This window comes from Nicotiana tomentosiformis, chromosome 7, assembly GCF_000390325.3.
Source record: "Nicotiana tomentosiformis chromosome 7, ASM39032v3, whole genome shotgun sequence".
Lineage (NCBI taxonomy): Eukaryota > Viridiplantae > Streptophyta > Magnoliopsida > Solanales > Solanaceae > Nicotiana > Nicotiana tomentosiformis.
In genome coordinates, this window is record NC_090818.1 from 5,854,425 (window position 1) to 5,926,513 (window position 72,089).

The window sequence follows — 72,089 nt, forward strand, 5'->3', positions numbered from 1 at the left end:
CAGTAGATTCAATAGAACCCATTAGAGACTGTCTGAAATTCAGATTTCTAGCATCTCTAAGAGCGGCTAAAAACGTCTCTGGTAACCCTTTAAGGGTTAATGGCTTAAAAGCAATTTGTACCATACCAATATGCAAATAATTATACTGGTGTTTATAAACATCTATATCATGCTTGTTTAACAAACGAATAGTCTGTTCAGACGAATTCAAAGCTAAAGATTGCTCAGTTGTTTTAACAAGTTGTTTAGAAGAGAGTTTATCAAACCATCCATAATCATAGATTGTTCTAATAGGGACTTTATGAATAGTCCATTTGTTGAACAAATCAAGGTTTTGAGGTATATTTACCTCTTCCAACCTAGTATTTTTCATACTAGTTTCTCATAAATCCATATTTCAGAAACATATCTATGTCGAATATTTCATATCCATCTTATATATACCATGAAAGTACCTAGGCTCTATGATTATGGATGGTTTGATAAACTCTCTTCTAAACAACTTGTTAAAACAACTGAGCAATCTTTAGCTTTGAATTCGTCTGAACAGACTATTCGTTTGTTAAACAAGCATGATGTAGATGTTTATAAACACTAGTATAATTATTTGCATATTGGTATGGTACAAATTGCTTTTAAACCATTAACCCTTAAAGGGTTACCAGAGACGTTTTTAGCCGCTCTTAGAGATGCTAGAAATCTTAATTTCAGACAGTCTCTAATGGGTTCTATTGAATCTACTGTTGCCTACGGCCCAGTATATTTTAATACTCAACCCAATCTGCAATTATCTTTATCTGATGTTAATATACTTGATGCATTGACATTAGATGTGAAAACGCATGGTTATAATTATGCGCCTGGTTCTGAACTTATATGTTTATCGTATAGGATTTATTTCAAATTGCTATCTACGTTAAACCCTAGATGTAAATTATATGATACATCTGATCAGACTATTTTAGTGGAAACAAATTTTGCAAAGTCTAAGGTCACCACGAGGAGACCTATTAAGTGGGAAGAAATTAATTTTTCAACTACATGGACTTTGGATTCGGTTATATCCCCCAGTCAGATAACTGATGCTGTCAGCAATCACGTGACAAATCTTTATAAAAAGGCAAAATATAATTTAAACTTCCCAAAAATCTTTGTAACTGAGTTCTATCAGTAATAACATCGGGAAATTTTGAAGCAAAATCTATCGATCTTTGAATAGGAGTAATTTTTCCTTGACAAATATAATGTCCTAAGAATCGAATGTTAGTTTGGAATAAACTCATTTTTTGTTTTGAGATAACCAAACCATTTTGTATAACAATTCTTTTGAAAATGTCTAAATGCTTAATATGCATTTCAAGTATTTTGGAAAATACCAAAATGTCATCGATATAAACAATGATGAAATCTAGATAGGGGTTGAAAATATCATTCATAATTTTTTGAAATTCTGAAGGGGCATTCTTCAGACCAAAAGGCATAACATTCCATTCATATTGCCCAAATGGAACATTAAAAGCAGTTCTATAAGTATGCTCTTTAAATATTTGAATCTGCCAATATCCAAATTTTAAAAATTTATTGATGAAGATGTTGCTGCAGTCAGTATTATTAATTTCTCAAAATAATTATTTGAGCTTATATGTTAAAGTTTTGGGAGAACAGATTAGTTTTCTTGATAAAAAACTTGATAATTTAACAGTTTTGATAAAAGAAATGAGTACTAGCAAGAAGATAACTGATATTGCCTCTACTTCAGGAAGCAAATCAGAACCTCAAATTGTTGTTACTCATATTCAAAGACCCCCTGATATTCAGGATTTTAAATTTAAATCTTCTGATGACTTAGAAGAACTTCTTGATAAAAAGTTATCCGGTTTGAATATCAAACCTATTGATTTATCAAAAGATTTTGCTGATAAAATGGAGGCTACTTTTGATTATAAAAATGATGTTTTATTAGAGTTTAATAAACTCAGAAGTTATCCCAAAAAGAATAGTAAGTTTGCAGATAGCAGATATGCTGATAAACCCAGAATGCAAACTTATTATTATAATCGTCCTACTCCTCAAGATGTTCTAATAGAGGAACGCGATTGGAATCAGACTAATACGTCTTACAGTGGTTCCGAAATCTACGAATGGAATCTTGATGGTTTGACTGATAGGCAGTTAACTATTCTTGTACATAGAATGCTTATGTATGCAACTATCTGTAAAAGTATAAAAAAAACAGATAGAAATATTTGCAGAATGATTGTTGCAGGTTTTACTGGCCAACTTCATGGTTGGTGGGACAATTATTTGACTATAGAAGAAAGAGCAATGGTTATTAATGCTCAAGCCACTGATGAAGGAGTTGATAACTTAGGCATGGCCCTAGTGGCAAATAGAGAAGATATCGTTTATACCCTTATTCTTACTATTTTAGAACACTTTAATGGTAGATTTACCAATCAGAACGAGACTGTCCGTACTCTCCTTAACAGCCTTAGATGTAAGACCTTAAGTGAGTTTAGATGGTATAAAGACACTTTTATGAGTAGAGTGATGGAACTACCAAAAAATAAGCTGGAACATTGGAAAGCTAAGTTTATAGATGGCCTTCCCTCTTTATTTGCTGAAAGAGTTAGAAAGATTTTAAGAGGTAGTTATGGTGAAATTCCATACAGAGACTATACCTATGGTAAGTTGATAGGAATTTGCACACAGGAAGGGTTAAACCTGTGCAATGAATTAAGATTGTCCAGACAACTTAAAATGGATAAGCTTAAGGAAAGAAACCAATTAGGGGACTTTTGCACCCAATTCGGTTTACCCGAGACTTCTACTCATAAGAAGAAGAAACATAAGTATCATAGATACCCCAACCAAGACAGTCCTTATAGGAGAAAAAGATCTAGATATAGATCCAAAGAAGAACGAGAAGCTAAGAAAGCCCATCGTAAGGCTACTAGATTTACCAAAAATAGGTCTAAGAGAGACCTAGCTGACATTAAGTGTTATAAGTGTGGTAAATTTGGCCATATAGCTCCGAATTGTAAGCTTCAAAAGCTGAAAACCTTAGGACTAGATGATGAGTTGCGTGATAAGGTTTATGGTTTGTTATACACTTCTGGATCAGAATCGGATTATTATTCTGAGTCAGAATCTGAAGCTGAAATAGATTTACTTGATTTATCTGATAGTAATAAAAATGTTGATGATACTTGTACAACTTGCAAGGGTGGTACATGTGCTTGTGATGATAAATTTTATAAATTGCAATCACAATTTGAAAATTTAAATATGAAAACTATTACATCTGATAATGTAATAAAACTTTTAAAAGAAGTTACTGATGAAAAAACTTCGTGAAAAAATTATTAATTTGGCTGCTAGTTCAAGTTCTAGTTTTGCAAAACCCTTTGAAAAAGAATTTGAATATTCCCCGCCTTATAAAGTTTAAATTATATATATATATATATATATATATATACATCTTAAGATATATATATATATATATACACACACACACACACTATACTATATATACATAGTATATTCGATATACTCGATATACATATATATATATATAAGCTTATATATATACTATACTATACTATATATACATCATAAGATATATATATATATATCTTATGATTAATCAATTTAGTCAGGCAGGTGCGGTTACACCAATCAAAACATGCTCTAATACTCATAATTAATCAATTTATAACAATTTCTAACTCCACTCGAAAAATAGATAAAGCAACCCTCGGGCCCACGTGCCCGGATTCCGAATATTTTCGAAGATAAACTTTACACATAACCTCACGAACTCAAATATATAGTTTATTCTCAATTCCATGCCCAATTTCATGGTCAAAATCTAAAAATACCAAATTCTAGGTCTTCTACCAAAACCCCCACAATTTATACTAATTTCTATGTTTATATCCTTATACAAACCATGTATTTAACTTATAATAAGTGGGAATCACTTACTTTGGCATTGATGACGAAGAATGAGCTCCAAACTCGCTCCAAGACCAGCTCTCATGGAGAAAATGGGGTGAAAATGAGCCAAGCCCTCATTTTTAAAGAACACACTGCCCAGCCCCGACGTTCACACCTGCGGTGCCTTGGCCGCATTTGCGGAAATCCCATCGCAGGTGCGGCTCCAGCTCCACCCAACATTCTCGCACCTGCGCTACTCTCTTCGCACCTGCGAAGTCTTTCAGCTCCTGCGGTTCTCAGCAGCCTGCCCCTTCCGCTTCTGCGAGCCATTTTCCCGCACCTGCGGGCTCGCACATGCGGCCCTCTTCAGGCAGGTGCGGTTACACCAATCAAAACATGCTCTAATACTCATAATTAATCAATTTATAACAATTTCTAACTCCACTCGAAAAATAGATAAAGCAACCCTCGGGCCCACGTGCCCGGATTCCGAATATTTTCGAAGATAAACTTTACACATAACCTCACGAACTCAAATATATAGTTTATTCTCAATTCCATGCCCAATTTCATGGTCAAAATCTAAAAATACCAAATTCTAGGTCTTCTACCAAAACCCCCACAATTTATACTAATTTCTATGTTTATATCCTTATACAAATCATGTATTTAACTTATAATAAGTGGGAATCACTTACTTTGGCATTGATGACGAAGAATGAGCTCCAAACTCGCTCCAAGACCGGCTCTCATGGAGAAAATGGGGTGAAAATGAGCCAAGCCCTCATTTTTAAAGAACACACTGCCCAGCCCCGACGTTCACACCTGCGGTGCCTTGGCCGCATTTGCGGAAATCCCATCGCAGGTGCGGCTCCAGCTCCACCCAACATTCTCGCACATGCGCTACTCTCTTCGCACCTGCGAAGTCTTTCAGCTCCTGCGGTTCTCAGCAGCCTGCCCCTTCCGCTTCTGCGAGCCATTTTCCCGCACCTGCGGGCTCGCACATGCGGCCCTCTTCAGGCAGGTGCGGTTACACCAATCAAAACATGCTCTAATACTCATAATTAATCAATTTATAACAATTTCTAACTCCACTCGAAAAATAGATAAAGCAACCCTCGGGCCCACGTGCCCGGATTCCGAATATTTTTGAAGATAAACTTTACACATAACCTCACGAACTCAAATATATAGTTTATTCTCAATTCCATGCCCAATTTCATGGTCAAAATCTAAAAATACCAAATTCTAGGTCTTCTACCAAAACCCCCACAATTTATACTAATTTCTATGTTTATATCCTTATACAAACCATGTATTTAACTTATAATAAGTGGGAATCACTTACCTTGGCATTGATGACGAAGAATGAGCTCCAAACTCGCTCCAAGACCGGCTCTCATGGAGAAAATGGGGTGAAAATGAGCCAAGCCCTCTTTTTTAAAGAACACATTGCCCAGCCCCGACGTTCACACCTGCGGTGCCTTGGCCGCATTTGCGGAAATCCCATCGCAGGTGCGGCTCCAGCTCCACCCAACATTCTCGCACCTGCGCTACTCTCTTCGCACCTGCGAAGTCTTTCAGCTCCTGCGGTTCTCAGCAGCCTGCCCCTTCCGCTTCTGTGAGCCATTTTCCCGCACCTGCGGGCTCGCACATGCGGCCCTCTTCAGGCAGGTGCGGTTACACCAAATGCTCAGCTGCTTCAGCCCTTCTTCAAATTTCAAATTCGATCTGTTAACTACCCGGAATCCACCCGGGGCCCTCGGGACCTTAACCAATTATACCAACACGTCCCAAAATACATTACAAACTTAGTCGAGCCTTCAAATCACATCAAACAACATCGAATTCATGAATCACACCTCATTCCAAGCTTGATGAACTTTAGTATTTCAAACTCCTTCATTTAATGCCGAAACCTATCAAATCACGCCCGATTGCCCTCAAATTTTGCACAGAAGTCACGTTTGACATTACGAACCTACTCCAACTTCCAAAATCGGATTCCGACCCCGATATCAAAAAGTCCACTTCCGGTTAAACTTCTCAAAAATCTTCAAATTTCTAACTTTAGCCAAATGACTCCAAAATGACCTACGGACCTCTGAATCCACTTCCGGACGCGCTCCCAACACCAGAACCACCATACGGATCCATTCTCAGACTCGGAATCCCAAACGGACATCAATAACATAAAATTCACCTCCACCCCAAATTAATGAAATTCTTCCAAAGTGTTAACTTCCCCAATAGGTGCCGAAACGCTCCCGGGTCATCCAAAATTCGACCCAGACATATGTCCAAGTCCAAAATCAACATACGAACCTGCTGGAACCTTCAAATCCCGATTTCGATGCCGTTTACTCTAAAATCCAATATTAGTCAAGTCTTCCAACTTAAAGCTTTCGAAATGAGAATTTGCTTTCCAATTCAACTCCGAACATCCTGAAATTCAATCCCGACCATGCGTACAAGTCATAATACCTGAAGTGAAGCTGCTCATGGCCTCAACCCACCGAACGATGTGCTAGAGCTCAAAACGACCGGTCGGGTCGTTACATTCTCTCCCACTTAAACATACGTTCGTCCTTGAACGTGCTAAGAAGTGCTCTGGAGTTGTCTAAAATCACTGCTTAATACCTCGTGCACCTACCCGTGCTACCACAACTCAGTTGAGCACACTGGCTCGAGTAAATCTGAAGATTCCCCTTTTTGCTTAGTCAAATTAGCCTTAGAGCGAAATTCCAACATCTGGAACCTTCTGGCAGGCCTGTTTCCAACGTACGATCACCGTATCAATCACCACACAATGTTCCAAAACATGACTACATACCTTTGCTGAATTCACACCAATCACCGCATAGTTCACATGACCATAATGACATCCTCTGATAACAATAGCCGAAATTCCGCGAACCTGATGCTCACCATGCACCTCATGACATAAATAAGTCTGGTTCCAACTGTTGTAATCCTGCCGCAACGGAAAAGATGCATAGAAATTTACAACCAAATGCCGAGTCAACCATTCATTGAGTTTCTCTCCTTGATAAGAACCATTACCTCATTCTGGACTGAATACCGATACTTACTCTTTAACTATGCCTCATACCGATCTGATCACACTGACCCCAGGTCCAATAATCCCGTCTCTCCCAGTATAAGTTGTTCAGACAATAAGCCACCTCAGACGCTGCCAAAAGTCTCATGTGATGCCACAATGTGCCAATAAGATACAAACTTGAATGTGATATATAAGGAAAACGAACTCTGGAAAGAACTACTCAACCCACGTAACTAACTAGACAACCGAAAAAGTGTTACGAACCTTCCTCAGAAAATGGAAAACAAACACACAAAAATAGATATAGGGGACTGTACTCAACATCACACTATTGCGGCGCGCAACCCGATCCGAACATAAAATCTATATAAGGAGATACTTACCGAGCTAGAATGCTCATTATTACAAAATACCCGAATATCGGCCACGAGCACGCTAAATGCATAATACCATCCTTGGGGAGACAGATAGTGCCATACGCTACAAAAGTCAAGCACAACTAAAGTGCGATATATGATCTGAATCTCGATAGCCATCCTGCTCACATAACATCATCGCTATGCGGAACCTCAACACATATGAAATTAACAAGCTGTTTCACAACTCACACAGCACAATATAATATTACATGAAGTAGCCGACGGCGAAATAACATCCAACGTCCGAATACTCCTCCACAAGGAGCGCTAAGCTGAAATGAACACATCCGGCCCGATATAGAGCCCACATTCATATCTAGATCCATCCACGGACCTCAAGCCGATTCTGACCGTACCGCACTGGGCTAATAACATTTCAAGGATCTAGGGTAAACCTTTTTCCCATGACACACAAGAACAACCATCATAACTGGAACAAACTTTCACAGTCCACAACCAAATGAACCGAGCGCCCTCCAGGCATAAATTCTCGAATTAGCGATATCGCCACAATCTTCATACTTGGGTTCAATATTCACTCAATCAAGTGACTACACATCACACTTATACCTTCTTCCCGTGGGATACGCTACAACGACCTTCCGCACCAGGTAACAAGTCTGCACATCCATACCACCGACCGCACTAAAGCTGTAAAGCAAATCAAGAATTCACAAATCAATACACAAGGCCTCTTACACATGACATCGACCTTAGGTGACGCCGAAAACAATACCATCTTACTTTAAACATCTAAGTACTTTTTCCTGCTCATCCGAGCTCATGACATCCTTGTCAACATCGAAACGCAATCTCGAATTCTCAACTTTCGAATCCCATGCTACTTGATGCACTAAATCACGCCAATGCGCAAGAGTACAAGAATTTCATCATAACTCCTGAATCACTAATAGGGTAAACACTTCATCATATAGAAACCTTCTACTTAACTCATTTCAAGAGAACCATTGCAACACGTGACTAAATTCTCATATCCGCAGAAAATACCAACCTCAAGTAGTGGTCTAAACCACCATAACTCTTCCGGGATCCATCTACACATAACATGCCATAATACTTAAATTCCTCTAAATAAAATCAATTACGCCGGCCATCAAGCCCCGCACGTACCGCCACAAATCACATGCATAACTCAATACGCTGAAGCAACGGATTATTGCCACCATCATGCTAATTCAACCATTGTTAGCCGACCCGTCCTTTCCCAGTTTATTCTTAACTTGCCTTAGAAATAATAATAGCTCCAATCATTACATCACGAACCTAATTCCACACTCATCCCGAGTGACCATATTTCACGAGACCACGCTGTCTCAAATCCCACGAGCCATATCATACCCTCCTTGTGCGCATGTTTGCATCTTCAACCGGTACACGTATTCTCGAAAAATCCCTCTATGAATCCGAAGTTATTTTCTTCCATTCTTCTAATGCTACACCGCAACTCGAAGATAACGTAGAACACTCCAAGACCCTTTCATAATCCGCTGCAAAAACTCGATATTCAACCATAATATGGACTCCAAATCCTTAGGCACCACACCTTAACTTTTGAATCCACTAGGACCGTTATTGAGAGTCACCCACTCTGACTTGGTCCCGAATATAATCAACTCCAAGGCTCTGCTAGCACATGAGCACCCTCTCAAAGAAGCACCTGGCCGAATCATCCTCCTTGTAACTTGCCTCTACACGAAGCATAAATCCTGAGTCTTTCCAAAACCTGAGCATGAACCGATAAGGCCAACTATAACACACATTCCTCAAATCGCTTGCTCCAATTACCACTGATGTTCCCTTTCCTTAGTCGTAATAACCCATCAATATGCCGATAACCAGAAATCTTACAAATTGACAACCATGCAATCCAACTGTAGGTGGTGGGACTCTCCCACTTAGCTTGAAGCTACTATTGCATAAACCTGGAACTCACCAAGATTCTTCCTTCATCGACATGATCTAGCACAATCACCCCGCCAAATTCCTCGAAATCCTTCCATTAATCTTTAATGAACACTCCGGACCACTAGCCACATTTACATATTCAATCTCTTACCGGGTAGCCAGTAGAATTCTTCGTAGAAGCTTCGTCAACACCACGCGACCGCTAACTTGCTCATAGGAGATAACCCACCTGTGAAAATTTCATGCCGACATATTCCAACGTCGTTGTACTAGATGTAATTACTACGAAATCAGTAGACCATCCCGAGTCCGAGCTCATTCACCAGTTGCGCCAGTCCGTTAACTCCTCATGGACGTCAACTAAAGGTGCGACAATACATTCCAATCCAAAGTCATGTTGTATCCTTATTCATATCATGCAACTCCTTTCTGTTGTATCCAATCTCCCGCTGTATAATAGCCAATATTTCAAAATAAGTCGGTAGACCCAATCACCGTCCACCATAATTCCCAAATCACACTAAACTTTCCTCAAGGCGTGTAGTTATCGTATCACAGAGCCCACATGCTACTCTGCCACTCTCCCACTTTGGTCAAACCCTATCTTCTTTAAGCAACTAATTGACTTCTGTTTCTCACACTTGGCCTTCTAGAATTTTAACCACTGTAAGACACCTCCCACATGTCCTTCCTCATCCTTCGCTGCCCAGTTATTGCCTTAAATCAAAAATCTATCTCTGTAGCACTTGAACCAACAGATCGTTACTAACTTTAAACCTCTTAGAAGATCCTCTTTCCCGAGCCATCAATACTAGAAGTACCAATTCGATTCCGAAACCGCTACACTCCATTATCTCTGACAACTGCATCTCAAGCACCATTTCACAGTACCCTGCCCCAAAGGTAAATTGAAGAAGGCCATAACATTGGCGAACCTTAACACGTTCAACAAGGACGATGACACCATATCATAGTTTGAGAACTCTACTACGCTAAAAAATACCAAGCCTCGTTACTCCATCAACCCAAATCTGGACATTCATAGGCCAATTGCTTTTCCTCCGCTGGAAATAAGATACTGAATCTCGGAACCATGCACTGAGTAAACCTCCTTCCAAGTCATTCACTGCCCCGACACATAGGCAAGCATCCTACCCTCACATCAATACTGTGCGATTACAACTCATGAGCATCATAGCAACCTGTGTATAGCCTTAAAGCTCTCAGAAGTACAACTACTGAGCTGAAATGATGGAATATCCTTCCGCATGGTGACGACAATAGCCCAAACAACTACACAGGGAGAAACAGCCCGCACCACATCTGTAGTACCATTACAATTCCTCAATTCCCGATTTATAACCAGCGGTTCACGTTGCATAAGATTGAATGGGAAAGAAATGAAGGCATAAACCTCAAAGGAATCAAATCGCACGATAAGGAATCAAGAAGGGAAGTGCTCCTAACAGTCTCGTAGCCTCTCGAAGATAAGCACAGACGTTTTCGTACCGATCCGCAAGACTCTACTAGGCTCGCTCATGACTCGTGAGACCTAAGTGAACCTAGTGCTCTGATACCATGTTGTCACGACCCAAAATCCGTTAAAGATCGCGATGGTTCCGGACACCACTGCCAGGCAAGCCAACACTAAATAGTCAATTAAATTCGTATTTTAATATTTTTGAAATCGTAAATTTACTTCAATTTAACTAGTAAACGATGAATTTACGGAATAGATAACAATTTTTTCCAATTTCAATACTGAACATCCCATAATCATCCCAGAACCCGGTGTCACAAGTTCTAGGAATTTAAAATAAAATACAATAACTGTCCGGAATACAAATTTGGACAGGAAAGAAAATACAATATTCTGAAGGAGACTCTGCTGGCTGCGGATCGTACATAAGGTGCAGCTCACCTAAGTCCCCGTGTCAACCATGCCGCTGCGTCCACAAGACCACTAAATGCATATATGCATGTACAACAAAATGTACAACACGTGTAGTATGAGTACGAAAACAACGCAAACCCAGTAAGTATCCCTAACCCCGAACCAGTAGTGACGAGGGGTCGACTCAGAGACTTACTATGGGCTATAAATAAAATACCAATGGTATTATTAAGTATGGATTTCGATGAACGACTGTAAGCTCATTATTTTGAAGTAAGTAAGCAATTCTTTTACAATGGCGCGAACCATAGATGCATCTATTTAATCTACTAAGGCGTTCGGCCCGTTCCACAAAAGATAACACATTCAAATAGTCAATCAAGGATTCATCAAGGGGCAATTATCCAAGGAAAAGGAAATTTCTCTTTTAAAAGTCAAGAAAACGATGTCTAGCCTTTTAGAAATTTATTAACAAAGTTCGATATGATTTAAGCATTTTAGACCTGGTAACTCCGAGGAAGTGGATCTTACCAACCAAGCTGATGTTTGACTTTGTCTACTGGGAAGGTCTATCCAGCTGTCTATCAGGACTTGCATGCATAAAATGCAGTGTCCCCAGCAAAAGAGATGTCAGTACGAAATAGTGTACCGAGTATGTAAGGCAACAGAATAACTGAAAGCTTAAACTGAACTGATAATATAATAACTGAAAGTACCTGAGAGTCAAATATAATTTGAAGATATGCATACTTGCTGATACTGACTCATTTGTCTCTCAATATAGTAAGTAAAATAGATGTCCGGTCCTATAAGGCTCGGTATGTGTAACTGCTCTGCCGTAGTAGGCTCGCTCATAGGCGTTCGACCATACTAGGCTCTGTATCTCGGCCATTTTGGGCTCGCTCATAGGCATTTGGCCATAGTAGGCTCGGTATATAACTTACCGTATGTTCAAAGGTTGCCCAATAGGGGCATGCCTACCGATTATAGCTCGATGGTGATGAAAATACTGTGATACAATATATATATATATATATATATATATATATATATATATATATATATATATATATATATATATATATATATATATAAACTCTCTGCTCTCTTAACTGGAAGGAAACAATACTTAAGTGAATATAAAGTCCCGATAAGGGAGAATACTGTAACTTATAAGACTAGGATAATGTACATAAGTCAGGAATACGAACTTCTCTTTCTGTCTAGTTATCAAACACATGTAGTTATGGGATCATGCCAAAATAAAGAAAAGGTTAATCCTTAACATACCTAAAATCATCAATGCAACTCAACAACAAGCTTGCAATAACTAGTGCGCCAACCCTATAACAAATAAATACATGTACAACTTAGATGGCGCTAGTATATCACGTATCTCAAACGATAACTCGATTCTAAAATAAAACTGGCAGAATATTCCCTAATTTTACTGCTCCCTCAAGCCTACTCTAGGCGAGACAACAACACAATACAACCAGAAACTCAAAAACAACCTGAGTATAATTTGGGACCTTTAATACAACAAAAACCCAAGCATACCATAACACACCCAATCAACAAGTTATTAATTAGCCTGAAATTGCAATGACGAGCGACCAGACCACTACCCTACCACATGTGGCATTTTGCCACGCCCTTTATCCTTCCAAACTCCATATATTAGTAGCACAATAGGCCAACACAAGTGGACTACAAAACAGCCCACTAAAAGTGAAATAAATCGAACTCACGGCTTCCGATCACCGTCCCGTAAGTACTAACTATTAGGAAACAAATTTATCAAACTTCCTTGATATTTAAAAGCTTAAATACAGAAAGTAGGCTTTTTATCAACTATGAAGTACCTTCCAAAACTCAAGCTACAAAGAAAAAGAGAGGCAATATATTGCTACTTACGTCGTAGGGATCGTTCTAATGTTATCGCTTCTTGATTTCGTACCCGTGATGCTAATCTTCTTTGGAACCCTTATAGATAGATTAAGGGTACGTTTACGGGGATTTTATGGTCGTGTTCTATGAAAAATGAAGAGAAAGACGATTTAAAACCCTATATATATCAATTTTTGAAAAGTCAAAGAGGTGCTAGCTTGGAACCCTAGCATTGGCCCTTCTTCCGACGCTTATATCTTTTTATCCGGATGTCGTATGAATGAACGGTTAATAGTGTTAGAAACTACATTCCAAGACATTAAATTTTGTGTATAATGTGTCCCAAAAAACCGCATATAACACACGAAATGTATTTCTCAAAAAACTTCAGTGACACACCTACTTGTCTCCTATGCATTCTGCGCAGTCTCGCAAAACTGCAAATATCTCTCTACTCCAATGTCGTATCGACAAACGATTTAATGCATTAGAAACTAGACTCGTATATAGTCAATTTGATATGTGGATCATCCCGTAATTACAAGTATATTGTTAGAAAATCTCAGCTACATTTAACCTAATTTTCAGCATATTTATGAATGTAACTTGTGATGACCTTTGCAAACTTTTGTTCCACAACTCGCTTGACTTCAAAACATAACACACTACTATGATATGACTAAAATAACTCATAGCATAACCTCCTTATCAAGTTAATCACCCTAGTCTCACCCCAAAAGTACATGTTATAACATTCCCAACTGGTCGACTTTTAACGAGACTTATTTTCTTCAATTCGTTTAGCTTCTAAGCCTTCCAACCCTCTTGGTACTTGTTATTCATGATCTTAAATATTTGTAACCTCCATGGTAACATGATTAACTTACTTTATTTACTTTCAAAGATGATCTCATTTCTGAGCTTACATCAATTGACTTACAACGTACACTCACGTACAAAAAGATGGGGTGTAACACAAAGACCACAAACCAACTTTGTGAAAGTCAACACTGATGGTAGTGCACTTACCAACCCTGGTAAGATTGGAGTAGGAGTCATAGTGAGAAATCACCAAGGCCAATTCATTCATGCCATATCTAGTCCACTTGGTGAGGGCACCAACAACCTAGCAGAAACAGAAGCAACTATCATTGGTGTCAAATGGTGTATGCCCAACGGATTCACTAAGATTCAGATTGAAACATACTCCAATCTTCTCAAGCAATGACTAGATAGTGAGAGCATCCATCCCCCCCCCCCCGGAATCTTGATGTTCATATGCACGAACTCAGGGGTCTCTGTCAGCAATGTGAAGCTTCAATTTCACATGTATACCAAGAGGCCAATTACCCTGCAGACTCACTGTCCAAACTCAGTCATACCCTTGCATCACAAACACATTTCTACAATCTGTGTGAGCTCCCCACCCACATTAGGGGTCAAATCCTTTTGGATCAAAATGAAACCCCCTCTTTTAGACACAAAAGGACCAGTAGGGTTCAGTTCCCTACTCAATTCATAGCCAATCAGTCCAATGGATATGGATAAAATTGATCTCTAAAGGGGAGCAGGCCCGATAGTCCAAATTACAGTCACCATAAAGTGTCTGTTTGTGATGCTTACATCCCCTGACTGGATTCATAACATCAATCAAAGGAAGCACAGGAACATGCTCAAATCACATTGGAGAACATCAGGAATGATCATTTTTGCAGGTGTTCCTCTTGATGACTTGCACGGTTCCCTACTAATCCTTCAGTGTGTGGTATTAGCATTTTTATTGCTCAACCTACTGGAGGTTTATCAGTGGACTGAAGCAAATTCCCATGTTTCTAACATAAAGAAAACTCATCTTGCCCTCTTTTGTTTTAGTGTTGCTCTCTCATTTTCCTACTTGTTGAATGCTAGGAAAAACACAACCTTCAACACTACAAACGACCTCATCACCGTCACCCTCATCCCAGCTCATTTACCAACAGCCTTGAACTCACCTCAAATAACTGCTACAAAACAGTCACCACTAACCACCCAATCACTTCCAGGTTTCTCATAAACCTAAACATCTTCATCAAACCAGTATACAAACAGCACCCAGTGAACCCAAGAACCTGGGTGTTGATCTTTCTGTTATGACAGGAAAAACCAAGGTTGAGGACAGACATGTCCGTTTTTTCTCTAACCATGTTTCCTTTTTTGCAGGTATCTCAGCCTTTCTAAAACAATTGACATACCCTCAATATGTGGTATTAGCATTTACAATGCTCATTCTATTGAGAGTATATCAGTTGCACAAAGCAAGTAGCATCTTCAAATCCAAACAGGAGCAGTTTCAATACCAACCTCAGGGATCCAAACCGCCTAGCAATACTCACTACCATCAATGCCATATACAGGATACCCTCCCTAACAGCTGCTGTCTTCACTACAAATCTGCCACCAGAACCCACAAGAACCTGGGTGCAAACTTCTTCATCCACCTTCAGTGGACACTTAACAGCTTTGTTCAAGGAAAGAAGCTCTCACATGCTGACGCCAATGACAGCACTCTCCAAGATGAACATCGACCACCAACCCATGGATGGTCCTTTCCTACTAACTTGTTTATTGTTGTTTGCATGTACCAGGGGTAGGTTCAGACTATTGCTGCATTTGCGAAGTGTGGTATTAGCATCTCAGATGCTCAATCTCTTTCAAGTGTATCAATTTTCTTAGGCCTGTCATGAGGATTCTGTTATTTGACACACTAAACAGTCAAACATAACTGACAGGATCCTTCAGAATCCTTCTTGGATTTCATACCTACATGTCCATTATGCTACACCAACATGTAGTTATCAGATTATCAATACTGCACATCACTTTTGCAGATTCATCACCATACATACCTTTAAGGATTACTACTGGATTGCTCAAAAATCTCAAGCCATATACACACAGAAGCATCCATTTTACAGATTCACATCACCACTGCACATCTGTTTCTTCAAGGACAGGCCACACTATTGGGGATTACTAATTGGTACCTTAGAGAGCACATCACACATAGGACACACTGTCTCAGCGACAACTCCAGTGCTTCATCTCTTCTATCATCATCAGTACATGCAGACAACCTTTTTATTGACGATAAGCTCCTTAGGTTATAGAACTAAGCCCCATCCTTGGTTATATATTTGTTTTTTGTTATTCTACTTGGGGATAGTTTGTTCAAAGTCTATTTATAGTCCTTTATGTATATGGAAGGCGTCATTCCTCTCTTTTTGCATAGTTGACCTTGGTTACTCTCTTTTTTGGTGCCCTATTGTCTTCTCAGGTATATGGTGCCATCTTATAGGTCTAACTTCACTAATTGTACAGGATCCAAATAATTGTTAATTTTGGACAATCAATTGGTTATCCACCATAGGATTGGAGGTAAGGTTCATGTCCCTCTCCATTGTTGTACTATTTGATTTTGTATTTATAAAATCTAGCCCTAGGCACAATGCCTATTGAATTAATTTTAAAAAAAAATTGATACTAAGTGTCCCAATTCAATCCAAAACTATCCTGAATCTAAATCAACCACCCCCACAAATCACATAACAACAAATATACATATGCAAAGCATCAAATAGAGGAAACGGGGCTAAAATACTCAAAACGATCGGTTGGATCGTTATATTTGGATAAAGAATTTGGACTTTTTGATTTGATTGGATGGGCTCCCGAGGGGCTTGGGTGTGATCCTAGATGGGTTCAGACCATTTTGGTTGAGTTTGGGACGGGTGCATTGCAGTGCTTTGCAATCGCGGAAAAGGATATGGAAGGCAGGAATTTGTTCTTCACGTTCGCGAGAATGGTGTCGTCGCGGAGTGTGTTTTTCGAAGCTAGGCACTTGATGCTTCGCATTCGATTTTGAGTCTTCACGTTTGCAAAGCGTTGCAGGAGGTCGGGCAGCAGTCTTCCGCGTTCACATTTGGTCCCTCGCATTTGCGGAGTGTAGAGGCTAGTTGGCCTTCGTGTTCGCGTGGTCTACATCGCGTTCACGTAAAAGGATTCAAGAAGCAATGCTTGTTTGTTCATCGTGCGTGTGAGTGAGGACGCAATCACGGAGGGAATTATTTGGAAGTGATCTAAGTTGTCTAATTTTGGGATATTGCCCATTATTTCATATTGTGAGCCCTAGAATTCGAGAGGGGGAGATTTTGAAGAGCAATTTCACTACTACATTGGAGATAAGTAACTTTCACTTGGATTTGGCTATGTATCTTGATTTTCGATGGATTTCTACATCTAAGACTTGGAATTTTAAAGTGAAATTTTGCAATTTTGTCTACAACTTAAGAGGGTGTAATTTGAAATTTTGGGAGCGATTTGGACCCGGTTTTGAAATCTAATCACATATTTGGACTCGTAGAATTATAGGTAGTCGAGATCTACTCCTTCACTCGGGTTTTGACCATGTGGACCCGGGTTAAATTTTGTTGACTTTTGGGGATTTGATTAAAGATTGAAGCTTTATTATTTGAAATTTATTCATATGGCTTTATTTGATGTTATTGAGTTGTATTAGAGTCAAGTCGTTTGGAGTTGGATTTGAAAGGAAGCATGGTTTGTTGTTGATTAAAGCTTGCCAGATAGAGGTAAGTCTCTTGTTTATCCTTGTAAGAGAAAATTCTCCCCATAGGTATATTTATTTACTACTTGTTTCTTGATTTAGGAGACACATATATGTGGGGTGATGAGTGTATGTACGTAGCTAGGTTATGACCATATCCAATAAATGTTTGGCTTATGATTTTTCCTTATTTGCACTATGTGTGCTCCTTATTCATGTTGTGTTGATTCTATTACTATGTGATGGCTTAAAATTGTGGCTTAGAAGCATGCTTAAAGTTATGACTTGTTAAATTGGGCATAAATAAATTATGGCCATATTGAGCTTCTTTGTCTAGCCGTAGTCATATACGTATTTTATTGATTCATGATTTGGTGGTTAAATGGCTTATCTCATTCAAGATGAATATTAAGATATGACTTTTGAACGATGAAATTGCTTATTGAAATAAATTAAATTACATGATTAGCTATAGCCATCTTTTAGCCTTACGTGCCTTTTATCCGCATTTCTATTATTATGACTTGGTGCCTTTTTATTATGTTGCCTCATACATATATCTATGAGTTTGAGAGTTGAATATTGTGAAAAGATGAGAATTTTGGTACCACATATATTATGAGTGGATATTGATTACTGGTGATGTTGTGTGGATCGGGTGGTATGCCGCCGCGGGTTTATGTGTGGATCGGGTGGCACGCCGTCATGGATTTATGTGTAGATTGGGTGGCATGCCACCACGGGTATGTGTGTAGATCAGGTGGCATGCCACCACGAGTACATGTGTGGATCGGGTGACACGCCGCCATGAAAATATTTGTGGATCGAGTTGTACGCTACAACATTACTATATGTGGACCGAGTGGCACGCTACCACATCACATGGATTGGTACCGTCCCTTCGGAGTCAGGTGATAACCCATATTACTTTGAGCCCTGTGAGTGCAGGCACACGATATGTGTTTATTGAGGGGCTTATGTCAGGCACTCGTACAGTGCTAAGTTTTTTTGTGTGTGTGTGTGTGTGTGTGTGTGTGTGTGTGTGTGTGTGTGTGTGTGATGATTTAGGGGCATTTTTGCCAGGCACCGTGAGAGTGCTGAGAGTATGATTCAGGAATATTGTGCCAATTACCGCAAGAGTGCTAACATTATGATTGAGGGGTAATTGTGTCTGGCACTATGAATGTGATGAGATTGTGTATACTTGTTGATCTGAATGTAAACTGTTGATTTGGCATGTATATTTGACATGCAGGCATAGAGTTTTATTTTCCTCATGCTAATTGGTAATAGGTTCTCTACTTGATGTTTAGAGCTTGAAATTATAGTTTACCTTTATAAATCTCTGCCTAAGTTATTTCTGTGAAAAAGTTGATGCCTTGACTAATATTCCTGAAAAGTATGTCTAAATTCCAGTCTACTATGATTTGTTGACAGACCTGATAAATGATATCCTTCTTTATTTCATACTACATTCATACTTCATGTCACGCCCCGAACCTGGGCCTGGACGTAACACGGCACCCGGTGCCTGACTATATGTGACCGAGCAAACCAACTGGTTGGCTGATTCAACATGTGATATCATAACATACGGAAGATAAACTAACACAAGCTGATATACTAAAAGTCTGAATAATATAAATCAAAGTGTGAAAACACTAATATGTGTCTGAAACATATTTGTAGCCAATATTGCTTAACATGAAAAGTCTGTGACTCCGTCTAACTGCTACTCTAGTCTATGAAGCCTCTAATGAAGTACTGAAAACACTAACTATCTGTAAATACCGAAAGACTGTAAAGTAATGATAATGCCCCGATAGAATTGGGGCTCACCAAATAGCTGGTACGAGAATCCTAGCACTGTGAATCGTTAACCTGTACTTCACCACCTGCATAAACTGCGACCTCAAGCCCAAAGATGCATAAAGCATAAACTACGGTCTCAGGCCCAAAGATGCATAAAGCATAAATTGCGGCCTCAGGCCCAAATTTAGGTGTTCAACATTCAAGGATTTAAAATCAGGGATTAAGAATCATACTGCAATACATGATACTAAAATATTGAATCATATTGAGTTACATGACACTGAAATGCTGAATATAACCAGACTGAGACATGTATTCATGAACTGATTATGAAAATTGAAACTTCGACAGTTTATGACATGCTGAGTAATCTAGACTGAGACTCATGGGCATCAAACCCATGTCTATATTGATTACGTACTGAGCTCATAATGTTTGGAATGAAAGTCATGAACGAATTACGAAGCTAAAGAATAGAAGCTCTGCAACTATTCAAGGAACTAAGCTTAACTATATTTCTAAGGCAATTAGTAACGTGGTAAAAGAAACGTAGTGTAGGGAGAATCATTAACATTCCCAAACATAGAGAGTTAGCCTCACATACCTTGACTCTCGCCATTTTAAGAGTATCACAATGTTCGTCGCCTCTTTCAACGATAATCTATGGCAATATATATCAAGAGGAACCAATGTTAGCACTAATGCTTATGTTTTGGTAGCATAGGAATTCTATCAAACACTCTTTGGGTGTAAATGGTGTTTTCATAGCCCTCGTTAATGGTATTTTCTTTACCCAATTCTCATTCTACTACTTCTAGTTGATTCTACAATCCAAAATATATGTAACTAGTACCATTTCTCATCACGCAAATGATTATAACAATCTTAAGTCAACAACACAAAACTCTAGCATAGTTCATTTGATTCCCTTTATCAAACTCATCTACTATTCTCCCAAAAACTCATCAATTCATAGTTATAAATGATTAGGGAGTAGAAGCATTACCTTTTTGAATTTCAATCCTCTTGAATTCGAGTTCTAGAGTTTCTTTTCTCAACAATGGTGTCTCGATCGAATATCTAATGATTTGAAGGACTTACCCATGTTAATAAGATTATGGAGAATTGAAATTAACTTAGAATCATCGTTAGAACTTACCTTGGATGATGGAGGGACCTTGGGGGAGTTAGATTCTTGATAGCTTCCCTTTCTAGAGTATTTTTCGTGGTTTGGGGTGTGGGGGGACGAAGTAGGGCTTTTAAATAAGTGTACACATCCCAAAAATTGAGGAGGAAATAAAAGTAGCTCGGATAAACATCTTCGGTGTAGGGCATCATCAGAGGCGCAATCAGAGGCACCAAAACTACACAGTCTTGCACTGTCAGGGGCGCTAAGGTTAATGCCCTGGTCAGTGTCGTGCACTATTATGGGCGCTAAGGTTAATGCCCTGGACAGTGCCTTGCACTGTCTAAGGCTGTAAGACGGGCCTCCCATAAACTTAGTCGATTCTATCAAATTTTATGCTCGTCACTCTCCGTCTTGATTCTAAAATAACTATTTCCACTCATACTCATCCCGATAGTACTTCACATATAAAATAACTATTTTCACCCACACTCCGTAATCCGAATTTACGGAGTGTTACACTTCATATGCTTATTGAGTTGTTAGTAGGTGTCGAAATGGAACATTCGCCACTACTTCTTCGAGGCTAGACTTGATACTTGATATTACCGTGGTTTGTACTCATACTATACTTCTACATATTTTGTGTAGGTTATGAGACTGGTATTCGTGGTATCCTTGAGCCGAGTAGGAGTGTTATTGGAGGCTTCGTGATGAACTGCTTGGCATGACCAATTCGCAGCACATGGAGTCCCCTTTCCCTACTTATCTATTTATGTCTATATATTTCTTTTCAGGACATATGTGTTTATTCAGTTGATTCTAGTTGCTCTTATTAGATTCTCGTGATATAGTGACACCGTGTTTTGAGCGTTGTAGACGGTTGTGGTCGTGTTTGGACCTTATCATTGATTATGTAATTATAATGTTGAATTGAGATTTATTCCACATTGTTATTTATATCATGAAACAGTTAGATAGTTTAATAATTGGATTCTTTTATTGATATTGAGTGTTGGCTTGCCTAGCGAGCGGGTTAGGCGCCATCACAGCCTTTGATGGGGTTTTGGGATGTGATATTGAGATCGTTTTAAATTGGACATAATGCTTGATTTTATCATGTTATCATAATATGTATATACAAAATATATTGGGGTATATGAAAGAAGTCCTTTTGTTTACGGCCTTATCTATTCTGATAAGAAAGCGTTCTTAGTTTAGTTCGGTAGAACATGGGTCTCCAAAATCCGATGTTACAGGTTTAAATCCTACACAACATGATTTTTTCTTCTTAGATCGAATTAGAATAAAACAGATTCATTCAATAACTTTCAGACCTCTGGTGCCTGTGAATTAAAGAAAAGAGGAGATCAATCAAAAAGAGATCTTAATTAATCAAAGGACCATCTAATCACCAAGCCTATATTGTAAATATGCAGTTATAAATAATCTAGCCAAAGTAATGGGAATTCGACCTAACACGATTCCAAATAGAAAAAATTCAGTCATGTTTATCGGTACCTAAATATTAATCCAAATTGATAAGAATCTCAATCAGAATGAACATGAATTGATAATTGATAAAGTAATATAAAATACATGTAATCCCACATAAGGATTTTTTTTAGGTATTGTTCATTTTAAATATTCAGTTTAAATAAGTCGTATCATACTCAGACCAATAAATAGAGGTAAGGTTATAGTCAAAGCCACTAATAGAAAATCAAAATAACTAGTTATAGTAAGCATGAAGGGACTGAATTAAATGAAATATATTTTTTTATACATAAGTTTAAACAGCACTTACCTAAGTTCCAAATTTTGCAAAATAAAATAGGAGGATTGGCAAAATCTCAATTTGAATTAAAAGAGAAAGTTGAATGAAAAGTTTTTGATTCATCTATTATTATTGGCAGATCACACTAACAAAGAGAAAGTGACAGGCATATAAAAGAAATGATCCATCATCTGTAACATTCACCCCTCCCGCAATTCCAATCAACTGATTCATTGAGTAACTCTTGAGTAAACTATTAAACTAATAAAAGTTATATCATGTAACTTCATCCAAAAATGAAACTTGAATTTTTCTAGTATCAAAATATAAATGATTATTTATAGCATACTTATACTTGATTATTAAACTAAAATAAAGGTTGAATGGGGCATTATTTGATAGCTTCAGTCTTTTTTTCTGTGTATACATGATGTCGTTCTCGTATATATATTTCTTGTCCTCTGGGTAGTCAGTTTCCTCCTCCTTTTTTGATAAGGTTAGGTTTCCTTCTTTTTTCTTCCTTTGTATTTGTAATTTATGCGAACAAAGGGGTTCTTTTAGCTACGCTTGCCTTGGTTTTGGTTTTCACAGATGAATTTACCCCTCCTTGTTCATTTTTTAATTATTATTTAAATAATCTCAGTATCTTAAGTTGCTCCTCTCTTTCATCTAGCCAGAGTTCTTTGTGGGCTCGATGAAGGATTATATATGAACTGAGCCACCCATGTAAAGCATCGTCTTCCTTTTGCTCTTTCTTAAGAATGTATTTTGGTTTTATTGACGTGTGTTCTTATGGTCTTGGGGTCACGTTTTCATCATCATAGCGTTCCCATATGTTAATTTCTTTATTGTGTAGTGTTGGTGATGTTAATTCCGTTATTGTTAGTGTTGGTTTTTAGTATGCTAATCTCTCTCAGAAAAGGCATAATCAAGAGTCGAAAGGAAAATTAAAAAGTACCAAGGCCATGGAACAAGGGAAATTTGCAAACGCAGCTGCCATAATTTGAATAGTGGAAGCGTTGAGGGATGCAGCAAAGCAACTTTGAAAGAACAATAAGATGTTAGTTCAACTCCGAGCACTTACACCTTTCATATATACATTAAAGATTTTGAAAGTTTAGCGTACAGAATTTCTAACTTGTTTAGCTTGTGACTTGCACAGAGATGTTTTCTTTCACATAAGAGTCAATCATCACGTCAAGTTTTCATTTTGAAGGATAGACGGTGGTAAAACCAACTTGGACTTAGGATGCCCTCTTGGATTTATACATTTTGGCACAGAAAACATAGATTACTAAGTTGCAGAAGCTAAGTGCAGCCAAGAGCCAGAAGAAATAATCGAGATGCCCACTGTTCAAGTTGTTTGGAATCCATCCAGGTTTGCCACCTTGAGTTGTTATGGATGTTACTAGAGTCAGTATGAAAGAGCTCAGGTAATTCCCCAAAGAAGTAGTCATCAGCGACAACGCACTACACAAGCTACGCATGGCATCGGGTGATTGATCATAAAAGAACTCAAGCTGCCCAATGAATGTAAATATCTCAGCTGCTCCCAATATAAAATATTGAGGAATCTGCCAAAAGATACTGAGAGGTACTGCAACGGCTTCATCCACTAAATCAAGGTCTCTTGCAAGTTGTAGACGCTTGATCTCAACAATAGCAGCAACTGACATGCACAACACTGAAAGGAAAAGGCCAATTCCCATTCGCTGTAATTCGGAGAATCCCCTCTCCTTTCCAGTAAACCTCCTTGCAATTGGAACAATGACTCTATCATAGACTGGTACCCACACAATAACACTGATGGTATCGAAAGTTGAAAGAGAGGCTGCAGGAATTTTGAAGGAACCAATGGTAGTGTCCATCACCGACCCTTGCTCCACAAACATAGTAGACATTTGTGCATAAACAGCAGAAAAGACTATTCCAGTTGCCCATATTGGGAACATGCGGATCAAAATTTTCAGTTCCTCAACTTGCGTGACAGTACAAAGCCTCCAAGTATTTGAATAGTCCCCAGTTTTCAATTCGGCGTCTGAAACTACAGCAGCTTTGTCAAGGCATCTGAAGAAGATAATGTTAGAAGATCAAAAAGCACACTAACGCTAACCCTTGCAGGAAAATGAAGGTGGATAATTTCCAAAGCTAAAACAAACCAGTACTTTGCTTAACAAAATACTAGTAGCACTTTCTCGAGATAGCAAAAGAAGTATAATTGCAAGAAGATGCAGCAAGTTCAATTTTATGTTGCATGAGATGCATTGAGGATTGTGGCGAAATTACTAGGTGCTTCACTAGATAACTGGTTCTGTCTTGTGATAAGTGCACTTAAAGCATTTTTCAGAGAACTAGTTTTTGGTTACTGCATTGCACTTATTATCCTGTGTGAATCATTAAAAAAGAATTGTATGTCAAGATAATGACCTTTTAAAAATACATCACTAACAAAAATACAACCAAATAAAAATAAGATATAATTCCTTCAAGAATCATCTTATCAAAAACAAATTCCTTTGAGAATCATACTCCCTCCGTTCCAATTTATGTGAACCTGTTTGACGGAGCACGTAGTTTAAGAAAAAATGAATGACTTTTTGAATTTGTGATCCTAAACAAGTCAAAAAGGGGTCCAGGGTATTTGTGTGGTTATAAAAGCTTCTCATTAAGGGTAGAATTGGAAGTTTAAGTTAAATTGTTTCCAAATTTAGAAAAAGGTCATTCTTTTTGGAACGAACCAAAAAGGAAATAGGTTCACATAAACTAGAACCGAGGGAGTATTAATGACTGATAAATTGTTCAAATTATAAAATATTTTCTAAAGAATCAGAATCAACAATTAGGCAGCTACACTACTTGTATAGACATAAAGGATATGTTAAATAGTTATATGTAAACAAACCTAGTCCCATATGTACTAGGAGTAGAACATGTATAATATATATAAGGCTCATTGTCGTTGCTAATAAATCAATAGAATGTTTTTCCGTGTATTATTTCTCACATGGTATCAGAGCGTGAGTGAGACACATCCGAGAAAGCCATACAGTCGACGTGCATCAATTTCCGGCGACTTTCTAGGGCAGATTTACGTCAAACTAATTTCCATCTGTGTTGTGCAAAAACTAACACCACCATAAGGTCCCCCAACCCCCGGCGACCAAACCCCAACAAATATCTCCGGCAGCAGAGCTCTCACGCGCCTATCGGAGCAGAATTTTTCCGGCGAGATCTGGTCCACGCGCCGGCGCGTGGGACCTCTTTCGGCCATTTTTTGGCTGACCTCTTTGAGACAGCTTGTTCGCAAGGCTTTTCCAACTCTACCCATTCATGTTTCATCACATTCCGACAACTTTTTTATTTTCCGGCGACTGTTCCAGTTTTCGGCGGTTACCGTGTATTTTTTCTGTTGCTTCTTAACTGTTTTTGTGACCTAACATAATTTGGGACCACTTTTGCCCCAAATTTTGTGACTTCGTACTTATTTGATTCAACCATGACTCTCGGACATGATGATTTTGGTTCCAAAAACAGTGGAGTTGGAAATTCAGCCTTTATGATTACTTCTGAACCCCTACTTGGAAGTTCAAATTATTTATCTCGGCCTTCGTCTGTGGAGTTGTGGTGTAAAGGTTAAGGTGTTCAAGATCACTTAACCAAAAGGCTAATGAGGGAGATGAAAAGGCCAAAGTACAGTAGGAAAAGATCGATGCTCAGTTATGTAGTATCTTGTGGTGATCTATTGATTCCAAGTTGATGCCTTTCTTTCGTCCATTCCAGGCATGTCATTTAGTTTGGGAAAATGCTGTACTTTATACACTAATAACATATCTCGTTTCTGTGATGTGGTATCGCGGATGACAAATTTGAAGAAACAAGAATTGAATATGGCAACTTACTTGGGACAAGTACAGGCAATCATGGGGCAATTTGAGAAGTTGATGCCAATTTTTGCTAGTGTCGAAAAGCAACAAAAGCAACGACAAAAAATGTTTCTGGTTCTAACACTCATTGGACTTCCTAATGACCTTGATTCAGTGTGTCACTAGATTTTGGCTAGCCCGACTGTCCCTACAGTTGATGAGCTATTCTCTCGATTACTTCGCCTTGTTGCAGCACCCAGTTACATAGTGATCTCATCACAGATAGCTGAGTCCTCCGTTCTCGCAAGTTGCATCCCAAAACAGTGGAAAATCGGGTATCTCAGACCATGGAGAATAGAGGTCATTTTGGAAGGTCTCGACCTAAGTGTTCTTATTGTAATGGTTGGACACACCCGTGAGGTGTGTTACTCTTTGCATGGTCGACTACCTAAAAATGTTCATGTTGCTCAAACTGAGACTGCAGGGAACCAGAGGTTTTCTTTATCTACAGGGGAATATAATGAGTTCTCTCAGTGTCGAGCAAGTAAGCAGACACTTCCACAACTAGCCTCAGTTGCTCATACTGATACTTCTATTGCTGATAATTCCTTTGCTTGTGTTTCCCAGTCTACTACTCTTGGACCGTGGGTCATGGACTCAGGCGCCTCTGATCATATTTCTAATAATAAGTCACTTTTGTCAAATATTATTTATCCATAGTCTCTTCCTAGTGTTACTTTAGCCAATGGAGTCCAAACAAAAGAAAAAAGGAGTTGGACAAGCTAATCCCTTATCCTTTGTCTTTAGATTATGTTCTTTATGTCCCTGGTTGTCCTTGTAATCTTGCATCGGTTAGTCGGTTGACTCGTGCCCTCCATTGTGGTATATACTTTATTGATGACTTTTTTGTTTTGCAGGACCGCAGTACGGGACAGATGATTGGCACAGGGCGTGAATCACAAGGCCCTTACTACCTTCACTCACTCAATCCTTCCACAACAAGTCCAGTTATAGATTCTCCAGACCTAATTCGCAGACGTTTAGGACATCCAAGTTTATCCAAGCTTCAAAATATGGTGCTTAGTTTATCCAGTTTATCTACAATAGATTGCGAGTCGTGTCAACTTGGGAAACATACCCGAGCCACGTTTTCACGTACTGTTGAGAGTCGTGCAGAGTCTGTTTTGTCTTTAGTTCATTCTGATATATGGGGTCCTAGTAGAGTCAGTTCAACCTTAAATTACGTTATTTTGTTAATTTCATTGATGATTACTCAAGATGTATTTAAATTTTCCTAATGAAAGATCGTTCTTGAGTTGTTTTCTATATTCCAGAATTTTGTGCTGAAATAAAAAACAAATTTGGCGTTTCTATTCGTATCTTTCGTAGTGATAATGCCTTAGAATACTTATCCTCTCAATTTCAGCAGTCTATGACTTCTCAAGGAATTATTTATTAGACATCTCGTCCCTATACCCCTCAACAGAATGGGGTAGCAGAGAGAAAGAATAGACACCTCATTGAAAATGCTCGCACACTTCTAATTGAGTCTCACGTTCCGCTGTGTTTTTGGGGCGATGCAGTTCTCGTGGCTTGTTATATGATTAATCAGATGCCTTCATCTTCCATCTATAGTCAGATTCCGTATTCGGTATTGTTTCCTCAGTCACCCCTATACTCTCTTCCTCCTCGTGTGTTTGGGAGCACATGTTTCGTTCATAACTTAGCTCCCGAAAAAGATAAGTTAGCTCCCCGTGCTCTCAAATGTATCTTTCTTAGTAAGTTCAACACAGTTATCCAGGAATTTGGCATGACTTGTAGTGATGTTGATCACTCTATGTTTTATCGGCATTGTACTTCAAATCTCTATATTTATCTGGTGGTTTATGTTGACGATATTGTTATTACCGGCAATGATCAGGATGGTATTACTAAGTTGAAGCAACATCTCTTCCAACACTTTCAAACTAAGGATCTGGGCAGATTTTAAAGTATTTTCTAGGTATTGAGGTCGCTCAGTCTAGCTCAAGTAATGTGATCTCACAACGAAAGTATGCCTTAGACATTCTTGAGGAGACAGGAATGACAGGCTGTAGATTAAATTAAATTAAATTACCTCACAGTGACTAGACCAGACATTTCCTTTCCTGTGAGTGTTGAGTGGGATGCATTTGTCCGCATTCTTCGGTATGTAAAGTCAGCTCCAGACAAAGGGTTATTATTTGAGGATCGAGGCCATGAGCAGATTGTTGGGTACTCAGATGCTTATTGGGCAGGATCACTTTCTGATGGACGTTCTACGTCTGGATATTGTATTTTGGTAGGAGGCAATTTGGTGTCTTGGAAGAGCAAGAAACGAAATGTGGTTGCTCGATCTAGTGCAGAAGCAAAATATCGAGTAATGGCTATGGCAACATGTGAACTAGTTTGGATCAAACAGTTGCTCAAGGAATTGAAATTTAGTTAAATCAATCAGATGGAACTTGTGTGTGATAATCAAATTGCCCTCCATATTGTGTCAAATCCGGTATTCCATGAGAGAACTAAACACATTGAGATTGACTGTCACTTCGTCAGAGAAAATACTCTCAGGAGATATTTGCTACAACAGTACAAAGTTTATGAAGTCGAATGATCAGCTTGCAGATATTTTCACCAAGTCCCTCACTGGTCCTCGTATTAGTTACATATGTAACAAGCTCGGTACATATGATTTGTATGCACCGGCTTGAGGGGGAATGTTAAATAGTTATATGTAAATAAACCTAGTCACATATGTAGTATGAGTAGAACATGTATTATATATATAGGGCTCATTGTATCATTGTTAATAAATCAATAGAATGTTTTCCCGTGTATTATTTCTCACAAGATAATCTTGGGACAAAATGATATGCCCGAAAAAATAAGTACTAATTGTTCAAGGTGCATAAATATAACAACACAACAACAACAACGACCCAGTAAAATATAACAACGCCAAGTACCTAAATGCCAAGGAGCCAATTATTAAGAGAATAAAGGAGGAAAACCAGTCTCAAAGTGAAAATTAACCAAGCACGCAACAACAGGAAGTTTTGATCCTTAGAATCCTTGCAACCTTAGTTTCCAAGAAATAGAAATATAAATAATTATCAAAGAAATAAAAAATAATTCATATGTTTGTAATTATGCATTTTTATGACAAAATCTTCACGTAACTTCAATTTATGCACTATTGAAAAAGTTAGCATGTCAGAGTAAACTCACTCAAAGAGCCATATTAATCACACCCAAAGAACTAATTCCACATAATCTTCTAAAGAATAATACCCACACCATAAACATACTATTTTACAGATTATTTGTGTATTTTGAAATGTTTCTCACTTCTAATGCTAACTTGGAAAGTTGGGGAAAAAAGAACTTGAATATTGAAAAGAGATTTACTGCTTTCATTAAGCCACCACACAAGGAAATAGTGAAGCTTTTTGTTCATTAAAAAGTCACTATACAAGGAAATAATGAAATTCCTTAATTAATTTAAGAGATCAACAATGAATGAGAGGAAATAATGAAATTTTAAATTAATTGTATTACAATTTTATCCAACATGGATGCACTTATGAAGGATAAAAATGCCGATCAACATTTGGTGTTAGAATTTAGTATAGATAAATACTCTTGTGTTTAATTATACACATAAACTGATAAAAAGGAATGCTGAAAAAGATGGCAACTAGATGTAAACAATGCTTAGTTGATCTAATTAAGAAAGGTAGTGCAGCGAAACGCTACATCAACTCTATTTTTTACTGTAAATTGTTTACCTTTTCAGCATCAAGTTGACTTCTCTTTGAAGTCATATTTGACCCAAAACCACTATCAGCAGAGTAATGAACTGCATTGATGCCATTAGGGATCCGACATTTCATTGTTGCAAAATGACAAATAAACACCAAAAAGAAAAAAAGGCATATCCTAGTCAAAAGCAGCCAGATGACCACCTCTTACCACAAATCAAATAAACACTAGAGAAAATGCATAACCTTGTCAAAAGAAGTCAGATGATCATCTCCCCACATTTAAAAAAATCTAAGTAGAATGACTGGTAAATAGGAGAAAGAAGCATTATGATAAAGAAATTGGGTAATCCATAGAAAATTTACCACAAAATTAAGTTGGCATTTTTCCATGGAATTTTTTTTGAAAGCCTGCTTTTCAAAACGTGTTTCTTTGAGTTTTTTTTTTCCGAAGAACTGGTTTTGAAAGAAGTGGTTTGAGGGTGTCCAAGAAAACTTCTTCTTCATCAACTTTGGCTCCAAGAACAGAAATTCCATTCCTTTCTTATCATCTAAAATCGAAGAATAGAAAGAAAGGCGAGAGAACAAATTTTCTTTATAATGTAAGATTACAAGGTTCAAAAATTATCTTCTCAATAGCTCCAAGTAGTTAGAATTGGTCAACCTTATTCAAGCACATCAATTAAAGATCTTGCTTGTCGGATAACTTTCTTGGTGAAGGAGAGAGTTTGACAAGCTAAGAAAGTCATGTTGAAAGGAGGCCTCAGAAAATGCTCAGATATTTAAAAAAATAAAAAATAAATAAACCAACTATCCAAACACGATTTCTTTCTACACAATCTTCTTTTTTCAGAAGAAAAGTTTCATAAATTTTTTGCAATGGTTGTCCAAGCGGCTAAGAAGTTTGGCCATGTAGCATAAACTGATTTTGTTCACTTTATATGAAGATATCATTAAGCTTTGAATCACTACATGTTAGAGAGAAAAAGACAAATCCGTGTGTTTAGATAATATGAACAAGAGAACCAAAAGATAGCCTAAACCATCAAGAATATGAAATAAAGAACAACAGAGGAGAGGAATAAAAGATTACACATTCCAAAAAGCAAGGCTGCACAAATATGCTAAGTGAAATTTGAGATTCTTTCGAAAATATGCTAAGTGAAATCTGAGATTCTTTCGAAAATAAACACCAAGTAATCACTATCTAGTGAAGTAAACATGCTGAAGTGAAGATTGAAAAGAACACAGGAGAAGAGAGTGGAATATAAAAACATTCTCTTTGGCAATAAGAAAAATATTAGTACCTCAGTTCATCAGTGTGCAACAGCTTTCGGCTTCCTTCAATTGCAGAGCTCTTGTCTGGAGTTTCATAAAGTAGTGTACTATCCTCAGGGACAGACAAGTTCCATTTGTGGAATGCTGCAACCAAAACCTGGCACATTCTAGTGAGAGGACTTCCTCCAGGCTTCTGAAATCTGTAGAGTGGTGTACCGAAAAAGAAACTTGCAATGGCAATGCCCATGAAAAGTGCAGGGATGCCAAACCCAAGGCCCCATCCGGCATTTTCTTGAATCCACACAATCAAACTGCTTGATATCAAAGCTCCAATGTTGATAGAAAAATAGAACCAATTGAAGAAGGAACCCTTTTTAACCCTCTCTTTTGGATCTGTGTCATCAAATTGATCAGCACCAAATGACGAGACACATGGCTTAATTCCACCAGTTCCAAGAGCAATCAGATAGAGGCCCAAAAAGAGTATGACATATTGGGCTGGAGTTGCTGCTGGGCACACAGAATCCATACACTCAGGGGGCTTAAAGGCAGGAACTGAAGCTGATAGTGTCAATGTGCACATACCCTATACAGCCAATCAACACCAAAAAAAAACATGAAGTAGAAAGAGTTAGTCCAGCAAGCAGATGCAAGAGAAAGAACGGCTGCAAGAACAGGATATGCATCATAATTCATGTTGCACTAGAGGCTAGAGCAAAGGTAAAAACTCAGTTGCAAAAGGGAGATAAGGCAGTAGACAATCAGGTTCCCGTTCACAAGACAAGACATGTATTCACTGTCTCACTTGGACTAACTGTATTAGTTGTAAAGATGAGACCTCTAAATATAACAGTTCTAAAGAGGCAAGGCACTGAGCAGCACTGAGCAGATATACAGCTATTACTTTCTTCCCTGTTTCCCAACTTTAGTTTGTTTAAAACTTTGTAAATATCACACTTCACAAAGTTGTGATAAGTGCCATATCACAATGTTGATAGCTAAGTTAAAACAGTATTAGAGGGTAAAGCAGATCTATTTGGACCAGTCATAACAGGAAATTAGCACTTAAGCAGTTTGCCGAGAAAGTGTCTCTACCTTCCTCAAAGTTGCAATAACAATATGCAAACCTAGAACCCAGGTCACATCATTTGGTACCACAATTGCACCCACCAATTATAAAGAAATGAAAAAAGTTAAATATGAATCACTTGACTCCGTAATTTCCACTATATTCCTTTTATTCTTTTATCCATAATTTATTGTGTTACAGATAGGAACGAAAAATATTTCCACATATCTAAAGTTCCCTAGGAATGTCATTCCATTGTCTATCCTAATGTTCCAGATAGGAATGACAAACTAACTGATACACAACAGGTTATCAAAGGTGTAAATTCAGTTTGATTGTCATCTAAATGTCTGCATAAGATTAACCGCAAAGTTGAATGGCCGGCCTGCACCAGTACGTCTTCTGTTTCACCAAATTGTAGAAGAATAAGATTCACCAAGATCGAGGAAAAGGAGAAGGCCCACAAAACCATTAGCCAGACCTTACGTTGAGCTTCCTAATTAATATAACGAGGGAAAAAGGTCAAATTTTCCACTGTACATTCCAAAATTGAGTAACTTTGCACTCCGTTAGACTTCTGGTATAATATTACTCCTGCCATTAGGAAAAAATCTCATTTCTGACCTTGACCGTTACAAAGCTCCAACCTGAGTATTATTTTAATCCATTGTCAAAGGTTACAACAACAACAACAACAACAACAATCCAGTATAATCCCACCAGTGGGGTCTGGGAAGGGTAGTGTGTACGCAGACCTTACCCCTACCCTGGGTTAGAGAGGCTGTTTCCGATAGACCCTCGGCTCCCTCCCTCCAAGAACTCCCCACCTTGCTCTTGGGGTGACTCGAACTCACAACCTCTTGGTTGGAAGTGGAGGGTGCTCACCACTAGAGCAACCCACTCTTGTCTATATTGTCAAAGGTTGAGGATTAAATTTAGACCTTTTTCCTTGAAAAATTTGGATACGTCGAGTCCACCCTTTTAGCCTTAGAGCTCTGTTAATGGCAAGAATACGACACGACTTGCTAATGGCAAGGGTATGAGTGAACCAAAAATTTAACCCCGGAGGGGGGGGTAGCAATTAGTATAGGAACAAATTCAGACCTTTTCCCTAACCAATACAGTTTCAACTATTTCTAGGAAAACATCAAAATTAAGTTTTGGCATTCCCCATGGAATGGGAACTAAACAAGTATCAGTAGATTGAAGTTAGTTATGTCAGAGAAACTCTCCGGTAGGAAAGGGAAAATGACAAAATATGAATATGTAAGTCACAAGGAGATAATGTTAAAACCATCTTACACACACCATAAATTTTGTATTTTCTGTAACATGAAAGTGAGATATTTACTATGAAGTAGATCGTAGAGAAGGTAGCAATTGTCCAATATCTTCCCCAGTATGCATCTGCTAGCACAGCTCCAATTAGGGGAGTTAGGTAACAAGTGCCTGCCCAAGTGGTAACATTTCTAGCAGCTGAGACATTTCCCTCATGTAACTTTGTGGTAAGATAGGTAACAAGATTAGTAGCAATGCCATAGTATGCCAAACGTTCACAGCATTCATTACCTGACACCAAGGTCAGCAAGCAAATCACTCACAATATAAAACAGAGTGAGAAAAGCGAAATCTGAGTCTGACGTACCAAGAATGAAGGGGCAAGCTCTCCAGTTCCCAGTCTCACTCTTCAAAACAGGATTACCCTTGATATCAACAGAACCATCTCCAGTGTAGAGTCCACTATTCTCATCCTGAAAATAGGAAATTATCAAGAAAAGAAACTTGAAGAGAATCACATTCACATCTGTTTATCATCTTCTATATTAAATAAGAATGATAGACTCCATGCTTTGACATGTGGAAGAGCCAGAGTACTTATACATGGCCAGCTCAATTTTGTAAAACAAAGATCTATATAATAAAAAAAATATACAGCAGCTAAGTTTGAAGACCGATGAAACTAAAGGGGCCTCGCCAAATAGTTTCACTGTTTTTTTTTTATTAAGAACTTATTTCACCTCGTTCCTTCTCCAGTCAATTCTTTATTTCATATTTTGTGTTTTATTAATATATTATGTTTGGTTAATATAATACTTATTATATAGGTAATTATTCTTTTATTTACTTTTCTAAATGTCCACACCGCATACAAAAAGTTCTGCTTACGTCCTTGTCTCTATTGGTTCATATTGCTCCTACACTTCATTTCAACTGCCTAGATTAGGAATCCATTTATTAGGACTTCCACTTGTTTCCAATTTAAGGTAATGAACTCTATTTCTAGTTTAATTTTCTACTCAATCCACCTTTTCACTTTTCCAATAGTAGGATATTTACTAGCAAAATATGGCAGAGTCTTTGTTATATTAACAAATTCCCAGCAGAGTTAGCTTAATACAAAATGAAAATTCCTTAAAGTTTGACCAAAGAGGAAACAAAACGAAAAGAAGATCAGCCAAACACAAATTTTGCCTTCTTAAAGAAAACACTACTCCTAATAAAGAAAAAGCATCGAACCCCCCGAATGGACTTCCCAAATAATATACTATTCAATATAAAGTGTGCAAAAAAAAAACCACACAGAAGTAAATAAGGAGAAATTAGAACCTCTAGAACCCCATCTTCAAGAAGAGGTGTTGCTTCTGTTTGAGTACCCATGCACACACCTTCAAGTTGATGGATCTCACACTTATTATCTACGACTAAAAATTGAGATTTTTCCTTTGAAGAGATCTCAACACAGCGCAAGAAAACAGACGGGTAATCCGGTAGAGGTGGAAATAGATATTCCAATAATGGGTCCAATTGGGTAAAGCCGTAATGGGGAAATTATTGGAAGGGGTCTCCTCTAAATTAAGACTAGTGGGGTTTTGATCGAGCTAAGCCCGGGCCCAATAGCTATGTTTAAATGTATTCTCATTTAATTGTTTCATTGCCGATTCTTAGTGCTAACACCTATTGAATATTAGTATGTACTTTAACCAAGCATTATACTAAACATTGTTTGCTTCTATATTTGTTCACCTTTCTTGTTATAGATTATAAATTGCCATAATTGAATTATTACATTTGCATCCAATGCAAAAGAATGTTATCAGCCTTGCAGTCATCGTTAATTAAACAAATTGTAATATCTTTGATGATTTTTTTAAGAATTCATTGGTTTTTCTTTTTAAATTCTAAAGCAGGCAACTTCCTTTAGTAAATTTTATTGACTTTTTCATATTGAATCAGGTTAAACACAATATGTTGTAGTTCGTTCAACTCTTTTTCATTATTCTCTGCCTCTCGAATTCATTCATTATTGGTCCTAAATAATTCCGTGCATTTTACCATTCTAATTATAAATAGATTGTGTGACATATCCAAAACTCAAATTTAGAGCGTCTAAGAAAATTTAGGTTTTAAAAAAGTGTTTGAATTAAATCCTGAAAAAAATATTTTCTTTCAAAATGTAATTCTTTTATAATAGTTTAAATTTTCTTATGTAGTCCAATATAGCCCCCAAAAATGGCTATATTTTTTATTTAAAACCAATCTAGCTTTAAATTTCTTTTTATCTTTATTGACATGATTTATAGAAAGTTTAGGTTCTACAAAAAGTATTTGAACTAAATCTTGAAAAAAAAATATTTTCATCCAAAATGCAATTCTTTTATAATAGTTTAAATTTTCTTATGTAGCCCAATATAGTCCCAAAAAAGGTCATATTTCTTATATAAAACCAATTTAACTTTAAATTTTTTTTTCTTTTTTCCTTATTGACATGATTTATAGATACAAAAATATCTAAGACTTATTATATATCACAAGTTGTAAAAGTTTTTCTTTCCTTTTTAAGATCACATAAATTGAGACGAAGCATATATTAGTTATTTATCTATTACCATCCAAATTTCAAATCAAGAGAATTAATCAAACCTTTTTTATGATTATCTAGTTAACCATGTAATTCATTAATTATGCCAACTTAACCCACTTATACAGAAGCACCAGTTATTTTTAAGCCCAAAAGTTAAAGTTAAATTAATTTTAATCTACAATCAAGAAAAATAAGGTTTTTTTTTAGACCACGATATGAAATTTATTTTGGAGAAGCAAAATGTTTGCTGCAGCACTTGTGCCAAAAAGAAGCTGAAGCTCATGTATTTGTTAGATTTACGAAACTGTACAAGTACATCGATTGTAATAAAGTGCAAAAGGAGGGGTAAACTGAGACTTTAAAAAAGGATAGTAACTCTGTCCATTACCAGTACAAGGACATAACGGAAATTATAAGAAATACTGCTGGTATTTTAGTAAACAAAGCAGCAAGTCTAAGTCTGGTGGACAAGACGATGCAACACAGCTCACCAAAGAAAATAGATAATTTCAGAAGTACCCTCAGGATAAAAGTTAGGGTGGCAAATGGGATATTTGGGCTGAGTTTGGGTTGCTCAAGATGGACTGCACTAATAATTGGGTCAATGTCCAACCGAATCTAAATTTTATTTGAGTCAAGATGGCCTAAATAAGGGGTCATAACCTAACTTGACCCAAATATTTTGTTTCTTCCCATTCAAATACCTGTATAAAATAGAAAATTTGTCTGGCTCCTGCAAATCTGTTTCGTGATATGTTGTTTGACATATGATAAGTTATTTCTGCTTTCTTAGCTAGATTGAGATGCTCTCTTTTTTCTTTCATTTTTGATTTTTTTAAGTCCTACTGGGTTTCTACGTGACAACTTGTACAAGAGAATCATGGTAACTAATCGTTATGTACAAAATACCTGACTCATCTTGCTTAGTAAATTTATGAGAATTTCCCTGTTTAAATACATGTGTGTTTTATCAACTATCAATGGTTTAAATCTATCTCATCTGCAAAAATATCTTGCCAAAGATCATGTAACAGAATATTTCCCAAGGATTTGATATTCCATTACTCAGTTCCAATTTGGGATGCACTAAACCCATTTACATGTGGTTATCAATTTCATTACGTCGAATTAGTGTATACTAGATGAGTGATTATCTGAACTACTATCAACAAATTAATTGCAGTGCACACAATTAATTGTAGTTCCAAGTAAAGACTCAAGTCAACATCTTCTTCAATACAAACTTTTCCTCTTCCTTTTTCTAGCACCACAGTTACCCTGACAAAGCATCACATGACAGAAATAAAATGAGAAATCACAATTTTGGAAGGTGTGCATAAATGGAGAACTTAATATACAATCGAGTGAAAAACCTGAATCATACCAAAATTAAGACTTTTTGAAAGTGTAGCTGCAATTTTCTCCACATCTATTGCAATGTCCTCCTCTTCAAAATCATCACAAGCTAAAAATAAGAAAATTAAAAAAATTGTCAAACTACAAGAAAGTTCATAAAATAAAATTCACATGATACTAATTATAATGTACCTTGATGCCCATAAATTCAATCTCTAGAACACAACTTAGCTTCTGCATTCTCCGGTAGAATAGAACTCTGGAATTTGCCAATAACTCGACCACCAACACTAAAAGCTGACTCGGATGCAACTGTGATGATAGGTATACTTAACAGGTCACGAGCCATCAATGAGAGTTCAGGATACTTACTCCTATTATCTTTCCAAAATGTAAGCACGTCTAAATTTTCATTTCCTTTGCGAACTAATACAAGCTCTTCTAAGTATAAATCCAACTGTGTCTTTTCTGAACTATACTCAGACGGACTTTTAAACATGTCAAATTCATCCATTATTTCATCATAACATCTATGACTACTACTTCCAACAATTCCAACATCGGATATTGTCATGCATTCTTTAAACAACCTATGCAAATTATCCTCAACAATCTTAACTTTTTCATTGCAAGTCAAAAGATCAAGTTTTAAGAAGCAAAACTTTATCAATTTTAACTTATATCGAGGATCAAGGATGACCGCCATAGAAGCAATTGGACTATAGTCGTCTTGCCAATATTTTGTAAACTTCTTCTCCATTTCCATAGCCATCGCCTTAATATTAGGATTCTCACTACATATCTCTTCCCTTATCAACATATGAATTTTTGGAAAGATAACATGAGAAACCCTTGACAGGATCAAACACTTATCTTATGTGATGGCCAAAATTTGAGATCCAGAGAAATCTCCGGCAAAGAGTTCGTCGGAGAGAAGGAAGACGCAGGAGAAATAGAAGTCGCCGGAAAAAAGACAGAGACCGGAGACCGTATTTGAAGTTCAGAGAGAAACGGGTCGTTTTTTTGAGTGCACAGAGAGTGGAAGAGAAAGAGTCTTGTGTTTAGGTTTTGGGAGTTTTACGGGTCTGTTTGGGCACCTAAACGGGTTAGAGTTGGGCTAACTATTTTAACTGGTTGAAATGGGCTTAGCCTAGAATGACCGGTCGATAAAATTCTTTCATGTCCAACTCATTATTTGCTGGGCGGTTAGTTGGGCTTGGGCTCAAAATGCCACCCCTAATAATGCGCAACTTTGTAGTTTACAATCCCACTCCAAATTTTTCCTATTTACACAACACACCCTTTATTTGTCTTTTTCTCCTATTTCTCTTTTTTCTTTTTTTTACTTTTCAATTTCTTTTGTTGGTCATTAGTAATTTCCTCGGGGTAACATGACTTCACTAGAATATCAAATATTCTACTATCTAATAAGGGAGAATAAGTAGATAGCATGTCACATCACATGCTTGCTTGGGATTTAAAGGGCAATCTAGTCATTTCAGGATAAATGAAGTAATATGATCTGCTGAACTGTGTGCCTGTTGTATAAAATTTTGAATTTCTTGACTAAATAGCCCCAGAGACATGCACTTAGATTTTGAAAACGTATGGGTCCATCGAATACAACTATCCCCATCATAGAGTGTAATGACACAACTAGTCGTTTTGAGTTCTAGCATTTTGTTTTGTAATTCGAGATATTGAATAGGTTCATTTGATGGTTTTATGACTTGTGTTCATGGTTGGTTTGACTTTCAAAAGATTTGGGAGTATTTTGAAAGACTAATTCTCATTTTGGAAGCTTTAAGTTGTATAGCTCTATATAGTTAAAGTGAACTTGTGTGCAAAGTTTAAAGGTAATCTGAAGTGTCAAATGTGATCTGGACACTCTTTTGAAAAGAATAAAAATTTAACAACTTAAAAAAAATCTATTCAATTTGAACCTCAATTCTTTGTTGTGATATTCCCGTGGGTGTTTTGAGCTTTTGGACAAGTCTAAATAGGGTATTTGCATTGTGTTCCTTCTTGAACTTTGTCTGGTTTCCTGTATATTCAGTTAGTCCATTCGAAATATTTGTCATTTTGATCATCAAGCCATCAATGTCCATACACACGCAAAGACTTCCAACTGTGCACCAAAGTTGAGTGCTGCATATATCAATTATTTTTGCGTGTTTTTTCAGTATGCTATCCGTGTGGATTGTTGTACAACTCCCTTTTTGTATTATTGGAGTGTTAACTTGAAGTTTGATTTAGTCCATAACACCCCAATTCTTCTCATATTTGGCTCCCAAAAGTAGCTGCCTAGCATGTATTTTTTGTGCAGCAGAGTGTTCAGCAGTTGGTTCCTCCAAGTTTCTATGACTGTGCCTATCCTTAATTCTCTCATTGTGGAATGAGTACTAGATACTAATACCACCAGCTGAAAATTTCTTAAAGAATAGGGCATAGATACAATAACTTTTCCTGCAATAGAGAAAACAAAGTCAGTGAAAAAAGGCATCACGATGCTCTCCTCCATACAGATTTGAGCATGGCAATATACTATGTTAGCACCAGATTCACCCCTTTCTCTCCTTTCCTCTTCACCTCCTAATTCCTTGCAACTCTTATTCTTAAGTATGGGCATTGCATCTTGTGTTCATTCACTATCCTCCTGCCATGTGAGTCTAGATCCCAGAAATCATAACACTCATTATCTCCAACATCAAGAGTATAGTTTGCTAGGTGATCTGCCAACTTATTTCCCTCTCTAAATATGTGTGAAACTCTAATGTTACATTCCTCCTTCATTATCAAAATTTTATCTATTTGATCAACAATACCCCAGGGTGGTTTTCATGATTTCTCAATAATGTTCTTTAACAGCATCGAATCAATTTGCAGCCATATTTGTGTGTAATTCATTGCTTTGCACAGCCTCAAAACCTCTACAATTGCCATAGCCTCTGCTTCATTGTTTGATCCCTCTATGATTTCTCTTCCTATTGCATATTTCAAATCACCAGCCTCATCCCTTAAGCAAAAACCAATCGAGCTTCTTCCTGGGTTGCCTCTACATGATCCATCATTATTGACTTTGATCCATCCTTCTAAAGGAAATTCCCATATTACTTTCTCAAGCTTCAATTTTGGAGTATAATTCTGCAGCATATTCAATAGATCCTGCCACTTGTGAGGCACACAAAAACCTGGTTTTCTTACTTGCACTAATGCCTAGAGAGTTGTTGATACTTGGTAAATAACTCTGCTAACTGAGACTGCCTCCCCATATTTCAGACTGTTCCTTCTCTTCCACAGTTCCCATACAATACATGAAGGTAGAGCCTGCATTATTGGTTTGATTCTGGGCAACACTTGAGCAGTCCAACACTTGGTTATGGCTTGGTGTAAAGACAGTCCCTCCATTGCAATTCCTGCCCTCGTTAAGAAGTATTTCCACACTGTTAAAGCAACCTTTGATGTGAAGAATAAGTGTACTAGTGTTTCCTCCTTAGGATCAACACAACACCAACACCTAGATAGCATGAAATATCCCAATCTTCTCATAAAGTCATCGAGGGGTAGTTTAGATTTCCATACTTTCCACATAAAGAAGGAGATCTTGAATGAAAACCCCTTCACCCATATCATCTTTTAGGCTAGCCTAGGATTGTCCCTCCTTCGTATATACTCCCAAGCTGACTTTACTGTGAAGTGACCTCTAGTTTCAAGCATCCAGTATGGAGTGTCTAGGACATTTTCCATAACTGGAGGTCTAATTTTCTCAACAATGTGCAGTGCCAATTCTTGGTAAAACTTCAAATAGTCTATCCACATTCCAAGAACCATTTTCCACCAACTCATTCACATTATGTATGTCTTCATCAACACTAAAATCTGGAGGGACTATGAAATATAATGCTCCTACTCCAGTCCAATTATCAAACCAAAACAGTACAGAGCCCATTTTTGGTTTCCATGTGATTTGATGCTCAATTATATCCCTGCATTCTAACATCTTTCTCCACATGTGAGATCCCCCCCTCCATGGAACAATTACTGCATTTAGTTTTTTGTAGTATTTTTGACTCATAAAGGAACTCCATAGGCTAGGCTTGGTTCTGAAATTCTACCATAATTTGCAAAAGAGTGCCTTTGAAACATCATGTAAAGATCTGAATCCAATACCTCCTTCATCATATGGCATACAAAGGGTGTTCCATGAAGCCCAATGCCTGGTGTTTCCTCCCACATTACTGCTCCAGAAAAACTTGGAAAATATTTTGTGGAGCTTATTGATGACGTAATTTGGTGGATTGAAAGCTGATAGCAAGTATATAGGCATACTCTACAGATCATTAGCAATCAACACTGCCCTGCCTCCTATTGAAAGTAACTTACCTTTCCATGACTGCAACTTGTCCATAATCTTTGTGATCAAACCTTGGTAGTAGTCCATTCTCCCCCTTGCATAAAAAATGGGCCAGCCTAGATAAGTAAATGGAAATTCCTGTCTCTCTATACCAGTGATCCTTTCGACTTTTTTAACCACCTCTATGTCTACCAAATGATGCATGTAGATGGCTGATTTGCCTTTGTTCACCAACTGCCCCGATGCCATCTCATATGCATGTAGCACTTCCATCACAAGTCTTAATGATGTTGCATCAGATGAAGAGAATATTATTGTGTCGTCTGCATATGATAGATGGTTTATTTTTGGGCTCCATTTTGGCAATCCATATCCACAAAAATAAAGATTCAAATGCAGAGAATTCAAGCCTCATGATAGTGCTTCAACAGCTAAGATAAACATGTAGGTAAAAGAGGATCACCTTGTTTAACTCCCCTCGATGATTTGAAAAAATCATGTGGTTGTCCATTCACAAGAATAGAATACTAGTTATTCCCTACAATATCAAATATCAACCCAATGAATCTTTCTGAAAATCCCAGTTTTCTCAATATTTTGGTTATAAACAGCCAAGATAGCCTATCATCTTAGTAACCATCTCCGGGTTTTTAAAATCTGTTCAATTTGTTTAACTTTAATTTCATCCTTTAAAAATGTGATATGTTGAGAAAGTTTATTAATTCTAAAAATAATGTTGTTTCTAGTGAAATTACTTTTATCTTGTGAAAGTGTTTTTTTAAAAGGGAAATGTAAGTCTTTTCCCAAAATGGTGGTAGTAATGTCATTTAAATCAATAAAATAAGGTTTTATCTGAGTGATAAAAGGAATTCCTAAAATGATATCTTCATTGATGTCTTCAGTGATGACAAAATCATTTGTTAAACAAATGCTATTCTTACAAATATGGGCTTTTGAAAGCTTTAAATTAATGCGTAATTGTTCTCCTATAGCAGAGTGAAGTCTGGAAGTACTTTTTTCTAGATACTGAGTAGGAACAATACTCCTGATGATGCAATTTCGATCTGCACCACTGTCAAGTAAGGCAATTTTGTTAATCACGAAATTCTTATTGACCACAATTTTAATAGGAATATGATGACTCTGAGGTCTAACAAAAGTAATAACGGTTATCCCGGGATTTGTCGAAGTAGAAGTTGCCTTATTGGTGAGACATCAGTGTTTAGCAGTAGGTTTTGCTAGATGATTATGATTGGGAAGGACTTCTTCCTTTTCGAAAAGTTCTTCTTCGGATATATGATCGGATGAAGTAGCCCCTTTAAGGACTTGAGTAGTAAGGACATCAAGTTCGACTTTTCCAAGTCTGGCTTTTATGTCTCAGATTTCTCGTTTAAGATCTGTGACTTCATGTCTTAGACCGAAAATGGAAGGTTCATAAGTTTTTTCGATTCTGGACATAATTTGCTTCATGCTGAAGGGTTCAATGACCAGCCTAGATTTGGGTTTATCCTCATGATGGCTAAGGATAGGATTTTTGAGTTCTAAAAGATAGCGATTTCTAGATTCTTCAATGTTGATGTGTTGAATGACATCAAAGAGGGCTTCTTTAGAGTTATCAGACAAAACTCGAATTTCGGGAGGAAGATCATCACAGGTACAAAATGCTTTATTGCAATTGCATTCTCCACTAGATTGACTAGAGTCTGTTTCGTAGGTGATGTCTATGTCACTACCAGAATCTCCCGAGGAGTCTGAATCGACTTCTTCGAGTATGTAATAAAGCTCTTTCTTGGCTTCTTCGCTGATTCTAGAAGATTGATTTTCTTCTTCTTCTTGCCTAATTTGCATTCATTGGCTCGGTGACCAGTTTTTCCGTAGTTCCAACAAACATTAGTGTTAGAATTCTTAGAAGGTCTGCAAAACTTGGATTTTCTTTTGGGGGTTCTCTTGGAATCTTTACGTGATTTGCTATGATGACTTTTCTTATAGGATTTGTATTTTGTCCCTTTTGGAAGAATGGGTAGAAGGGGCAGAAATGGCGGTAAATCCAAAGTCTTGGCAAAAACTGCCTAACTCTCGTCTAGAGGAGGATAACTCTTTTTTGAGCTGATGTTTCAACTTAATGTCAGTGCAGAGTTCTAGACCTATGACATTGATTATACTGATGAGATCACAATAAATAAATTGATGATAAGGAATTTTACCATCACAATGATCTTGGGGTGAGACGGCTTAACCGATCTGGCTTAGATCGTACTCCGTGCTAAAAGCACGGTGGTGTATCGGTACTAAAGATCTCCCAATTTAAAAATATTGATATTTACTTGAACAATTATCTTTCTCTTAATTTGATGCTTTAATATTATTGGAAGCTCTCATTGATTTCATGTTTCTTTCTCCTTGTACATTTACCCGATTCATTGAGAGGGTGGTTAGTCTTACATACTAGTACTATTCCATATGTACTAATGTCTCTTTTGCCGGGTGCGCTGCATCTTTAATGGAAGCAGGTGGTTCCACAGCAGGAGGCATCGATCAGTGATAGCAATACACCATCTTCTCAGCTGACTTGGTGAGCCCCACTTCTTATCGGGGTCTTGTACCTTTTGTTCCATATGTATAGTGTTTTGAGGTATAGTCGGAGCCTTATTGCTGGCACCATCACATTACTCTTTTGTATCCATTAGAGGCTCCATAGACATAGTGTGGGTTGTATCTTGATCTTGGAAAGTCAAACTAGAAATGTTGCATATGTATCACATGTTTCCACTTCTAAACTATGAATGTGTGGCGTATTTTTGGGAATTATAGATAAAGTAACTAATGGTAATGAAATTGATGTTGTTCATGAAATCCTTTCATTGCCTTACAAATGGTATGCATCCTCAATTTATCCATGGGTAAGGTCGGATAGAAGGCATCAAATAAGCTTGCTTGACTGGGATATCTCGGTTGTTCGCCAGTCGCGCTCCACAAGGTCGGGGCGTGACAGTCAACTTTTGAATATGCTTTGAACTTCAAAAATTTCATGAAAATGGTTAGTATGAATGAAAGTGAAAACTGTATAGCAAAAAAATGTAGAAGTTATTTAACTAATGTAAGAGACAGTAAGTTTTTTGAATTTTACCTATGGTTTAAAGCTTCCTTAGGTTTCTAAAGTAATTCAACGATGATAAAAGAGAAAGCATTCACTCAATATTGTCATGGTCATATACACATAAAAGCAATAACGCATTTATGTAAAGTGATAAAGGAAGGGGAATTGGACTCATTTTTTGGGCAAGAAGAATGTTAGGCCCAACAGGTAACGATCAGCAGCAACAACTTTAATGACTTCACGCTCTAGGCTAGCACTTCGGCCTGAGTTCTTGAGAACTCAGTAGGCCCAGTTCGATCATTTGTGCCAAACATAAAGGAAGACATTAGTGATAAAACCCAATATAACACTTAAATACAAATAAGACCAATGTAAGGCCCAAATGAAATTGTAACAAATGCTTGCGATTAAGAATGCAATAGAATTATTGTAAAGTCCAATAAATAAACAAATAGTATTCATAGTGAAGCCTTTCCTTCATTTAGCAATAATCCTAAAGAGATTAATGAATGTCAATGATTAAGAGCTTAAGGTAAAATCCAATTCATGGCCAAGACACCCTTTGGATCCCTGGCACTTCAGAGTTTACAAGTGTCTCCTCGAGCAGTGTTTGTGTCAGGGAGGGTATCTCAACTACAAACTAAATCTTACTCCTAAATACATTTAACCACTCATACTTACTCTTCCCTATATGTTTAAGTGCCAATGAGGCATTCATTGTAACTTCCAATGTAACACTAACAACAATACAGAGATTCAAGTATGTATACCTCTCATAGAAACAATATGGAATACTATCATGGATATGAGATAACAGATTACACCATAGAGATCACAATCCAAACACAAGTGTGTGGTACACTGTCAACACTTCCAATATGCTCAATAATACCAAAGAAACCAATTACAGATACAAACAAAGAAAGGCAAATACCAATAAACTAGTTCAGAAGCCTAGATACTAGGAGTAGAGAGGATATATGTATATCGGCCTTACTGATCCTACTGATAGATTCAAGCTTGCAGGAGTCCTTAGTTGCAGTCACAATACCTTAACTATGTTCAAACTTAGCAAAGGTTCACACACATAGATTAAACCTCATTTCTTACTAGGTGTATGAATTTAACAACTTCTTTAAAGTCTCTCAAGAGTATTAACAAGAGTATTTATGTTGACAGACAAGTTAATCCCACTAATAATATGATCATTTTCTCTTAAAGTTCATAATATTTTATTCACACCAATCTCTTTAACAGGGAAGGTAAACATTAGATGTTTCTCTTAAGTCTTATAGGTGAATTACATTCAACTTATATAAGCTTAGCAACGTTTAGTCTCCCTTATGCGATAGTGCAGCATGAGAACATAGGCAAGAGTATGAAGGACAAACTGGAAGTTTTGTTTAAGAGCAAGAGGAGTGCAGAAAACAAAAGAGAAGAGAATCAGACATATACAAGAGATATTCTTAAAGATTATAGGATTATAAAACATGGTAGAGTATCAAACAGTATAAAATCAGACCACCAAGTTTATTACAGAAGTCCAGGACACTAAAGGCCTCACATAAAGTAGGAATGGTTTTAGCAGCTGGACAATTAGTCCAGTTAAACAGGTGAATGTATCAGTCCAAGCATGATGGAGTTTATATTAGTATAACCAATTCAAGAGATGATACACAAATGTAATAACTATAACCCTTAACCAAATTCTAATTCTTAACCAGATTCTTGAGGACAAATCAAAAACATAACTTGATCTAGGTCAACACTAACAAGAAGAGTACATATAAGAGTAACTGGAGAAATTCATTTGAACTTAGTTCTATCACTTCAAATTATATTTATTTGGGTGGAACTCACAGACATGATAACATAGTCATGAAAGTTGACAGAAAACCTTTACACTGATCTCTCAAGAGGTGTCAAAATCACAGATATACATGTGAATAAAGAAAACAGCTCAAACAACATAAGTTGATATATTTTAACTACAATGAAAACCTTGTACTGAAACCTTATGTGTTCATGACTGCTCTTGTTTTTTAGTTTATCTGATCAACAAGTAACACTAAGGCAAAGCTCAGTAGAGCAGACATGAGAGTTTTAGCAAAACGTCATGAAATCTAAAGTCTGAACAAGTGTAAAGAGTCATTAAGGTTCTTTAGCTAGTTATAGGAATTCAATCAACACATAGATTATTCAACTTAGAGCAACATTCATTGGTGTCACGACCCAAAATCCAACTAGTCGTGATGGCACCTAACCCAACCCGCTAGGTAAGCCAACTTTCAACTATCCAATCCCAATAACAATTATTAAAGAAATTTAAGTGAACAATTATCTTAACCTTATACATTCCCCAAGAACTGGTAGTACAAATCATGAGCTTCTAAGAATAGAGTATACAAAGCGAAAATGAAATAAATACATAGTCTGTTTGAATAATACATAAACAGAGCTTTTATAAATCTAAGGCTACCCTGAACAAGAGGCAGCTACAACAGGAACGCAGGTACATCATCAAGTCCCGCAACCATCGAGCACAGCAACAATAGTAGCCAACATCTGCACGCAATGTGCAGAAGTGTAGTATCAGTACAACCGACCCCATGTATTGAGTAAGTAACAAACCTAGCCGTGGGTTGAAAGTAGTGACGAGCTTCCACCAAGGTCGGGTCCAAAACCAATAGTCCACAACAATCCATTACAACATAAAGCAAATAATACCAGAAGTAACTCAGGGATAAAATACCCAGCCAAATCATGATTTCAAAAATAGTAGTTCTTTCTTTCAAATACATCAGTGAAAACCCAAATTGTTTGCTGGAGTTACCAAAAATATGAATAGTTTAAAAACAATAAATTTCTCCCAAAATCTTGTCAATAATAAATAAGATGTTTCATTTTCCTTTCGGATAACCCGTGTAAAAACAAATGCATCACTATGCCCATCTGTCAACAATGTGTGAAAAATCATGAATGATGTGATACAGTACAACACGAGGAAATACATCTCTATGCATGTATGACATGTGTCCATGCCAATGCAATGCAACTCAATGATAAAATCATAAACATCCCCCCGGGCAGAACATCACTCATATACAGCCCCTCAGGCAAAACCTCACAGTCACTCGTGCCACTCGGGCATACCTCACAATCACTCTTGCCACTCGGGCATACCTCACAATCACTCTTGCCTCCCAGTCACTCAGCACTCGGCACTCGCACTCAGTAGGTACCTGCGCTCGCTGGGGGTGTGTACAGACTCCGGAGGGGCTCCTTCAGCCCAAGCACTATAATCTTCACGGACAACTCACGTGCGATAATAATAAAGTATGTTGCAGGCGGGCAGCCCTGATCCACACTCATCCTCACCAATCAGGCCCTCGACCTCACTCAGTCATAAGTATGCTGCAGGCGGGCAGCCCCGATCCACACTCATCCTCACCAATCAGGCCCTCGACCTCACTCAGTCATAAATTTCTCAAGCCACTCGGGTATTTCAGTAAAATAGGGCATTCGGCCCAAAACATTTATATGCATCAAAATAGAGTCATACAACTGAGTTATGCGGTAAACAAGTATAAACATGACCGAGTATAGATTTTCAATCGAAAACAATGAGAGGATAGTAAGAAACAGCCCCTAAGGGTCCAAACAACATTGGCGCAAGGCCCAAACATGGCATTCAGCCCAATTTACAGAAAATCTTTCTAAAACATATAAGTATCAATGGTTTCAACAAAGTATGCAACTTTACAAATGCTACGGGACGGACCAAGTCACAAATCCCCAACAGTGCACTCCCACATGCCCGTCACCTAGCATGTGAATCACTAAAAATAGTAGAATGATACAAAATTCGGGGTTTCATACCCTTAGGACTAGATTTACAATCGTTACTTATCTCGAACAAGCTGAATCCAATGTCGAGCAAGCTAAACAATGCTCCAAAAATCCCATTATGTGCGTATCAACTTCCAAACGGCTCGAATCTAGTCACAATTAATTTGATTCAGCCCACAAAATTTATAGGAATTAATTCCATATCAAAATACTAATATTTTCACAAAAATCCGAAATTACGCCCCAAAAATCACCCATGGGGCCCACATCTCGAAATCTGACGAAACTCACAAAATACGACAACCCATCCAATTATAAGTTCAACCATACTAATTTCACTCAAATCCGACTCCAAATCGGTATTCAAACTTGAAAAATTCGTTGTGACATTATAGAAATTTCCTTCTATTTCTCTTGAAGATTCAATAATCTTACACAAAAAATGAAGATGAATTCATGGAATATAATCACAAGGGAGTTAAGAACACTTACCTCAAGTTGTATGGAAAATTTCCTCTCCAAAATCGCCCGAATCGAGCTACAAAATGAGAAAACTTCTCGGAACCCTCGCTTTTAAACATTGCCCAGGCATTTCTGCACCTGCGGGGCCTGGGCTCGCACCTGTGCATCCGCATTTGCGGACAAAAATGCGCGCCTGCGGAAAATAACCAGCCTCCCAAAACCTCGCATCTGCGTCCCTTTTCTCGCATTTGCGGTCTTGCAGATGCGCATTCCCCTTCGCACCTGCGGCCTCGCAAATGCGGCAAATTCCTTGCACCTGCGAGCACTGCCCAGTCCCACTCTTGGCCGCTTCTGCGGCTTATTTCACGCACATGCGACTTCGCACAAGTGATCAAAATCTTCGCAGGTGCGATCACACCAGTAGGCAACAGTTCCAGCATTTCCTTAAGTCCAAATTTGAAAGCCGTCCGAAACTCACCCGAGGACCCCGGGACCTCAACCAATTGTATCAACAAGTCCCATAACATAACACAGACCTACTTGAGACCTCAAATGTTACGTAACAACCTCAAAAATACGAACTACACATGGATTCAACGCTAATAAATTTTCAAATTTCCAAATTCTACAAACGACGCCGAAACCTATCACATCACGTCCGATTGACCTCAAATTTTGTACACAAGTCACATTTCACATTATGGGCATATTCCAATTTCCAGAATCGGATTCTGACCTCGATATCAAAAAGTCAACTCCCCGGTCAAACTTTCCAAAAATTTAACTTTCGGCAATTCACGCCAAATTCCACTACGGACCTCCAAAAAATTTTCCAGACACGCTCCTAAGTCCAAAATTACCATACGGAGCTATTGAAATCATCAGAATTAAATTTCGAGGCCGTTTACACATAAGTCGACATCCGATCACTATTTTAACTTAAGCTTTAACCCTTGGAACCAAGTATTCTAATTCATTCCAAAACCTCACCGGACCCCAACCAATTACCCCGGCAATTCACACAACAGCTATAAAGTACAATTTGAGCAGTAAAGGGGGAAATGAGGTTGTAATACTCAAAATAACTGGTCGGGTCGTTACAATTGGGTTCACAAGATAATTGATTATCACTGATTTAACTTCAGGTTATTAGGAGACATTCAATTCCAAAGCATAATGGTCGATTATAAACTAATATAACAACATTATAAGCAGAGACAATCAATTATAAACTAATAACAAAAACTCATAAGTAGAGATAATAAATTATAAACTAATAACAACACATCATAAGGAGAGATAATCAACAGAGGATCATATAGCAGATACGATTTCAATTTAAACAATTAAAAGGTAGGAAGGGTTGATGTATACTGACCTTCCTTTGAGCAACAAGTCAAACAAAGACTTTGTTTAGCCGTTTAGGATCCAAAGATCAAACAATATTTAGGTGTAGTTGGTGATTGTTTCTGTTGTTAAGTCGTGTGTTAGGTGAGAGCATTGAAGGCTCCAATATATAGTGGCATTCAATGTCTAGGTGACGATGGCAGAGCGGGTGAAATTAGTTAAGAACAGAGGTGAAAGCAGTCAAGATTTTACTTAAGAGGAGATAGGTCAACCGTTGAAGGCAACGACCCATCGGACAAAGCTTCAGTATCCAGAGGTCATTTCATTTGACTTCTAGACCTCGAATAATCATGATGAGGCTGTGAGATATGTTCATGCATGCTCCGATTTGATAGAGCACAAGAGAAATCTACAGATTCAAAGTTTCATCTTTTAAGCTAGGATTCAGATTTGGGGTTTTTGAATTTGTGTGATGAAATAGGGATGAAACCGATGGGATCCGCGGATTCAGGAGGCAAAGAGGATGATTTCATGGGTGATTTGTGACCTTGCACGAATTAGTGCAAGGTTTTTGATTGATTACGGTTGGTGGATTTGGGAGAAAATGGAAAGGAGGGATGGCTGGTCTTAGGAGAAATGATTTAAGGTTTTGGGGGTAGACCAGGCTAGTCTCTAGGTTAAAGTGGAAGGGAAAGATCTGGGCCGTTGGATCATTTGATCAACGACCCTCATAATTCGGGTTTTAAAATATTTTTTCGAGGTATTATGTGAGCTGTTAGATCTTTGTGTAACAACGATGGAGATTGGATCTTGCCTACGTTAAAATTAAAGAAAAATTGAGATAAAATGTGGGCCATTGATAGAAGGGATTAACGACTCAGATATGTGTGTGTTTCTTATATGAGGGTTGAAGACGGGTGACGTGGCGAAGTTTGATTGGCTCAGGGAGGGTGACATGGATTTCCAACATAGACTGGGGAGGTTCGTTTGGACTGGGTCAGATGGGGTAATTGGGGCAACGTTTTGGGCTAATTCCAATTTAGTGCATAACCACTTTTGTATTTAATTGCAATTGCAATTATAGCCATTTAGCCTTTACCTCTTTAAAATTAATTTAATTAAACTTAATTTATTTCAATAAAATGTAATAGAAATTATAATCATCAAATACACTACTAATTAATGTAATTAATTAGTTATTTATTAAAATAACTTATTTTCCAATTATGACATTAATTTTGAATTATTTGAAATAGTAGGCTAATTAATTAAAATTTAGGAATAATTTGTTAAATTAACTGTAGAACCTATGTAATGAATATAACGGTTACTTTAATAGTCTCAAAATAGTAAGAGTAATATATTTTATAATTATATAATACTAAATTATTAATTTCAACATTATAAATTACTAATTTATACAAAAATAGGCATTATTGATTAAAAAATATTTTCAACACGTTTATTACAAATCATTAAGTATAAATAAATTAATTTTAAAAAGAAGGGTCAAAATTGGTCGTCAACAGCTGCTCCTCTTTGACCAGAGATGATAAAAGAGTTTTCGGGCAAAAACATTTACCCAAGACCAATTTGTTTTCGACTTTAGGCATATATTGTAGGAATGACATATGGATTTGAGGAAAATTATGATTTGTAGAATTAAGGAAAGAGTTAAGGAAAGTTTCGGGGAATGTTTGGGAAATTGGGCCCAAATTCTGGTTTTGAATCGCCTACATACCTCGGGCTTAACGAGGATCAGGCCTCATATAGTTTTGGAATGATGATTGTGGAGAAGGCGATGCTTGCAGGACTTGCCCCAGTATCGTATTATGACGATACTGCAAGACGAGAAGATATTAGTACCCAGAATGGCTTCGGATTATAGCTTGATTATGGGACTTGAAAGATTTGATTATTTAGAGTTCTATTGACCGTGTTTGAGTTTTGATCCTTGGCCTGCTTATGAGTTTGTTGTCCCTCATAGAGTTGTAGCTTGGTTTACTGCTTATAAGAAGTTCCACGTCGTGATGTTTGATCTTGCAAAAATGAAATACACACATACTCATATATGGTAATGCTGATATGTTAAGATATGATGTAGATGATGCAGGAATGATGATGCCTGGCTACCGGCTAGCCGTTATATGGGATCAGGGCAATGAGATTCTTAAATTTGACTTGATTATTAGATGGGATGTCTACCGTTCCACAACCATCGGAGCTTTAAGTCTCCTCACGATGGGAGTATCTCCGCACAATGGGAGTAGTTGGCTTCAAATGTAAAATATCTCCTCATGATGGGAGTATCTCCATGCGATGGGAGTAGTTGGCTTGAAATGTAAAGTATCTCTGCATGATGGGAGTTTCTGACTTGAAAATAAAATGAACATGCATGTAGGCTGCATGAACAAAACGTTAAAAGATTCAAGATAAAATAAGGAAATAAGGAGCATTCCCAAGAGATACTCTTGAATGCAAAACTAAATTTGCGGCCATCGATCGGCGGAATGTATGGCGGGATCAGATGGTCCGTTCTTTTATTGGCGAAGTTAGCGACAAAGTTTGCAACTATCTACTTGAATTCTCTGATATGGCGGAGTGACAGTGTGATCCGTGTGAAGTGCTCCAGTTGGCGAAGAGAACAGTTTGCTATATACAAGGCTTTGATTGGCAAAGGTAACTACTCAATTTGTACAGGGCACTCTGATTGGTTGAGTAGACGGTAACTATATACATGACTTTGATTGATAAAGCCCATGACTTTCTATATACAAGGTGCTCTGCTTGGTTGAGCAGATGGTTTGCTATTTACAATATGCTCTAATCGTGTTGAACGCTTGGTTCCAGAATACCTACAAAGAATTTGGAGTTAGTCCTTAGTCATATGAGGAAATTAACTAAATAATGAAAGAGAGATAAGGGTTTATGAGAGAATAGCAGGGTCCATCATTGCTCCGAGTGTGCCCCAACATTTTTGTCTCTTGTCGGTCCTGCATTCAATGAAAAATTCTTAGTAGGGGGTGTTGGTTTGTGTTGATCATAGTCCTGGCCTTGCCCCAGGTCTGGCGTGATTATGCCATGATGTTCGGTAGGTGGAATGATAGTTTTCTAGAAAATCTTTTTGAAAATTGTTTATTTTTTATGACACATGTCGTCGTTCCGGATAATGACATGTTTTGAAGTTCCTTCTGATGCGAACATTGTTTCTAGATGACTTTGTCCCATGGATGTCGATTGCGTCCTAATATAAACGCATGTATTACAAAGGGTTTCCTAGGGTTATGACCGAACCTTTCAGGTTGCCTACGTACCCGAACGGAATCAAGTATGAATGCAGTTCAAGGGTAATTATAAATGAATTATGATGATAACCGAGCCTGACTCAGGCAACCTACGTATCCAAATGGAATTAGGTCAAAACTTAGTTCGATTACAATAGATGCAAAGTGATAAGAATTTGAAAATGAATTGTCCGAGTCTGACTCAGACTGTCTATGTATCCAAATGAAATCAGGCCAGAACGTAGTTCAATTACAATAGATGATTGAATCTGATAAGGATTGCCTACGTATTCCTGCTGAAGGAAATCAAGTCGTGGCATAGTTCCGAGTACATACAAGATGACATTTGGATTTTCTATTACAAAAGGGGAGGGAGACCAGACCCTACATGGGTTGCCTACGTATCCCACCGTGGGAAGTCAGGTCGGGCATAGTTCTGTTACAGCCAAACCCTAATTCTACAGTCTTCAAATGTAGTATCTCTTGATTGCATCTGAATTGATGGGCTTTGTGCTGACTCTTTTGTCCATTTCTGCTAATATCAATGCTCCTCCCGACAATACCCGATAGACCACATAAGGACCTTGCCAATTCGGTGCATACTTTCCCTTGGCTTCTTCTTGATGAGGGAATATTTTCTTCAAAACCAACTGCCCTGGTGTAAATTGCCAAGGTTTCACCTTCTTGTTGAATGCATTGGACATCCTATTTTGATATAGCTGGTCATGGCATACTGCATCCATTCTCTTTTCGTCAATGAGCATGAGTTTCTCCTGCCTGCCCCGTATCCATTCTGCGTCATCTAACTTAGCTTCTTGAATGACCCTCAAGGATGGTATCTCGACCTCTACGGGTATCATAACTTCGGTTCCATATAACAACATTTGTAGCATTTCCCCGGTGGGTGTTCTCATGGTGGTCCGATAACCCAACAAGGTGAAGGATAATTTCTCGTGCCATTGCCTGTGATTGTCCATTATCTTTCATAAGATCCTTTTGATGTTTTTATTAGCTACTTCAACTACTTCATTCATTTGCTGCCTATAGGTTGTGGAGTTACGATGGGCGATTCTAAACTTCTCACAAATATCTCTCATGATATCGCTATTGAGATTAATTGCATTGTCAGTGATGATTGACTCTGGTATTCCGAATCAACAAACTATGTTGTTATGGATGAAATCTGCTACAAGTTTGTTCGTAATGACCTTGTATGTAGAAAATTCGACCTATTTGGTGAAGTAGTCAATGGCTATAGGATGAAACGATGCCCGTTTGATGTGGCAGGTTCTATAGGTCCAATCACGTCTATGCCAGGCGGCGAAGAGCCGAGGAGAACCCATTACATTCAACTCGTTAGGTAGAACCCGGATGAAATCCCCGTGAATCTGCCACTCGTGATATTTCAGCGCGTAACAGATACTATCTCTTTCCATGGTCATCCAAAAGAATTCGGCTCTCAAAATCATCTTGGCCAAAGTGAAACACTTCATGTGAGGTCTGCATGTTCCTGCCTGTATTTTTTCTAGTAATCTGCTTGCTTCGGCGGCATCTACACCTCAACGAACCCAAGTCTGGGGTTCTCCTGTACAAGACTTCCCCGTTAAGGAAAAAGTGATTTGCTAGCCTTCCAAGTGCTCGCTTTTGACCATAGGTGGCCTTTTATGGATACTCTCTTGTTTCAAGGAACCTTTTGATGCCGTAGTACCACGGCTTACCATCTGGCTCTTAATCTACATAGAAATAGTGCGCATGCTGATCCTGAACTTCTATCTCAATAGGGTCGATGTAATTCTTATTTGGATGCTGGATCATGGATGACAAGGTTGCAAGAGCATTGGAAAACTCATTTTGGATTTTGGGTATGTGTTTGAACTCGATCTTGGTGACCTTCTTGCACCGCTCTTTCACGTAATGTAGGTATAAAAGGATCTTGACATTCTTGGTGGTCCATTCACCTTGGACTTGATGTATTAGTATATCAGAATCTCCTATGACCAAAAGCTCCTTGATATTCATGTCAACTACCATCCTAATCCCGAGGATGCATGCTTCATAGTCAGCCATATTATTGGTGCAAGGTAATGCTGTCCTGACTTAGAGATCAGGACTTCCCCGATCCCTACTCCTTTGATGTTTTCTGATCCGTCGAAATATATTCTCCATCATGGGTACGACTCTGTGATGTCTGCCCCAGCGAATATTTCATCCGAAAGGTATGTATTGAGTGGCTCGTAGTTCTTGTCCACTAGGTTCTCTGCAAGGTGGTCGGCTAATACTTGTCCCTTGATATCCTTCTGCGTTACGTACACAATATCGAACTCGTTGAGAAGATTTTGCCATTTAGCCAGTTTTCCTGTAGGCATTGGCTTCTGGAAGATGTACTTGAGCGGATCGAGTCGGGATATCAGATGTGTGGTGTATGCCGACATGTAGTGCCTTAACTTCTGAGCGATCCAAATCAAAGCGCAGTAGGTCCACTCTATTTGAGTGTATTTGGCCTCGTATAATGTTAAGTTCTTGCTCAGGTAATAGATGGCCTACTCCTTACTCCCAGTCTCATTGTGTTGTCTCAACACGCATCCAAATGCATTGTCCAAAACAGATAAGTATAGTAACAATAGCTTCCCGGGTTTGAGGGGAACCAACACCGATGGATTTGATAAATACTCCTTGATCTTGTTGAATGATTTCTGACACTCTTCTGTCAATTTTGTAGCCGCATCCTTTTTTAACAACCTAAAAATAGGCTCACAGATTACCTTAGACTGGGCTATGAATCTGTTGATGTAGTTTAGTCTTCCAAGAAAGCACATTATGTCCTTGTTCTTTAGCGGTGGTAGGTCTTGAATGGCTTTAATCTTTGAAGGATCCAATTCTATCCCTTTCCTGCTGACGGTGAAACCTAACAATTTTTCAGATTGGATTTTTAATGGTTATGTTACCTCCGTTGGGTTATTTTGGACTTAGGAGCGCGTCCAGATTGTGATTTGGAGGTCCGTAGTAGAATTTGGCTTGAAATGGCGAAAGTTGGAATTTTGGAAAGTTTGTCTGGGAGTGGACTTTTTGATATCGGGGTTGGATTTTGATTCCGAAAGTGGGAGTAGGTCCGTAATATCAAATGTGACTTGTGTACAAAATTTGAGGTCAATTGGACGTGATGTGATAGGTTTCGGCATCGGTTATGGAAGTTTGAAGTTTCAAAGTTCATTGAATTCGAATTGAGGTGTGATTCATCATTCCGATGTTGTTATGTGTGTTTTGAGGACTCGAGTAGGTCCGTGTTATGTTATGGGACTTGTTGGTATGTTTGGACGTGGTCCCGAGAGGCTTGGGTGAGTTTCGGACGGGTTTCAGACTGTTTGTTTCCTTCATTCTTCGCTACTGGTTCTGCTGATGTCTGGTGCACCCAGTGTTCTTCGCGATCGCGGACTGAGGGATGCGATTGCGTAAGGGAAAAAATTGAGGCTGAGTGTTTCTTCATCGCGTTCGCGTAGGTGTACACGCGTTCGCATTGTAGAACTGAGCTGGGTAGGTCTTCATTGCTTCTTCATCGCGTTCGTGAGCCTAGGACTGCGTTCGCGTAGGTTCTTTTCGAGACCGAGCAGTTGGTGCTTCGCAATCGCATAGCTTATTACGCGATCGTGTAGTGTATTTTCAGGGGCAGTGCATTTTCTTCTTCGATATCGCAAGGGTATTTTCGTGATCGTGATTCATTGATTCGCTCAATGATTATAAAGTACTCTATTTCGAGGGTTTCGACCATTTTTGCATTTTGGGAGCTATGGAGCTCAGATTGAGGCGATTCTTGAAGAAATTTTCACCTTATGAATTGGGGTAAGTGTTATGTACTCGGTTTTGGTTATATTTCATGAATCTATCTTCGAATTTAGCATTTGGTTGATGAATGTTAAAGAGGAAATTGGGGAGTTTGGCCTAAAATTTCATAGTATGAATTTTTGAGTTTTGAACATCGACTTGAAGTCAGAATTTAGTGAAACTAGTATGGTTGATCTCGTAATTGAATGGGTTCTCGGATTTTGTAAGTTTTGTCGGGTTCCGAGGCATAGGCCTGGGTGTGATTTTTGGTCGGTTTTGGGTTTGAATTAAGGATTCGATCTTTATCATTTGGAATTGTTTCCTTGGGCCTTATTGGATGTATTTGAGTTGCTTTTGGCTAGTTTTGAGCCGTTCGGAGGTCAATACGCGTGTGAAGGCATTTTTGGAGCATCGCTTGGATTGCTCGGTATTGGAATTTGCTTGTTCGAGGTAAGTAACTCTTCTAAACTTAGTGCCGAGGGTATGAAACCCCATAATACATGTTACGTGATCGGTATTGGTGACGCACATGCTAGGTGACGGGCGTGTGGGCGTGCATCATGTGAATTGGGACTTTGTTGCTTATATGGCACTGTATAGTGGTCCTACTTTGTTGATATCCGTGTTTCCACCATGTTATAAAGTAGTTAAGCTGTCAATCATACTAGATATCATGTTTAGGCATTATGCTGATACTGTTTGGACCCATATTGGCCGTTTCTTACTGTCATTTCACTCATTTAATTGATATTTCGTACTCAGTCATATCCATGCATTCATACCATAATTCAGTCTCAGATATTATTTATTGATACGTCATATCATTGTTGTCGGGATAGTTTCGTGACATTGTGAGCCCGTGAGTGAGACTAGAGAGATTGATGACTGAGTGAGACCGAGGGCCTAAATGAGAGTGACATTTTGGGATCGGGCTGCATGCTATAGCATATTATATTGATTATATTCTATGGGATAGGGCTGCACACCGCAATGATATATTGTTTATGGGATCGGGCTGTACGCCGCAACGATATATTGATTACATTTTATGGGATCGGGCTGCACACCGTAGCGATATAGCGCTTGGGCTGAAGGAGCACCTCCGAAGTCTACACACCCCCAGTGAGCGCAGTCGACTATATATATGTGGATCGAGTTGCACGCCGCAACGGGTATTGTACAACGTTGAGTGATCGAGTGTGCTGAGCATTGAGCATAGTAAGAGAGGATGCGAATCAATGAGATTGAGTACTATGAGAGTGTGAGTATACGAGCTCATCATCGACATGCATTGCATTTGATATGCGTACTTGAGATACATGCATAGAGATGCATTTCCTTCCGCTACCCAGTTTTGGGACTTTTATGATTTTACCAGTATCTTGACATGTAGGTATAGAGACGTACTTTCCTCATGCTATCTGAAAATGAAACATCTTACTTATTGTTGAAATGATTTTTGGAAAAAATCACAGTTTTCAAACTTACTCATATTTTGGCATATTCGGTAAAAGATTTGCGTTTTCACTGAGATACCTCTTTTATTACCTGTATTATGCTGTTATGAACTATTGTGGAATATTGGTATTATACCCGACCTTGTGTTAGCTCGTCACCACTTTCAACCTAAGATTAGGTTTGTTACTTATTGAGTACATGGGGTCGGTTGTACTCATACTATACTTCTGCACCTTGTGTGCAGATGTTGGTTGCTGATATTGCTATGTTCGATGGGAGCTGGATTGAAGATGTACCTGTGTCCCGGTTATAGCTGTCACTTGTTCGTGGTAGGATTAGATCTATAAAACCCTATTTATGTACTTTTCAAATAGACTATGTATTTATTTCATTTCAGCTTTGTAAACTCTATTCTTAGAAGCTCATGATTTGCACTACCAGTCCTTGAAAAATGTATAAAATTCAGTAAATTACTATCGTTTATTTGTCTTGTTAATATCATTGGAATTGGATAGTTACTAGTTGGCTTACCTAGCGGGTTGGGTTAGGTGCCATCACGACTAGTGGATTTGGGGTCGTGACAGAATTAAATAGTACAATGAAAATATTAGAAGGTGACTCCGAGGCTTGCGAATGCGACGACAGGTTTACCTTGAGTTTTCACAACTCGACCAGCCTACTAATTATCAACAACAACCGAGGCACCTGGATCTGCACAAAAATGTGCAGAAGTGCAGTATGAGTACACCACAGTGGTACCCAGTAAGTATCAAGTCTAACCTCGGTGAAGTAGTGACGAGGGACAGTCAAGACACCTACTTAACTAAGCAACCTGAACAAGTGTGTAGATGAACTAACAGAGAAACAATCTTAATATAAAGCTAAACAGGATAACGAATATAAGACAATACTTGCGATGATACACTAGTAACAACAATATTCAACAGGAAGCAGTCATGTAATAATGATGTAGAGTAACTAATCACAGTCTAAGTGTAATGACCTGACCGGTCATTTTGAGCTTTTGCACTTCGCTCGGTAGTTTGAGAGCATGAGTAGCTCGTATGATTTATTATTACTTGTGTGAATCGTTGGTTTTGGTTTTCAGGTTATTCGAAATCGATTTGGAAGAATGAATTACATGATTGAAGCTTTAAGTTGGAAGGGGTGATTAAGTTTGACTTTTGTGAATTTGACCCCGAAATGGAGCTTTGATGGTTCTGTTAGGTCTAGATGGTGATTTTGGATTCGGGCGTATGTTCGGATTTGCATTTGGATATTTCTAGAAGGATTCGTCACTAATTGGCAAAAGTTAGAAATTTGAAGGCTTGGAAAGTTCATAAATTTGATCGGAAGTTGAATTTGATGATGTTGGGTTCGGATTGTGGTTCCGGGAATTGGAATAATTTCGTTATGTCATTTGGGACTTGTGTGCAAAATTTGAATTCATTCCAAGTTTATTTGCTATGTTTCGTTGCGAGTTTTGGAAGTTGAAAGTTCATCTAAATTTGATTTGAGGTGTGATTCGTCATTTCGATGTTGTTATGTGTGATTTGAGGCCTCGAGTAGGTCCATTTTATGTTATGGAGCCTGTTGGTATAATCGGATGGGGTCCCGAGGGGCTCGGGTGAGTTTCGGACGAGGTTCAGATTGTTTGGATCATGTTTGGCTAAAGTTGCTAGTTGCAGGACCTGGTATGATCGCACCTGCAACTGGTTTGCACAGGTGTGATGGTTGTAGAAGCGATAATGGAGTCGTAGGTGCGGAAGTGGAACAGGGAGCAGGGCTCCGCAGATGCGATAAATGGGTCGCACCTTCGGAAGCGCGGAAGCGGTGCCTTAGGTTGCAAGGGCGAAGTATGGCGCAGGTGCGATGGCAGAGTTGCTCCTGCGGGCGTGCAGGTGCGAAGTAGTGTTCCGCAGAAGCCATGGCTGCTGAGTTTGGTTTGTTCACAGAAGCGAAGAATAGGCCGCATGTGCGGGTCCGCAAAAGCGAAAAGTTGGTTCGCAAATGCTATGACCACCGCGCAAAACCTATAAATCGAGGTTTTGGTTCTTTTATCATATTTTGAGATTTGGGGGCTCGGATTGAGGCGAGTTTTGAAGAGATTTTCATCACATGGATTGGGGTAAGTGTTCTACACTTAGTTTTGATTATATTTTGTGATTTTATCTTCGTTTTTGGTAATTGGATTATGAATTATAAAGAGAAATTAGGCGTTTTAGCCTAAAGTTTCATAGAGTGAGTTTTTGAGTTTTGAATATCGATTCGGAGTCGGATTTGAGTGAAACTAGTATTGTTGAATATTGATGCGGGACCGGGTTTGAATTTTGGTTGATTTTGGGATTTTGAGTAAATATTCGACCTCTATCAATTGGAATTGTTTCCTTAGACTTTATTTGATGTATTTGAGTTGCTTTTGGCTAGTTTCGAGCCGTTCAGAGGTCGGTACGTGCGGGATGGCATTTTTGGAGCATCATTTGGCTTGCTCGGTATTGGATTTAGCTTGTTAGAGGTAAGTAACACTTCTAAACTTGGAGCTGAGGGTATGAATCCTGATTATACGTGTTATGTGATTTGTTTGCTGGTGACGCACATGCTAGGTGACGGGCGTGTGGGCGTGCACCGTAAAAACTGAGACTCAGTCGATTCCGTAGAGCTGTATAGTCAATTAACTTGTATTTTTTTATCTATTTTTATGTGTTAGAGAAACTGGGTTGTGACTCATGTTAGAAATCATGCTTCGGCAAATGCTGGTATTATTGGGACCCACTGAGGTCATTCCTATTGTAGAATTATACGTTTAAATTGTAATTTCGTACTTAGTCATATACATTCATTGCATATCATATCTCAGTCTCTGGTGTTATTTACTAATCCATCATATCATCATTTTGGGCTAGTTTTATGATATTGTGAGCCCGAGAGACTGGAGAGATTGATGACTGAGTAAGGCCGAGGACTTATGGTGAGGTTATTGATACTACGACCAGGGGCGGCCCAATGATATTTAGGGCCTAAAGCCATATTTCAACGAGGGGCCTTAAATTTTTGGTATTACAAAAAATAATTTAGTAAAATTTTATTTAAAATTTATTTTTCTAGCTTTTGAGATACAAAATTATTAATATTTTACTTATAATCGATCTTTTTACTAGGATCATATATGTTCTAGGATATTATTCTATTCTCTTAAAATTTTCTGATTTTCTGAAAGATTTATGATAGATTTCTCACCAACTTCTTCTTCTTCTTGGATTTCATTATCGTCTAGCTCAATTTTGTTAGTGATTTGTTCATCTACCATAAATTCTTCCATATTTTCTGATTCAAAATTTTAATAGTTTGCTAAAAATTTATCAATAACTCCTTTTTGGGAAAGTATTAAAGTTTTAACTCTTCCCTTTTTTTGGTGTTTTAAATATGCGAATTCATATTTCTTGTTGATATATATATATATATATATATATATATATATATATATATATAAACAAAAAGAAAATATATAATTAAGAACAAAAGATGTAACGTGGAGAAAGCTTGAAAAAAAAGAGTGTTGGCAATTGCTTTCTGCTATCTTATTTGAGAGAATGATTTACGAGACAATGAACTTGTGAGTATAGAGAGGCCAAAGGGAATCTAAAAGATTGAAGTAAAATATGGTTCGAAGAGAGAGTAATAAAGTGGTAAAATTAATGTAGGCCATGTGATAATGATGATGGTGTATAAATGAGGTAAGAATACAGATTTAAAGTTTATGTTGGAACTTTTCGTGTTGCAGTAAAATAGTGACTATTTTTCAATTATCAGTCTGAAAACTGGCTAGCCCGTGCTATTTTCACCCCAATATCTCTAGCGGTCCCAAATTATTTTTTTTCCTGAAAAAATATGCTTTTTCTTTGATATACTAAATATTTGTAAAAGAAAAATTATCACATACAACTATTTAATATTAGAAATTTTGGGCCCCCCACAGATGTGGGGCCTCAAACAATTGCTTGACTTGCTTTACCATTGGGCCGCCCCTGACTACGACATGTGAGTTGTCCGTGCAGGACGTGAGTTGTCCGTGCGGATCCAGATATTGATATTATGGCACGTGAGTTATCCGTGCAATACGTGAGTTATCCGTGCGGATCCAGATATTGAAACTATGGTACGTGAGTTATCCATGCAGCACGTGAGTTGTCCGTGCGGATTCATGCCATGATTGGCTCATTATAGCGCTTGGGCTGAAGGAGCCCCTCTGGAGTATGCACACCCACAGTGAGCGCATGTACCTATTGAGTACGAGTGTGAGTACCGAGTTAATGGGAGGACTGAGTGGATTGATAGTCTAAGAGTATGCATGTAGTTATTCCCTATGTTGTACTGCATTCGACATGCACACTTGACATACATGCATAGAGATGCATTTCCTTCTTCTACCCGATTTTTGGTGACATTCATGATTTCACTTGTATATTGATATGTAGGCATAGAGATGTATTTTTCTCATGCTATCTGAAAATGAAACATCTTATTTATTGTTGAAAGGTTTTTGGAGAAAATCACAGTTTTCAAACTTACTCATATATTTTTGGGGTTTTCGGTGAAAGATTTGGGATCTACTGTTATACTGGAAAAGCATGCCTATTTTTCCGTAACTGTGAACGAGCTGAGTTATTTCTTGTTCCATCTTTATTATATAGTTATGAATTGTTGTTGGTTATTGGAGTTGTACTCTGACCCTTATCCCAGCTCTTTACTACTTTCAACCTAAGGTTAGGTTTGTTACTTATTGAGTACATGGGGTCGGTTGTACTCATACTACACTTCTGCACCTTGCGTGCAGATTTTGGACGCTGATGTTGCTGTGTATGACAGAAGCTAGCATTGAAGACGTACTAGCGTTCCAGTTACAGCTGCCTCTTGTTCATGGTAGCCCTAGACTTATGAAAATCTGTTTATGTACATTCAGACAGATGATGTATTTATTTCATACTAGCTTTGTAAACTCTAAATCTTAGAAGCTCATGATTTGTACTACCAGTCCTTGGGAATTTTTGTATAACAGTTCAGTTGTATTATTATTTCTTCTCTTAATAAATATAATTTGAACTAGTTTGTTGTTAATTGGATTACCTAACGGATTGGGTTAGGTGCCATCACGGCTAATTGGATTTTGGGTCGTGACAAGGTGGTATCAGAGCTCTAGGTTCATAGGCTCTACAAGTCATGAGAAAGTGTCCAGTAGAGTCTTGTAGATCGGTATGATGACGTTCATACCTTTCTTCTAGAGGCTACATGGCATTTAGGATAAATTTCCTATCTTCCTTTCCTTATCGTGCGACATTGATTGAGCTTGAAGTGTAACTCTTTGAATTCCTTCCATGCATTCGTGTGCGCATGTGAGCGCGCGGTATCAGCTGTGCATCACGAGCTTGTGATTCCATGGATAAGGTGCGAGATGTGATTTATGTGCGCTGATGATGGGCTAGTCTGGAGGACTTGAGGCCGGGTTATGATTGTAGCTTGAGCACGTGGATTTCGGTTGTGTGAGCATAAGCTTTTGGACTTATATGTCTGGTAGTGTCCCTATGAGTGGAATTTATGACTCGATGAGTGGCTGGATGACTATATGATGAGTATGATGTGACTGCGAGATGTGCCCAGATGGTTGTGACGAGAATAGTTTGCTTGAGATGTAAAAAATAAACTATTAGGTGCTAGATTGTTGTCTTGATGTGACATATAGTCTCGAGTTATGAGTGTGTTGAAAGATTTTTCATGCTGTTTAATTGTGGAACGAAGTAGATTTTCATGTCTTGTTGTGAGTTGAGACTCAGGAAGATTAAGTGATGGCGTAGTAATCGTGGCTGCGAAAGGGTATAGCAAGATGCCAATTTAAGGCTAAGCAGGTGGGTTATCTCCTGCGTAGTAATATACGGAGGTGTAAAGAAATTTACAGAGGTTGAGATCGAGGATGACTCGAGTAAAGAAATTTCTGGATATGAGATATGTTACACTTTATGGGTATATGGCAATCATGGGATGATTGAGTTGTTATTCGTGAAGGATGTAGGGCGCGTGGAGTAGGAAATTTCTCGGTTCCTTAAAGGTGTGGAATACTTCTTTGGGTGTTGTTGTGCTAATGAGGCATAGGTCGTTTGGCCCATTTGGGCGGCACAATTGAGATTTGAGCATAATGGATGACTCTTGAGAAAGTTCTAATGGATTCAAGACTTTCATATTGTAATTGTGAATTTTCTGGATTTGTATATGGCTAGGACTTGAGATTTACATTGCATGGTGTCGAGACTCGTGATATTTCTATATCATTATGGATTTTACATTTTGGTAGCTGAAAGGTAGAGGAAACGACTTAAAATTCACAGAAGGTATTTGTAGAGTAGGTGTCTCGGTTGTAGCACTTTTGGGGTGCTTAAGAGGGAATACAATGACTTATGGGCCTTAGGGCGGTGTGATTTTATGCTAGGATCTCGTGGTGTGCGTTTTGGTTAAGGATCGTGGTGTTCTGGCAAGGGAAGTGTCCATTTGTGGGTAATTCATCACCTTACCAGGCCAGTTGTGGTAATATGTTTCAGCCCTTCTACCATAGTGTACAAATCAATCTACTTATGGGCCATTTTATGTGTGGATATTTGGCTATGAGAAGGATATGAATATCAGAGTTAATTGCTAGTGTAACTCGGACCATAGAAGAGGTTTTGCCACCATACTTAGCACTGCATCTATTTTTCTAAAGATTCTAGCAGACAATGATGGGAACAACATCCAGCAGTAGCTGTTGGAGTTCATTGTTGCTTTTGTGGATCCACCATTTCATAAGGAGCATATTGAGAGGTAAGTCATCAGTATTTATCCATGTGATGCCTGAGAAATTTCTACACATAACTTTGGCTAGAGGACCCCTACTGAAGATATGGTCTATAGATTCACATTGGGATTGTCTGCAGCAAACACATATATTGTTAATAAGATTGCCAAAAGCAATAATCCTATCATCAGTTGGGAGTTTATTTCTCAGGGCTCTCCATAGACAGAATGACCATTTAAATGGGATATTTTTCTGCCAAGTATTTCTATTGATTAAAGTGATCTGCTTCTTGTGTTTAATTGTTTCCCGTACTATGCCACATGTGAAATTATCAGATGTGTTTATTGATCAGATGGCTTTATCAGGGGTTTGTGGTTGTAATGAATGGTAGTTTGGAGGATCTGCGGGATCATGTGAGGTGGGACATTGTCATTGAGGTTCTGGAGATCACATTTACCTGAGTCTCAGAAATGAGACACCATAATTTTAGTAGGTCTATCCCCTTATGTTATGCAACCGGCAAGAGAGCCTGTGCCCAGCCAATTACCCCACCAGAAACTGGTGTTACCTGAGTGTAACCTCCAGTAGATGTGTTGTTCTACCTCCTTCCTGTTAGTGTTTAGCTTCATCCATGCTTGAGATTGTCCAGTGTCCCATTTCTTGGAGACTGGATGAGACCTTTTGCAATACTTAGCCATAAGAAAGTTACTCCATAGGGACTGCTTGGTTCTGAAATTCCACCATTGTTTGTACTCCATAGCTTTGCATACATCTTGGATGGATCTAATTCCTATGCCTCCTTCATGTAAAGGGTAGGACATTTTAGCCCATGAAGCCCCGTGATACTTCTTTATGTCATTCTCCATTCCCAGAAAAAATTGGCTGCCATTCTTTCAATCTGCTTTAGAGTTGTCTTAGGAGGAGATACAACTGAGATTAAATGAATATGCATGGATTGTAGCACATATTTGATGAGAGTTATTTTGCCTCCATAGAAAAGTAACTTACCTAGTCTCAAGGTTGGATGCTTAAGTTGGTAGAGTTGACCGGAGTTTGACTTTTGTATAGACGACCCCTGAATGGTGTTTTAATAGTTCCTATAGTTTCGTATGGTGATTTTGGACTTAGGCATATATCTGGATTTGGATTTGGAGATTCATAGGTTGTTTTGGCTTGAATTGTCGAAAGTTAGAAAGTTCATAGGTTTGACCAGGAGTTGACTTTGATGATATCGGGTTTAGATTGTGGTTCTGAGCGTTGGAATAGGTATGTTGTGTTATTTGGGACTTTTATGCAAAATTTGAGGACATTCCGAGTTGATTTGGTGTGGTTCGGCATGAAGTTTGGGAAGTTGGAAGTTCATTAATTCTATAGGCATGAATTAAGATGCGATTCATGGTTTTGATATTATTTCGTGTGATTTGAACCCTCGAGTAGGTTCGTGTTGTATTTTAGGACTTGTTGGTATGATTGGATGGGTCCCAAGGTCCTCGGGTGAGGTTTTGGATGGATTTTAGATCATGTTGGATTGTGCTGACCATGCTGTTGTGTGCTGAGTTCTGATGTTTTCGCATCTGTGGAAATGTGGTCACACATACGAAGTCGCAGATGCAGCCTTGGATGCAAACAATGCGTGATTGGGCCTGGTAGGGAGAAGTCCGCAGATGCGATGGTTGGCTTTAGGTGAATGCGTAGATGCGGATGCACATGTGTGAAGGTAGACCGCAGATGTGGTTGGTAGGCTTTCAAGTGAATGTGTAGATGTGGCATTTTCACCGCATATGTGTTTATTGGTCTTCAAATGCGGAATCGCTGGGCAGGACATATCACACGAGGGTTTTGATTATTTCTCATTATTTAAAGTTATGGAGCTCGGCTAGGGGCGATTTTTGGGATACTTTTCATTACCATTGAAGGGGTAAGTGCACTTTACTTGATTTTGATGTTAGATATTGATTACCCATGGACTATTACACCTAGTTTATGTGAAATAAAGGTAGAATTTGGTTTTTTTTAAAATATGGTTTTGGAGAGTGAAAATTGATGATCTGAGGGTCGATTTGAGGTTGGATTGGGATGAAACACACATATTTGGACTCGTATTGGAATGTGTATTCGAGATTTGTGAGTTTTGACGGGTTTTGGGGTGCGAGCCCATATTTGACTTTTTGGGTTGACTTTGCATAATTGATTCAAGGTCATAGCTTTATTGTTTGGGGTGGTTTCCTATGGCTTTTATTGATGATATTACATTGTTTTGATTAGATTCGAGTCGTTCGAAGGTCGATTCACGTGGGAAGGGCTCTTTGGAGTATTGATTCACGCGCTTTGAGGTAAGTAACATGTCTAAACTAGGTTTGAGGGTAATTTTCTCCATTGGATATGGTATATGAGATCTATTGGGGGTGACACACATGCTAGGTGACAAGAGTATGCGCGTGCACCGAGGTTATTCATGGATCGGGCAAACCTTAGGTTACTATATGACTTGATTGCTATCATGCCTCGTTATATTCGTATTTTCTCTACTTATATGATTATTTAAGCTATGATTCATGTTAGAAATCATGTCTAGGGTGTGTGTATATTTTTTTGAGACATAATAGGGCTATTCTTGCTATTTTGAGCTGCTTGCCTTAATTGTAGACATACTCTCAGTCATGATGCTATATCCGTGTATGATATCTCTATCTTAGTGCATTCTTATTATGATTTTTCACATGTTATTGATGACTCATATGTTTAACACTATTGAACTGAGTACTGTGAGATGTGGTTTATTGAGACTTGAGTGGTTGATGACTGAGCTTGGGCCATAGAGCCGGTTTTGTATTGATTTTGAGGTGACGCGTACGCCAGGCCCCATATTGGGCTAAGTGGTACTGACTAGGGGGAGACGCGTGCACAAGGACCCATGATTGGGATGTGTGATATTGATTGTTATCTTGTATTCGATCAACGCTTGGGAAAGGATTTGCCCCTCCAGAGTCTGATATTCATAGTGAGCGTAGGCACATGGTCATATATATGTGCTTGATTGAGGGACTTATGTCAGGCACCCGTACAGTGCTAAGTGATGATGTTGTATGTGTCGGTTCAGGGGAAATTGTGCCAGGTATTATGCATGTGCTATGTTATGTTATAATTGATGAATTAATCACGGTATTATTGATCCTAACATGTTTACTCATCATGCAGTTGCCAGGCTGTGATTCTCCCTTATGTTTGATTGTACTAGATGCCCTTATTTGGTATTTTCGACTGGAAATCATTGTTAGGTTGTAACATCATGCTTAGAAAACTCTGTGAAAGAATTCATGCCTTTATAATTATTCTTGGAAAGCATGTCTATTTTCCTGTTATTGTGCAAAGGTTGAAATTAATATTGATTGAGTTACTTCTCTTTACCATTATTATTCTATATTGTTTTATTGGTTATTAGCATTGGATGTGGGGCAATTGCCTATCTCATCACTTCTTTTTGCCCGAGATTAGACTTGTTACTTATTGAGTACATGGGCCCGGTTGTACTCATACTATACTCTGCACTTTATGTGCATATACGAGTACTTTAAAAGAGGTGATTGATAGCTGAGGCACCTGTACTAGATCATTAGAGATTTTGAGGTAGCAGCTGATTTCGTTCGCGGACCTTGGAGTCCTCTTCTACTTTGTTTATGTTATCACTTTTCTATTATTTAAATAGTTCTGTATTTGAGGATTAGACTCTGTATTTAAATTCTATAGTGCTCATGTGCTCATTGACACCCGATCATGGGATGGTTGTATTTGTGTTATTGCTGATATTTCAGATATTTCATGATTATTTCGTTGATGAGATTATTAAGTTGTATTATTGAGCCTTGTTGTTGTTTAATTATTGGCTTGCCTAGCAAGCGGTGTTAGGCATCGTAACGGCTGTAGCGGGAGTTTGGATCGTGACAAGCCGGTATCAAAGCCCTAAGCTGCCTATGTCTCATGATCATGAGCAAGTTTAGTAGAGTCTTATGGATCGGTACGGAGACGTCTGGACTTATCTTCGAGGGGCTACCAAACTGTTAGGAAACTTCACAATCTTGCATTCTTGTCATGCGGATGTATTAAATTCGATGTTTGAACCTTTACTCTTGTATTCTCTCACAGATGGCGATGACACGTTCATCTACACCGGGCGAGTAGGCACCAGCGTAACCAGTCAGGTCGTGAGAGGCCAGAGCTGAGGTATAGGTAGATCTTAGCATAGAGCACGCGCAACTACACCTGATGCTGAGCCTCAAATAGATCAGGAAGAGGATATCCCTATTCCGACTAAGCCAGTAGGACCCGCTTAGGTCCCAAAGGGGTTCATTGTTACCCAGTGGTCCAAGATGCCCTAGTTCGCCTGGTTGGTCTTATGAAGAGTGTGGCCCGGGCCGGTGTATTTCCTATAGCACCGACCGTTTCTCAGGCTAGGGGAGGAGCCCAGACTCCCACTACTCACACTCCTGAGCAGATGGCTCACGGGTATCAGATCCCAGCAGTTCTACCTCTTGGGGAGGTTCAGCCTGTTATTGATACATAGCCCGGAGAGCGATCTGCAATATCAATTGAGGGGCTGAAGAGGTTGGACAAGTTAACCAAATTGTTTTCCCCTCGCTTTGGTGGTGCACCTTCTAAGGACCCCCGGGATTTCTTAGACCATTTCCATGAGATATTGTGCAATATAGGTATAGTGGAGTCCAACATAGTTGATTTCACAAATTTTCAAATGCATTGTGCTGCCAAGAGGTAGTGGCAGATGTATATTTAGGGCAGGCCAGCAAGTTCACCTCCTCTCACCTGATCCCAATTCTCGCAGTTGCTCCTAGAGAAGTTCATTCCCTTCCCTCAGAGAGAGGACTTTCATAGTTAGTTTGAGCACCTTCAGCATGGTAGCATGATTGTTACTCAGTATGAGACCAGATTTGTGGATTTATCATGCCATGTAGCTATCCTAATCCCTATTTAGAGGGAGAGGGTGCATAAGTTTATAGATGGCCTTACATATGGTATCAGGCTACAGATGGCCAGAGAGATCAAGGATGATGTTTCTTTTACTCGGGTTGTAGAGATCACCAGGAGTATCGAGCACATCAGAGATCGGGTTAGGGAGAAGACCTATGACAAGAGGCCTCGTCATTTTGGAGGATTCAGTGGTGCCTTATATGGAGGTCGAGGTGGTTTGTGAGGGGCTAGTCTAGCTGAACAATTTATCATTCGCCACCTCCCAGTCGAGGAGCTTCAGTACAGTCTTTGTTCAGTGCATCCGCCCAGAGCTCTTATCGTACTCCATATGGGACGAGGCCTCCCTAGAGGGGGAGGTCAGTGAGGTAGTGGATAGGCCAATTTCTACGCATTTACCATGAGTCTAGAGGCAGTTGCTTCTGACGCCGTGATCATATGTATTGTTTTCGTGTGCCACAGGGATTCTTCAGTGTTATTTGACCCTGGTTCCACTTATTCATACGTGTCATCATACTTTGCTCATTATTTGGATATACCTCATGATTCTTTAGATATGCCTGTTCATGTATCTACAACGGTGGGTTATTCTACTGTGGCGAATTGTATATATCAATCGTGTGTGGTTACCATTAGGGGTTACAAGACTAGAGTTGATCTTTATTGCTCAACTTGGCTGATTTTGGTTGTGGATTGGCTATGTCCGTACTATGCTATTCTTGATTGTCATGCTAAGACCATGATATTGGCGATGCCATGGTTCCCTAGGGTAGAGTGGAGAGGTTCGCTTGGTCACACTCTGAGTAGAGTGATTTCATATTTGAAGGCTCAACAGATAATTTCACACTCCCATCTCTATTCCACCGTATCGCATGGCACCAATGGAGTTGAAGGAATTGAAGGAGTATCTACAAGAGTTTATTGATAAGGGTTTCATCAAGCCTAGTGTGTCACCTTGGGGT

The 72,089-nt window shown here is 38.4% G+C and overlaps 2 protein-coding genes and 1 long non-coding RNA gene across 4 annotated transcripts; all 3 read right to left on the bottom strand.

Annotated features, from left to right (window-relative positions):
- Nucleotides 1-23,508: 23,508 nt before the first annotated feature.
- LOC104088091 (protein NRT1/ PTR FAMILY 8.3) lies at nucleotides 23,509-35,256 on the bottom strand. The gene is made up of 5 exons (XM_009592716.4): nucleotides 35,047-35,256; nucleotides 34,085-34,190; nucleotides 33,791-34,008; nucleotides 31,400-31,956; nucleotides 23,509-24,514 (listed from the first exon to the last, which is right to left on the bottom strand). The coding sequence occupies exons 1-5, from the start codon at nucleotides 35,095-35,097 to the stop codon at nucleotides 23,692-23,694; spliced, it is 1,755 nt and encodes a 584-aa protein (XP_009591011.2). The 5' UTR covers nucleotides 35,098-35,256; the 3' UTR covers nucleotides 23,509-23,691.
- Nucleotides 35,257-37,553: 2,297 nt separating this feature from the next.
- LOC104088115 (uncharacterized) lies at nucleotides 37,554-38,481 on the bottom strand. Of its 2 annotated transcripts, XR_004504780.2 has the most exons (3): nucleotides 37,850-38,481; nucleotides 37,686-37,766; nucleotides 37,554-37,579 (listed from the first exon to the last, which is right to left on the bottom strand). It is a non-coding gene; the product is annotated as an uncharacterized lncRNA (long non-coding RNA). The 2 variants fall into 2 exon arrangements; XR_011409288.1 differs by having other exon boundaries at nucleotides 37,686-38,481.
- A 16,036-nt stretch (nucleotides 38,482-54,517) lies between these two features.
- LOC104088102 (uncharacterized) lies at nucleotides 54,518-55,027 on the bottom strand. Its single transcript, XM_009592724.1, has one exon. The coding sequence runs from the start codon at nucleotides 55,025-55,027 to the stop codon at nucleotides 54,518-54,520; it is 510 nt and encodes a 169-aa protein (XP_009591019.1).
- Nucleotides 55,028-72,089: the final 17,062 nt, after the last annotated feature.

Coding starts and splice junctions, on each gene's coding strand:
- LOC104088102 (XM_009592724.1), bottom strand. CDS start 55,027: ATGGACAATCACAGGCAATGGCACGAGAAATTATCCTTCACCTTGTTG.
- LOC104088091 (XM_009592716.4), bottom strand. CDS start 35,097: ATGGGTACTCAAACAGAAGCAACACCTCTTCTTGAAGATGGGGTTCTA. Junction 34,191..35,046: donor TTGAAGATGGGGTTCTAGAG/GTTCTAATTTCT, acceptor TCCTATTTTCAG/GATGAGAATAGTGGACTCTA. Junction 31,957..33,790: donor TCTCTACGATCTACTTCATA/GTAAATATCTCA, acceptor TTGGCTGTATAG/GGTATGTGCACATTGACACT.